Source organism: Cannabis sativa, chromosome 6, assembly GCF_029168945.1.
Source record: "Cannabis sativa cultivar Pink pepper isolate KNU-18-1 chromosome 6, ASM2916894v1, whole genome shotgun sequence".
In the NCBI taxonomy this organism is placed as follows: domain Eukaryota; kingdom Viridiplantae; phylum Streptophyta; class Magnoliopsida; order Rosales; family Cannabaceae; genus Cannabis; species Cannabis sativa.
Window position 1 is genome coordinate 38,837,122 of NC_083606.1, and position 72,089 is coordinate 38,909,210.

Genomic DNA, 72,089 nt, shown 5'->3' on the forward strand with positions numbered 1-72,089 from the left:
TCAAACGAGTGTCAGCAATACATCACTCCGACAGCGAAGTGGGTTCGGATTGCTTTCAAACATCCTCAATCAACCAACGTAACCACCGAGTTGGCGGTTGTGGCGCCACATGGTTTTAGACGAGTGTCCCCCATCCTTCTGACAATGAAGTCGGTGAAGTTTGCTTTCAAACATCCTCAATCACCCAACGTGAACTCCCGCCGAAATCCCATCGAAGTGTTGTCACTCCAGATGATTTCAAATGAGTGTCAGTAATACATCCCTCCGAAAGTGAAGTCGGTTCGGACAACATTCAAACATCCTCAATTAACAACCGTAACCACCCAATTGATGGTTGTGACGCCACATGATTTTAGACGAGTGTCCCCCATCCTTCTGACAATGAAGTCTGTCAAGATGGCTTTCAAACACCTAAATCACCCAACATGAACGCCCGCTGAAATCCCATCGTAGGGTGGTGACACCGAATGATTTCAAATGAGTGTCAGCAATACATCACTCAGACAGTGAAGCTGGTTTGGACAGCTTTCAAACATCCTCAATCAACCAACGTAACCACCCAGTTGACGCTTGTCATGCCGGATGATTATAGACGAGTGTCCCCCATCCTTCTGACAATGAAGTCGGTCAAGATGGCTTTCAAACACCTCAATCAACCAACGTGAACGCCCGTCGAAATCCCATCAGAGGGCGGTGACACCGAATGATTTCAAATGAGTGTCTGCAATACATCACTCAGACAGAGAAGTCGATTCAGACAGGTTTCAAACATCCTCAATCAACCAATGTAACCACCCATTTGACGGTTGTGACACCGCTTGATTATAGACGAGTGTCCCCCATACTTCTGACAATCAAGTCGGTCAAGATGGCTTTCAAACATCCTCAATCACCGAACGTGAACGCCTGCCGAAATCCCATCAGAGGGTGGTGACGCCAGATGATTTCAAATGAGTGTCAGCAATACATCACTCCGACAGTGAAGTCGGTTCGGATATCTTTCAAATATCCTCAATCAACCCACGTAACCACCCAGTTCATGGTTGTGACACCGCATGATTTTAAACGAGTGTCCCCCGTCCTTCTGACAATGAAGTCAGTCAAGATGGCTTTCAAACATAATCAATCACCCAACGTGAACGCCCGCCGAAATCCTAACGGAGGGTGGTGACACCGGATTATTTAAAATGAGTGTCAGCAATACATCACTCCGACAGTGAAGTCGGTTCAGACATCCTTCAAACATTCTCAATTAACCCACGTAACCACCTAGTTGATGGTTGTGACGACGCATGATTTTAGACGATTATCCCCCATCCTTCTAACAATGAAGTCGGTCAAGATGGCTTTCAATCACCTCAATCACCCAAAGTGAACTCTGCCAAAATCACATCGGAGGGTGGTGACACCAAATGATTTCAAATGCGTGTCACCAATACATCACTCAGACAGTGAAGTTAGTTCCGACAGCTTTCAAAAATCCTAAATCAACCAACGTAACCACCAAGTTGATGGTTGTGACGCCGCATGATTTTAGACGAGTGTCACCTATCCTTCTTGCAATGAAGTCGGTTAATATGGCTTTCAAACATCCTCAATAGCCCAATGTGAACGCCCGCTGAAATCCCATCGGCGGGTGGTGACGGCGGACGATTTCAAACGAGTGTCAGCAATACATCACTCCGACAGAGAAGTGGGTTCAGACAGCTTTCAAACATCCTCAATCAACCAACGTAACCACCGAGTTGACGGTTGTGGCGCCACATGATTTTAGACGAGTGTCCCCCATCCTTCTTACAATGAAGTCGGTGAAGATGGCTTTCAAACATCCTCAATCACCCAACGTGAACTCCCGCCGAAATCCCATCGAAGTGTGGTGACTCCATATGATTTCAAATGAGCATCAGTAATACATCACTTCGACAGTGAAGTCGGTTCGGACAGCATTCAAACATCCTCAATTAACAACCGTAACCACCCAATTGATGGTTGTGACGCCGCATGATTTTAGACGAGTGTCCCCCATCCTTCTGACAATGAAGTCTGTCAAGATGGCTTTCAAACACCTAAATCACCCAACATGAACGCCCGCTGAAATCCCATCGTAGGGTGGTGACACCGAATGATTTCAAATGAGTGTCAGCAATACATCACTCAGACAGTGAAGCTGGTTTGGACAGCTTTCAAACATCCTCAATCAACCAACGTAACCACCCAGTTGACGCTTGTCATGCCGGATGATTATAGACGAGTGTCCCCCATCCTTCTGACAATGAAGTCGGTCAAGATGGCTTTCAAACACCTCAATCAACCAACGTGAACGACCGTCGAAATCCCATCAGAGGGCGGTGACACCGAATGATTTCAAATGAGTGTCTGCAATACATCACTCAGACAGAGAAGTCGATTCAGACAGGTTACAAACATCCTCAATCAACCAATGTAACCACCCATTTGACGGTTGTGACACCGCTTGATTATAGACGAGTGTCCCCCATACTTCTGACAATCAAGTCGGTCAAGATGGCTTTCAAACATCCTCAATCACCGAACGTGAACGCCTGCCGAAATCCCATCAGAGGGTGGTGACGCCAGATGATTTCAAATGAGTGTCAGCAATTCATCACTCCGACAATGAAGTCGGTTCGGATAGCTTTCAAATATCCTCAATCAACCCACGTAACCACCCAGTTCATTGTTGTGACACCGCATGATTTTAGACGAGTGTCCCCCGTCCTTTTGACAATGAAGTCAGTCAAGATGGCTTTCAAACATAATCAATCAACCCAACGTGAACGCCCGCCGAAATCCTAACGGAGGGTGGTGACACCGGATTATTTAAAATGACTGTCAGCAATACATCACTCCGACAGTGAAGTCGGTTCAGACAGCCTTCAAACATTCTCAATCAACCCACGTAACCACCTAGTTGATGGTTGTGACGACGCATGATTTTAGACGATTATCCCCCATCCTTCTAACAATGAAGTCGGTCAAGATGGCTTTCAATCACCTCAATCACCCAAAGTGAACTCTGCCAAAATCCCATCGGAGGGTGGTGACACCAAATGATTTCAAATGCGTGTCACCAATACATCACTCAGACAGTGAAGTCAGTTCCGACAGCTTTCAAAAATCCTAAATCAACCAACGTAACCACCAAGGTAATGGTTGTGACGCCGCATGATTTTAGACGAGTGTCACCCATCCTTCTGGCAATGAAGTCGGTTAATATGGCTTTCAAACATCCTCAATAACCCAATGTGAACGCCCGCTGAAATCCCATCGGCGGGTGGTGACGGCGGACGATTTCAAACGAGTGTCAGCAATACATCACTCCGACAGAGAAGTGGGTTCAGACAGCTTTCAAACATCCTCAATCAACCAACGTAACCACCGAGTTGACGGTTGTGGCGCCACATGATTTTAGACGAGTGTCCCCCATCCTTCTTACAATGAAGTCGGTGAAGATGGCTTTCAAACATCCTCAATCACCCAACGTGAACTCCCGCCGAAATCCCATCGAAGTGTGGTGACTCCAGATGATTTCAAATGAGCATCAGTAATACATCACTTCGACAGTGAAGTCGGTTCGGACAGCATTCAAACATCCTCAATTAACAACCGTAACCACCCAATTGATGGTTGTGACGCCACATGATTTTAGACGAGTGTCCCCCATCCTTCTGACAATGAAGTCTGTCAAGATGGCTTTCAAACACCTAAATCACCCAACATGAACGCCCGCTGAAATCCCATCGTAGGGTGGTGACACCGAATGATTTCAAATGAGTGTCAGCAATACATCACTCAGACAGTGAAGCTGGTTTGGACAGCTTTCAAACATCCTCAATCAACCAACGTAACCACCCAGTTGACGCTTGTCATGCCGGATGATTATAGACGAGTGTCCCCCATCCTTCTGACAATGAAGTCGGTCAAGATGGCTTTCAAACACCTCAATCAACCAACGTGAACGCCCGTCGAAATCCCATCAGAGGGCGGTGACACCGAATGATTTCAAATGAGTGTCTGCAATACATCACTCAGACAGAGAAGTCGATTCAGACAGGTTTCAAACATCCTCAATCAACCAATGTAACCACCCATTTGACGGTTGTGACACCGCTTGATTATAGACGAGTGTCCCCCATACTTCTGACAATCAAGTCGGTCAAGATGGCTTTCAAACATCCTCAATCACCGAACGTGAACGCCTGCCGAAATCCCATCAGAGGGTGGTGACGCCAGATGATTTCAAATGAGTGTCAGCAATACATCACTCCGACAGTGAAGTCGGTTCGGATATCTTTCAAATATCCTCAATCAACCCACGTAACCACCCAGTTCATGGTTGTGACACCGCATGATTTTAAACGAGTGTCCCCCGTCCTTCTGACAATGAAGTCAGTCAAGATGGCTTTCAAACATAATCAATCACCCAACGTGAACGCCCGCCGAAATCCTAACGGAGGGTGGTGACACCGGATTATTTAAAATGAGTGTCAGCAATACATCACTCCGACAGTGAAGTCGGTTCAGACATCCTTCAAACATTCTCAATGAACCCACGTAACCACCTAGTTGATGGTTGTGACGACGCATGATTTTAGACGATTATCCCCCATCCTTCTAACAATGAAGTCGGTCAAGATGGCTTTCAATCACCTCAATCACCCAAAGTGAACTCTGCCAAAATCACATCGGAGGGTGGTGACACCAAATGATTTCAAATGCGTGTCACCAATACATCACTCAGACAGTGAAGTCAGTTCCGACAGCTTTCAAAAATCCTAAATCAACCAACGTAACCACCAAGTTGATGGTTGTGACGCCGCATGATTTTAGACGAGTGTCACCCATCCTTCTGGCAATGAAGTCGGTTAATATGGCTTTCAAACATCCTCAATAGCCCAATGTGAACGCCCGCTGAAATCCCATCGGCGGGTGGTGACGGCGGACGATTTCAAACGAGTGTCAGCAATACATCACTCCGACAGAGAAGTGGGTTCAGACAGCTTTCAAACATCCTCAATCAACCAACGTAACCACCGAGTTGACGGTTGTGGCGCCACATGATTTTAGACGAGTGTCCCCCATCCTTCTTACAATGAAGTCGGTGAAGATGGCTTTCAAACATCCTCAATCACCCAACGTGAACTCCCGCCGAAATCCCATCGAAGTGTGGTGACTCCAGATGATTTCAAATGAGCATCAGTAATACATCACTTCGACAGTGAAGTCGGTTCGGACAGCATTCAAACATCCTCAATTAACAACCGTAACCACCCAATTGATGGTTGTGACGCCGCATGATTTTAGACGAGTGTCCCCCATCCTTCTGACAATGAAGTCTGTCAAGATGGCTTTCAAACACCTAAATCACCCAACATGAACGCCCGCTGAAATCCCATCGTAGGGTGGTGACACCGAATGATTTCAAATGAGTGTCAGCAATACATCACTCAGACAGTGAAGCTGGTTTGGACAGCTTTCAAACATCCTCAATCAACCAACGTAACCACCCAGTTGACGCTTGTCATGCCGGATGATTATAGACGAGTGTCCCCCATCCTTCTGACAATGAAGTCGGTCAAGATGGCTTTCAAACACCTCAATCAACCAACGTGAACGACCGTCGAAATCCCATCAGAGGGCGGTGACACCGAATGATTTCAAATGAGTGTCTGCAATACATCACTCAGACAGAGAAGTCGATTCAGACAGGTTACAAACATCCTCAATCAACCAATGTAACCACCCATTTGACGGTTGTGACACCGCTTGATTATAGACGAGTGTCCCCCATACTTCTGACAATCAAGTCGGTCAAGATGGCTTTCAAACATCCTCAATCACCGAACGTGAACGCCTGCCGAAATCCCATCAGAGGGTGGTGACGCCAGATGATTTCAAATGAGTGTCAGCAATTCATCACTCCGACAATGAAGCCTGCCTCGGATAGCTTTCAAATATCCTCAATCAACCCACGTAACCACCCAGTTCATTGTTGTGACACCGCATGATTTTAGACGAGTGTCCCCCGTCCTTCTGACAATGAAGTCAGTCAAGATGGCTTTCAAACATAATCAATCAACCCAACGTGAACGCCCGCCGAAATCCTAACGGAGGGTGGTGACACCGGATTATTTAAAATGACTGTCAGCAATACATCACTCCGACAGTGAAGTCGGTTCAGACAGCCTTCAAACATTCTCAATCAACCCACGTAACCACCTAGTTGATGGTTGTGACGACGCATGATTTTAGACGATTATCCCCCATCCTTCTAACAATGAAGTCGGTCAAGATGGCTTTCAATCACCTCAATCACCCAAAGTGAACTCTGCCAAAATCCCATCGGAGGGTGGTGACACCAAATGATTTCAAATGCGTGTCACCAATACATCACTCAGACAGTGAAGTCAGTTCCGACAGCTTTCAAAAATCCTAAATCAACCAACGTAACCACCAAGTTGATGGTTGTGACGCCGCATGATTTTAGACGAGTGTCACCCATCCTTCTGGCAATGAAGTCGGTTAATATGGCTTTCAAACATCCTCAATAACCCAATGTGAACGCCCGCTGAAATCCCATCGGCGGGTGGTGACGGCGGACGATTTCAAACGAGTGTCAGCAATACATCACTCCGACAGAGAAGTGGGTTCGGTACGGCTTTCAAACATCCTCAATCAACCAACGTAACCACCGAGTTGACGGTTGTGGCGCCACATGATTTTAGACGAGTGTCCCCCATCCTTCTTACAATGAAGTCGGTGAAGATGGCTTTCAAACATCCTCAATCACCCAACGTGAACTCCCGCCGAAATCCCATCGAAGTGTGGTGACTCCAGATGATTTCAAATGAGCATCAGTAATACATCACTTCGACAGTGAAGTCGGTTCAGACAGCATTCAAACATCCTCAATTAACAACCGTAACCACCCAATTGATGGTTGTGACGCCACATGATTTTAGACGAGTGTCCCCCATCCTTCTGACAATGAAGTCTGTCAAGATGGCTTTCAAACACCTAAATCACCCAACATGAACGCCCGCTGAAATCCCATCGTAGGGTGGTGACACCGAATGATTTCAAATGAGTGTCAGCAATACATCACTCAGACAGTGAAGCTGGTTTGGACAGCTTTCAAACATCCTCAATCAACCAACGTAACCACCCAGTTGACGCTTGTCATGCCGGATGATTATAGACGAGTGTCCCCCATCCTTCTGACAATGAAGTCGGTCAAGATGGCTTTCAAACACCTCAATCAACCAACGTGAACGCCCGTCGAAATCCCATCAGAGGGCGGTGACACCGAATGATTTCAAATGAGTGTCTGCAATACATCACTCAGACAGAGAAGTCGATTCAGACAGGTTTCAAACATCCTCAATCAACCAATGTAACCACCCATTTGACGGTTGTGACACCGCTTGATTATAGACGAGTGTCCCCCATACTTCTGACAATCAAGTCGGTCAAGATGGCTTTCAAACATCCTCAATCACCGAACGTGAACGCCTGCCGAAATCCCATCAGAGGGTGGTGACGCCAGATGATTTCAAATGAGTGTCAGCAATACATCACTCCGACAGTGAAGTCGGTTCGGATATCTTTCAAATATCCTCAATCAACCCACGTAACCACCCAGTTCATGGTTGTGACACCGCATGATTTTAAACGAGTGTCCCCCGTCCTTCTGACAATGAAGTCAGTCAAGATGGCTTTCAAACATAATCAATCACCCAACGTGAACGCCCGCCGAAATCCTAACAGAGGGTGGTGACACCGGATTATTTAAAATGAGTGTCAGCAATACATCACTCCGACAGTGAAGTCGGTTCAGACATCCTTCAAACATTCTCAATTAACCCACGTAACCACCTAGTTGATGGTTGTGACGACGCATGATTTTAGACGATTATCCCCCATCCTTCTAACAATGAAGTCGGTCAAGATGGCTTTCAATCACCTCAATCACCCAAAGTGAACTCTGCCAAAATCACATCGGAGGGTGGTGACACCAAATGATTTCAAATGCGTGTCACCAATACATCACTCAGACAGTGAAGTCGATTCGACGACTTTCAAAAATCCTAAATCAACCAACGTAACCACCAAGTTGATGGTTGTGACGCCGCATGATTTTAGACGAGTGTCACCCATCCTTCTGGCAATGAAGTCGGTTAATATGGCTTTCAAACATCCTCAATAGCCCAATGTGAACGCCCGCTGAAATCCCATCGGCGGGTGGTGACGGCGGACGATTTCAAACGAGTGTCAGCAATACATCACTCCGACAGAGAAGTGGGTTCAGACAGCTTTCAAACATCCTCAATCAACCAACGTAACCACCGAGTTGACGGTTGTGGCGCCACATGATTTTAGACGAGTGTCCCCCATCCTTCTTACAATGAAGTCGGTGAAGATGGCTTTCAAACATCCTCAATCACCCAACGTGAACTCTGCCAAAATCCCATCGAAGTGTGGTGACTCCATATGATTTCAAATGAGCATCAGTAATACATCACTTCGACAGTGAAGTCGGTTCGGACAGCATTCAAACATCCTCAATTAACAACCGTAACCACCCAATTGATGGTTGTGACGCCGCATGATTTTAGACGAGTGTCCCCCATCCTTCTGACAATGAAGTCTGTCAAGATGGCTTTCAAACACCTAAATCACCCAAACATGAACGCCCGCTGAAATCCCATCGTAGGGTGGTGACACCGAATGATTTCAAATGAGTGTCAGCAATACATCACTCAGACAGTGAAGCTGGTTTGGACAGCTTTCAAACATCCTCAATCAACCAACGTAACCACCCAGTTGACGCTTGTCATGCCGGATGATTATAGACGAGTGTCCCCCATCCTTCTGACAATGAAGTCGGTCAAGATGGCTTTCAAACACCTCAATCAACCAACGTGAACGACCGTCGAAATCCCATCAGAGGGCGGTGACACCGAATGATTTCAAATGAGTGTCTGCAATACATCACTCAGACAGAGAAGTCGATTCAGACAGGTTTCAAACATCCTCAATCAACCAATGTAACCACCCATTTGACGGTTGTGACACCGCTTGATTATAGACGAGTGTCCCCCATACTTCTGACAATCAGGTCGGTCAAGATGGCTTTCAAACATCCTCAATCACCGAACGTGAACGCCTGCCGAAATCCCATCAGAGGGTGGTGACGCCAGATGATTTCAAATGAGTGTCAGCAATTCATCACTCCGACAATGAAGTCGGTTCGGATAGCTTTCAAATATCCTCAATCAACCCACGTAACCACCCAGTTCATTGTTGTGACACCGCATGATTTTAGACGAGTGTCCCCCGTCCTTCTGACAATGAAGTCAGTCAAGATGGCTTTCAAACATAATCAATCAACCCAACGTGAACGCCCGCCAAAATCCTAACGGAGGGTGGTGACACCGGATTATTTAAAATGAGTGTCAGCAATACATCACTCCGACAGTGAAGTCGGTTCAGACAGCCTTCAAACATTCTCAATCAACCCACGTAACCACCTAGTTGATGGTTGTGACGACGCATGATTTTAGACGATTATCCCCCATCCTTCTAACAATGAAGTCGGTCAAGATGGCTTTCAATCACCTCAATCACCCAAAGTGAAATCTGCCAAAATCCCATCGGAGGGTGGTGACACCAAATGATTTCAAATGCGTGTCACCAATACATCACTCAGACAGTGAAGTCAGTTCCGACAGCTTTTAAAAATCCTAAATCAACCAACGTAACCACCAAGTTGATGGTTGTGACGCCGCATGATTTTAGACGAGTGTCACCCATCCTTCTGGAAGTGAAGTCGGTTAATATGGCTTTCAAACATCCTCAATAACCCAATGTGAACGCCCGCTGAAATCCCATCGGCGGGTGGTGACGGCGGACGATTTCAAACGAGTGTCAGCAATACATCACTCCGACAGCGAAGTGGGTTCAGACAGCTTTCAAACATCCTCAATCAACCAACGTAACCACCGAGTTGACGGTTGTGGCGCCACATGATTTTAGACGAGTGTCCCCCATCCTTCTGACAATGAAGTCGGTGAAGATGGCTTTCAAACATCCTCAATCACCCAACGTGAACTCCCGCCGAAATCCCATCGAAGTGTGGTGACTCCAGATGATTTCAAATGAGCATCAGTAATACATCACTTCGACAGTGAAGTCGGTTCGGACAGCATTCAAACATCCTCAATTAACAACCGTAACCACGCAATTGATGGTTGTGACGCCGCATGATTTTAGACGAGTGTCCCCCATCCTTCTGACAATGAAGTCGGTCAAGATGGCTTTCAAACACCTAAATAACCCAATATGAACGCCCGCTAAAATCCCATCGTAGGGTGGTGACACCGAATGATTTCAAATGAGTGGCAGCAATACATCACTCAGACAGTGAAGTTGGTTTGGAAAGCTTTCAAACATCCTCAATCAACCAAAGTAACCACCCAGTTGACGCTTGTCATGCCGGATGATTATAGACGAGTGTCCCCCATCCTTCTGACAATGAAGTCGGTCAAGATGGCTTTCAAACACCTCAATCACCCAACGTGAACGCCCGCCGAAATCCCTTCAGAGGGCGGTGACACCGAATGATTTCAAATGAGTGTCTCCAATAAATCACTCAGACAGTGAAGTCGATTCGGACATGTTTCAAACATCCTCAATCAACCAACGTAACCACCCACTTGACGGTTGTGACACCGCTTGATTATATACGAGTGTCCCCCATCCTTCTGACAATGAAGTCGGTCAAGATGGCTTTCAAACATCCTCAATCACCGAACGTGAACGCCTGCCGAAATCCCATCAGAGGGTGGTGACGCCAGATGATTTCAAATGAGTGTCAGCAATACATCACTCCGACAGTGAAGTCGGTTCGGATATCTTTCAAATATCCTCAATCAACCCACGTAACCACCCAGTTCATGGTTGTGACACCGCATGATTTTAAACGAGTGTCCCCCGTCCTTCTGACAATGAAGTCAGTCAAGATGGCTTTCAAACATAATCAATCACCCAACGTGAACGCCCGCCGAAATCCTAACAGAGGGTGGTGACACCGGATTATTTAAAATGAGTGTCAGCAATACATCACTCCGACAGTGAAGTCGGTTCAGACATCCTTCAAACATTCTCAATTAACCCACGTAACCACCTAGTTGATGGTTGTGACGACGCATGATTTTAGACGATTATCCCCCATCCTTCTAACAATGAAGTCGGTCAAGATGGCTTTCAATCACCTCAATCACCCAAAGTGAACTCTGCCAAAATCACATCGGAGGGTGGTGACACCAAATGATTTCAAATGCGTGTCACCAATACATCACTCAGACAGAGAAGTCGATTCAGACAGGTTTCAAACATCCTCAATCAACCAACGTAACCACCAAGTTGATGGTTGTGACGCCGCATGATTTTAGACGAGTGTCACCCATCCTTCTGGCAATGAAGTCGGTTAATATGGCTTTCAAACATCCTCAATAGCCCAATGTGAACGCCCGCTGAAATCCCATCGGCGGGTGGTGACGGCGGACGATTTCAAACGAGTGTCAGCAATACATCACTCCGACAGAGAAGTGGGTTCAGACAGCTTTCAAACATCCTCAATCAACCAACGTAACCACCGAGTTGACGGTTGTGGCGCCACATGATTTTAGACGAGTGTCCCCCATCCTTCTTACAATGAAGTCGGTGAAGATGGCTTTCAAACATCCTCAATCACCCAACGTGAACTCCCGCCGAAATCCCATCGAAGTGTGGTGACTCCAGATGATTTCAAATGAGCATCAGTAATACATCACTTCGACAGTGAAGTCGGTTCGGACAGCATTCAAACATCCTCAATTAACAACCGTAACCACCCAATTGATGGTTGTGACGCCGCATGATTTTAGACGAGTGTCCCCCATCCTTCTGACAATGAAGTCTGTCAAGATGGCTTTCAAACACCTAAATCACCCAACATGAACGCCCGCTGAAATCCCATCGTAGGGTGGTGACACCGAATGATTTCAAATGAGTGTCAGCAATACATCACTCAGACAGTGAAGCTGGTTTGGACAGCTTTCAAACATCCTCAATCAACCAACGTAACCACCCAGTTGACGCTTGTCATGCCGGATGATTATAGACGAGTGTCCCCCATCCTTCTGACAATGAAGTCGGTCAAGATGGCTTTCAAACACCTCAATCAACCAACGTGAACGACCGTCGAAATCCCATCAGAGGGCGGTGACACCGAATGATTTCAAATGAGTGTCTGCAATACATCACTCAGACAGAGAAGTCGATTCAGACAGGTTTCAAACATCCTCAATCAACCAATGTAACCACCCATTTGACGGTTGTGACACCGCTTGATTATAGACGAGTGTCCCCCATACTTCTGACAATCAAGTCGGTCAAGATGGCTTTCAAACATCCTCAATCACCGAACGTGAACGCCTGCCGAAATCCCATCAGAGGGTGGTGACGCCAGATGATTTCAAATGAGTGTCAGCAATTCATCACTCCGACAATGAAGTCGGTTCGGATAGCTTTCAAATATCCTCAATCAACCCACGTAACCACCCAGTTCATTGTTGTGACACCGCATGATTTTTGACGAGTGTCCCCCGTCCTTCTGACAATGAAGTCAGTCAAGATGGCTTTCAAACATAATCAATCAACCCAACGTGAACGCCCGCCAAAATCCTAACGGAGGGTGGTGACACCGGATTATTTAAAATGAGTGTCAGCAATACATCACTCCGACAGTGAAGTCGGTTCAGACAGCCTTCAAACATTCTCAATCAACCCACGTAACCACCTAGTTGATGGTTGTGACGACGCATGATTTTAGACGATTATCCCCCATCCTTCTAACAATGAAGTCGGTCAAGATGGCTTTCAATCACCTCAATCACCCAAAGTGAAATCTGCCAAAATCCCATCGGAGGGTGGTGACACCAAATGATTTCAAATGCGTGTCACCAATACATCACTCAGACAGTGAAGTCAGTTCCGACAGCTTTTAAAAATCCTAAATCAACCAACGTAACCACCAAGTTGATGGTTGTGACGCCGCATGATTTTAGACGAGTGTCACCCATCCTTCTGGAAGTGAAGTCGGTTAATATGGCTTTCAAACATCCTCAATAACCCAATGTGAACGCCCGCTGAAATCCCATCGGCGGGTGGTGACGGCGGACGATTTCAAACGAGTGTCAGCAATACATCACTCCGACAGCGAAGTGGGTTCGGACAGCTTTCAAACATCCTCAATCAACCAACGTAACCACCGAGTTGACGGTTGTGGCGCCACATGATTTTAGACGAGTGTCCCCCATCCTTCTGACAATGAAGTCGGTGAAGATGGCTTTCAAACATCCTCAATCACCCAACGTGAACTCCCGCCGAAATCCCATCGAAGTGTGGTGACTCCAGATGATTTCAAATGAGCATCAGTAATACATCACTTCGACAGTGAAGTCGGTTCGGACAGCATTCAAACATCCTCAATTAACAACCGTAACCACGCAATTGATGGTTGTGACGCCGCATGATTTTAGACGAGTGTCCCCCATCCTTCTGACAATGAAGTCGGTCAAGATGGCTTTCAAACACCTAAATCACCCAATATGAACGCCCGCTAAAATCCCATCGTAGGGTGGTGACACCGAATGATTTCAAATGAGTGGCAGCAATACATCACTCAGACAGTGAAGTTGGTTTGGAAAGCTTTCAAACATCCTCAATCAACCAACGTAACCACCCAGTTGACGCTTGTCATGCCGGATGATTATAGACGAGTGTCCCCCATCCTTCTGACAATGAAGTCGGTCAAGATGGCTTTCAAACACCTCAATCACCCAACGTGAACGCCCGCCGAAATCCCTTCAGAGGGCGGTGACACCGAATGATTTCAAATGAGTGTCTCCAATAAATCACTCAGACAGTGAAGTCGATTCGGACATGTTTCAAACATCCTCAATCAACCAACGTAACCACCCACTTGACGGTTGTGACACCGCTTGATTATATACGAGTGTCCCCCATCCTTCTGACAATGAAGTCGGTCAAGATGGCTTTCAAACATCCTCAATCACCGAACGTGAACCCCCGCCGAAATCCCATCAGAGGGTGGTGACGCCGGATGATTTCAAATGAGTGTCATCAATACATCACTCCGACAGTGAATTCGGTTCGGACAGCTTTCAAACATCCACAATATACCAACGTAACCACCCAGTTGATGGTTGTGACGCCGCATGATTTTAGTCAAGTGTCCCCCATCCTTCTGAAACTGAAGTCATTCAAGATGGCTTTCAAACATCCTCAATCACCCAACGTGAACTCCCGCCGAAATCCTATCGGAGGGTGGTGACGCCGGATGTAACGCCCTGAACCTCAGGAACGCCACGTGTGTGCTTTTATAATCTTATTATCAATAATCTATTAGTTTAGGAAAAGTGTGGTTTAATTCAAAAAAAATATATATTATCTTTAATTAAATTTAAAAATAGAAACTTTAGTTCAAAATACTTTCGTAATATGGGGATCCCCTGCTAATAAAATTCTTTTATAACCAATTATAAAACCATTAATACAAGAGTAGGTTATACATCCAATCATAGAAAAAGGGGTTATCCTGCTTCCTGGAAGCCAAGACAACACGATTGATATGTACATTGCTGGGAGACCTCTGACTCGTGGCCAAAAAGAACCGCTAATCTTCTTACCTGCATCATGAAGCACACGTGAGTCATAATGACTCAGCAAGAAAGCTATTAGACAAAAGAAAATTATGGAAAGTGATAGTAGATTTCTTTTCAACAGATTATTCATACCAGTAGATTGTACTCTTTCAACGTATATTTACAATTCAACGTCTATACGAGCAACTCATTACAAAATTAAGAGTATTTATAGCTATACATAATCAACAATCTCAGCATTTCCTAAAACACCTTAATCATGCATTATCATAAATATTCATTTTCAATGCTTCATAAAGCACCCTAGTTCACACATTAGCATATCCACACAATTTCAGTGCTTCATAAAGCACTCCAATCATACATCATTACAACCTGTTTTCTTACATCCCTAAGCCACAGAGACTGTAAGAAAAATGACCAATTTCATAAGCAATTTAACATTTATTCAATCCTACCTTAACAAAAATGTATTCAATTACAACTCATCACATAATAACACTCTTGATCGCTCCACAACTTCATAACCACATAATTTAGGTACTTCATAAAGTACCCCTACCACTCGTTAACCACGAGCTGTATATGTCACTATCGTTGTCCGATACAACAAACGATAAGTAAGAAACCTATCCGCGGTTTCAGGAGTAATTACTCATAACAGTAATAACCGTTTCTTTTACTCAATCATAATCGAGCCACAACGATAATAATCGTTTCATAATACTTCCCTCGATCATAATCGAGTCAAACGATAATAATCGTTTCATAATATTTCCCTCGAACATAATCGAGTCAAACGATAATAATCGTTTCATAATATTTCCCTCGATCATAATCGAGACTATCACAATTACTACAAACGGTATATAGTACTTTTCTTACCTCAAGTCCAAAGTCAAGTATGTGGGCCGACCTGAGTGGAATGATGCCCGACACTTTCGAGTCCTTCATTGCTTCTAGGTTGTGCTTAGGTTCTACAAGCTACTTCAATTCAAGAGAAATGGTGAAGTTTTGATCCTTTGCTGGCTGGTTTTTGGTTCACATGAAGGGAAGAAGAAGGAGAAGAAGAAAAAGTTGTTTCTTGCCTTGGAAGCTTTTCCCTTAAATAGGGTTTCTTATTATTTTCTTTCTTTGTTTTTTTTTTTTTTAATAATAGTGGGCAGCCCACAAAGTCTAGAAAGTCAAAATACCTATTATACAAAATGACTAATTTACCCCCAAAGAAATTAAACTTTAAAATAACCTAGGGGCATTTTGGTAATTTTCTAACTTTCCCGATTTAACCTAGTTCTCAACATCTTAACCTAGTCCGGTATAATTTCCAATATAACACAATTTCAACAATCGTGAAATTTCTGACCATTCTGTCGAGTTCCACAATTGCCAGGCCCGAAAATATTTTATTTGAATTATGGTATCTACGATACCCACATATTTCAATACAATCTCCGTAATTAATCAATTACGCTTTATTATTCATTTACACATATTTTCCTAATCAACTCGTAATTAGTTTAAGTAGGATTATAATCCTACTCTAATACCCACTTAATCACATATTTAATAAAATATGTCCAATTAAAATATCAATATATTTTTCGGGATATTACACCGGATGATTTCAAATGAGTGTCAGTAATACATCACTCCGACAAGTGTGCCCCATTCTTCTGGCAATGAAGTCGGTCTAGATGCCTTTCAAACATCCTCAATCACCCTACGTGAATGCCTGCCAAAATCCCGGCGAAGGGTGGTGACGCCGGATGTTTTAAAATGAGTGTCAGCAATACATCACTGCGACAGTGAAGTCGGTTCGGACAACTTTAAAACATCCTCAATAAACCAACATAACCACCCAGTGGATGGTTATGAAGCCGGATGATTTTAGACGAGTCTCCCCCATCCTTCTGACAATGAAGTCGGTGAAGATGGCTTTCAAACACCTCAATCACCCAACGTGAACGCCCGCCGAAATCCCATCGGAGGGTGGTAACACCAAATGATTTCAAATAAATGTTTGCAATACATCACTCAGACAGTGAAGTCAATTCGTACAGCTTTCAAACATCCTCAATCAACCAACGTAACAACCCATTTGACGTCTCTGACACCGTTTGATTATAGACGAGTGTCCCCCATCCTTCTGACAATGAAGTCGGTCAAGACGGCTTTCAAACACCTCAATCACCCAACGTGAACGCCCGCCAAAATCCCATCGGAGGGTGGTGACGTTGGATGTTTTCAAATGAGTGACTTCAATACATCACTCCGACAGTGAAGTCAGTTCGGACAGCTTTCAAACATCCTCAATCAACCAATGTAACCGCCCAGTTGACAGTTGTGACGCCGCATGATTATAGACGAGTGTCCCCCAACTTTCTGACAATGAAGTCGGTCAAGATGGCTTTCAAACATCCTCAATCACCGAACGTGAACGCCCGCCGAAATCCCATCAGAGGGTGGTGACGCCGAATGATTTCAAATGAGTGGCAGCAATACATCACTCAGACAGTGAAGTTGGTTTGGACAGCTTTCAAACATCCTCAATCAACCAACCTAACCACCCAGTTGACGCTTGTCATGTCGGATGATTATAGACGAGTGTTCCCCATCCTTCTGACAATGAAGTCGTTCAAGATGGCTTTCAAACACCTCAATCACCCAACGTGAAAGCCCGCCGAAATCCCATCAGAGGGCGGTGACACCGAATGATTTCAAATGAGTGTCTGCAATACATCACTAAGACAGTGAAGTCGATTCGAACATGTTTCAAACATCCTCAATCAACCAACGTAACCACCCATTTGACGGTTGTGACACTGCTTGATTATAGACGAGTGTCCCCCATCCTTCTGCCAAAGAAGTCGGTCAAGATGGCTTTCAAACATCCTCAATCACCGAACGTGAACGCCCGCCGAAATCCCATCAGAGGGTGGTGACGCCGGATGATTTCAAATGAGTGTCAGCAATACATCACTCCGACAGTGAATTCGGTTCGGACAGCTTTCAAACATCCACAATATACCAACGTAACCACCCAATTGATTGTTGTGACGCCGCATGATTTTAGTCAAGTGTTCCCCATCCTTCTGACACTGAAGTCATTCAAGATGGCTTTCAAACATCCTCAATCACCCAACGTGAACTCCCGCCGAAATCCTATCGGAGGGTGGTGACGGCGGATGATTTCAAATGAGTGTCAGTAATACATCACTCCGAAAGTGAAGTCGGTTCGGACATCTTCCAAATATCCTCAATCAACCAACGTAACCACCCAGTTGGTGGTTGGGACGCCGCATGATTTTAGACAAGTGTCCCCCATTCTTATGGCAATGAAGTCGGTCAAGATGCCTTTCAAACATCCTCAATCACCCAACGTGAACGCCCGCCAAAATCCCGGCGAAGGGTGGTGACGCCGGATGTTTTCAAATGAGTGTCAGCAATACATCACTGCGACAGTGAAGTCGGTTTAGACAACTTTAAAACATCATCAATAAACCAACGTAACCACCCAGTGGATGGTTATGAAGCCGGATGATTTTAGACGAGTCTCCCCCATCCTTCTGACAATGAAGTCAGTCAAGATGGCTTTCAAACACCTCAATCACCCAACGTGAACGCCCGCCGAAATCCCATCGGAGGGTGGTGACACCAAATGATTTCAAATGAGGGTTTGCAATACATCACTCAGACAGTGAAGTCAATTCGCACAGCTTTCAAACATCCTCAATCAACCAACGTAACAACCCATTTGACGTGTCTGACACCGTTTGATTATAGACGAGTGTCCCCCATCCTTCTGACAATGCAGTCAGTCAAGACGGCTTTCAAACACCTCAATCACCCAACGTGAACGCCCGCCAAAATCCCATCGGAGGGTTGTGACGTTGGATGTTTTCAAATGAGTGACTTCAATAGATCACTTCGACAGTGAAGTCGGTTCGGACAGCTTTCAAACATCCTCAATCAACCAATGTAACCGCCCAGTTGACAGTTGTGACGCCGCATGATTATAGACGAGTGTCCCCCATCCTTCTGACAATGAAGTCGGCAAGATGGCTTTCAAACATCCTCAATCACCGAACGTGAACGCCCGCCGAAATCCCATAAGAGGGTGGTGACGCCGAATGATTTCAAATGACTGTCAGTAATACATCACTCCGACAGTGAAGTCGGTTCGGATAGCTTTCAAACATCCTCAATCAACCAACGTAACCACCCAGTTGATGGTTGTGACGCCGCATGATTCTAGACGAGTGTCCCCCATACTTCTCACAATGAAGTCAGTCTAGATCGTTTTCAAACATCCTCAAATCACCCAACGTGAACGCCCGCCGAAATCCTAACAGAGGGTGGTGACACCCGCTGATTTAAAATGAGTGTCAGGAATACATCACTCCGACAGTGAAGTCGGTTCGGGCAGCTTTCAAACATTCTCAATCAACCAACGTAACCACCTAGTTGATGGTTGTGACGCCGCATGATTTTAGACGAGTGTCCCCCATCCTTCTGACAATGAAGTCGGTCAAGATGGCTTTCAAACACCTCAATCACGCAACGTGAACGCTCGCCCAAATCCCATCGGAGGGTGGTGACACCGAATGATTTCAAATGAGTGTCAGAAATACATCACTCAGACAGTGAACTCGGTTCAATCAGCTTTCACACATCCTCAATCAACCAACGTAACCACCTAGTTGATGGTTGTAACGCCGCATGATTATAGACGAGTGTCCCCCATCCTTCTGACAATGAAGTCGGTCAAGATGTCTTTCCAAAATCCTCAATCACCAAACGTGAACGCCCGCCGAAATCCCATTAGATGGTGGTGACGCCGATTGATTTCAAATGAGTGTCAGCAATACATTACTCCGACAGTGAAGTCGGTTCGGACAGCTTTCAAACATTCTCAATCAACCCACGTAACCACCTAGTTGATGGTTGTGACGACGCATGATTTTAGACGAGTGTCCCCCATCCTTCTAACAATGAAGTCGGTCAAGATGGCTTTCAATCAACTCAATCACCCAACGTGAACTCTGCCAAAATCCCATTGGATTGTGGTGACACCAAATGATTTCAAATGCGTGTTACCAATACATCACTCTGATAGTGAAGTCGGTTCCGACAACTTTCAAAAATCCTCAATCAACAAACGTAACCACCAAGTCGATGGTTGTAACGCCACATGATTTTAGACGAGTGTCACCCATCCTTCTGGCAATGAAAACGGTGGAGATGGCTTTCAAACATCCTCAATAACCCAATGTGAACGCCCGCTGAAATCCCATCGAAGGGTGGTGATGCCGGACGATTTCAAACGAGTGTCAGCAATACATCACTTCGACAGCGAGGTGGGTTCAGACAGCTTTCAAACATCCTCAATCAACCAACGTAACAACCCAGTTGACGATTGTGGCGCCACATGATTTTAGACGAGTGTCCCCCATCCTTTTGACAATGAAGTCGGTGAAGATGGCTTTCAAACATCCTCAATCACCCAACGTGAACTCCTGCCGATATCCCATCGAAGTGTGGTGACTCCAGATGATTTCAAATGAGTGTCAGTAATACATAACTCCGACAGTGAAGTCGGTTCGGACAGCATTCAAACATCCTCAATTAACCAACGTAACCACCCAATTGATGAATGTGACGCCGCATGATTTTAGACGAGTGTCCCCCACCCTTCTGACAATGAAGTCGGTCAAGATGGCTTTCAAACAACTAAATCACCCAACGTGAACGCCCGCTGAAATCCATCGTAGGGTGGTGACACCGAATGATTTCGAATGAGTGTCAGCAATACATCACTCAGACGTTGAAGTCGGTTTGGACAGCTTTCAAACATCCTCAATCAACCAACGTAACCACCTAGTTGATGGTTATGATGCCGCATGATTATAGACGAGTGTCCCCCGTCCTTTTGACATTGAAGTCGGTCAAGATGGCTTTCAAACACCTCAATCACCCAACGTGAACGCCCGTCAAAATCCCATCGGAGGGTGGTGACACCGAATGATTTCAAATGAGTGTCTGCAATACATCACTAAGACAGTGAAGTCGGTTTGGACACCTTTCAAACATCCTGAATCAACCAACGTAACCGCCCAGTTGACGGTTGTGACGCCGCATGATTATAGACGAGTGTCCCCCAACCTTCTAACAATGAAGTCAGTCAAGATGGCTTTCAAACATAATCAATACCCATACGTGAACGCCCGCCGAAATCGTATCAGAGGGTGGTGACACCGGATGATTTCAAATGAGTGTCAGCAATACAGCACTTCGACAGTGAAGTCGGTCGAACAGCTTTCAAACATCCTCAATCAACCAAGGTAACCACCCAATTGAGGGTTGTGACGCCGCATGATTTTAGACGAGTGTCGCCCATCCTTCTGACAATGAAGCCGGTCATGATGGCTTTCAAACATCCTCAATCACCGAACGTGAACGCCCGCCGAAATCCCATAAGAGGGTGGTGACGCCGAATGATTTCAAATGACTGTCAGTAATACATCACTCCGACAGTGAAGTCGGTTCGGATAGCTTTCAAACATCCTCAATCAACCAACGTAACCACCCAGTTGATGGTTGTGACGCCGCATGATTCTAGACGAGTGTCCCCCATACTTCTCACAATGAAGTCAGTCTAGATCGCTTTCAAACATTCTCAATCACCCAACGTGAACGCCCGCCGAAATCCTAACAGAGGGTGGTGACACCCGCTGATTTAAAATGAGTGTCAGGAATACATCACTCCGACAGTGAAGTCGGTTCGGGCAGCTTTCAAACATTCTCAATCAACCAACGTAACCACCTAGTTGATGGTTGTGACGCCGCATGATTTTAGACGAGTGTCCCCCATCCTTCTGACAATGAAGTCGGTCAAGATGGCTTTCAAACACCTCAATCACGCAACGTGAACGCTCGCCCAAATCCCATCGGAGGGTGGTGACACCGAATGATTTCAAATGAGTGTCAGCAATACATCACTCAGACAGTGAACTCGGTTCAATCAGCTTTCACACATCCTCAATCAACCAACGTAACCACCCAGTTGATGGTTGTAACGCCGCATGATTATAGACGAGTGTCCCCCATCCTTCTGACAATGAAGTCGGTCAAGATGTCTTTCCAAAATCCTCAATCACCAAACGTGAACGCCCGCCGAAATCCCATTAGAGGGTGGTGACGCCGATTGATTTCAAATGATTGTCAGCAATACATTACTCCGACAGTGAAGTCGGTTCGGACAGCTTTCAAACATTCTCAATCAACCCACGTAACCACCAAGTTGATGGTTGTGACGACGCATGATTTTAGACGAGTGTCCCCCATCCTTCTAACAATGAAGTCGGTCAAGATGGCTTTCAATCAACTCAATCACCCAACGTGAACTCTGCCAAAATCCCATTGGATTGTGGTGACACCAAATGATTTCAAATGCGTGTCACCAATACATCACTCTGATAGTGAAGTCGGTTCCGACAACTTTCAAAAATCCTCAATCAACAAACGTAACCACCAAGTTGATGGTTGTAACGCCACATGATTTTAGACGAGTGTCACCCATCCTTCTGGCAATGAAAACGGTGGAGATGGCTTTCAAACATCCTCAATAACCCAATGTGAACGCCCGCTGAAATCCCATCGAAGGGTGGTGATGCCGGACGATTTCAAACGAGTGTCAGCAATACATCACTTCGACAGCGAGGTGGGTTCAGACAGCTTTCAAACATCCTCAATCAACCAACGTAACAACCAAGTTGACGATTGTGGCGCCACATGATTTTAGACGAGTGTCCCCCATCCTTTTGACAATGAAGTCGGTGAAGATGGCTTTCAAACATCCTCAATCACCCAACGTGAACTCCTGCCGATATCCCATCGAAGTGTGGTGACTCCAGATGATTTCAAATGAGTGTCAGTAATACATAACTCCGACAGTGAAGTCGGTTCGGACAGCATTCAAACATCCTCAATTAACCAACGTAACCACCCAAATGATGAATGTGACGCCGCATGATTTTAGACGAGTGTCCCCCACCCTTCTGACAATGAAGTCGGTCAAGATGGCTTTCAAACAACTAAATCACCCAACGTGAACGCCCGCTGAAATCCATCGTAGGGTGGTGACACCGAATGATTTCGAATGAGTGTCAGCAATACATCACTCAGACATTGAAGTCGGTTTGGACAGCTTTCAAACATCCTCAATCAACCAACGTAACCACCTAGTTGATGGTTGTGATGCCGCATGATTATAGACGAGTGTCCCCCGTCCTTTTGACAATGAAGTCGGTCAAGATGGCTTTCAAACACCTCAATCACCCAACGTGAACGCCCGTCAAAATCCCATCGGAGGGTGGTGACACCGAATGATTTCAAATGAGTGTCTGCAATACATCACTAAGACAGTGAAGTCGGTTTGGACACCTTTCAAACATCCTGAATCAACCAACGTAACCGCCCAGTTGACGGTTGTGACGCCGCATGATTATAGACGAGTGTCCCCCAACCTTCTAACAATGAAGTCAGTCAAGATGGCTTTCAAACATAATCAATACCCATACGTGAACGCCCGCCGAAATCCTATTAGAGGGTGGTGACACCGGATGATTTCAAATGAGTGTCAGCAATACAGCACTTCGACAGTGAAGTCGGTCGAACAGCTTTCAAACATCCTCAATCAACCAAGGTAACCACCCAATTGATGGTTGTGACGCCGCATGATTTTAGACGAGTGTCGCCCATCCTTCTGACAATGAAGCCGGTCATGATGGCTTTCAAACACCTCAATCACCCAACGTGAACGCCCGCCAAAATCCCATCAGAGGGTGGTTACGCGGATGATTTGAAATGAGTGTCAGCAATACATCACACCATCAGTGAAATCGGTTCGGACAACTTTCAAACATCCTCAATCAACCAATGTAACCACCCAGTTGATGGTTGTGACGCCGCATGATTTTAGACGAGTGTCCCCCATCCTTCTGACAATGAAGTCAGTCAAGATGGCTTTCAAACATAATCGATCACCCAACGTGAACGCCCGCCGAAATCCTAACGGAGGGTGGTGACACCGGATGATTTGAAATGAGTGTCAGCAAAACATCACCCTGACAGTGAAGTCGGTTCGGACAGCTTTCAAACATCCTCAATCAACCAACGTAACCACCCAGTTGATCGTTGTGACGCCGTATGATTTTAGACGAGTGTCCCCCATCCTTCTGACGATGAAGTCGGTCAAGATGCCTTTCAAACATCCTCAATCACCCAACGTGAACGCCAGCCAAAATCCCAGCGAAGGGTGGTGACGCCGGATGTTTTCAAATGAGTGTCAGCAATGCATCACTGCGACAGTGAAGTCGGTTCGGACAACTTTCAAACATCCTCAATAAACCAACGTAACCACCGAGTTGATGGTTATGAAGCCGGATGATTTTAGACGAGTGTCCCCCATCCTTCTGACAATGAAGTCGGTCAAGATGGCTTTCAAACACCTCAATCACCCAACGTGAACGCCCGCCGAAATCCCATCAGAGGGTGGTGACACTGAATGATTTCAAATGAGTGTCTGCAATACATCACTCAGACAGTGAAGTCGATTCGGACAGCTTTCAAACATCCTCAATCAACCAACGTAACCACCCATTTGACGGTTGTGACACCGCTTGATTATAGACGAGTGTCCCCCATCCTTTTGACAATGAAGTCGGTCAAGATGGCTTTCAAACACCTCAATCACCCAACGTAAACGCCCGTCAAAATCCCATCGGAGGGTGGTGACACTGGATGTTTTCAAATGAGTGTCTACAATACATCACTCCGACAGTGAAGTCGGTTCGGACAGCTTTAAAACATCATCATGTTAGCCCAAGATATGTTTCCAAGAGGGGGGGTGAATTGGAAATTTAAACTAATTTCGGAAAATTAAAACTTTTAACACAAAATTATGCAATTAGTCAATTAATCAAGTAAACGCAAGTAGTATGGCAAGCAATATATCAAGACAAATAATTAAGCTTGTAAAGTAAAGAGTTTAAGGATTAGAAAATGCAAACTCTCGATTTTTACAAGGTTTGGTAGAGCTATGCCACCTACGTCCTTGGTCTTCAAAGCTATGGACCTAGCTTTGAGTTCCAATATCGAGCCAAGTTAACGGGCTTGACTAACCCTTACAACCGGGAAATTTTCACCAAGGTATTTCCAAACCTCTTACAATAGTTTCGCACCCCCGAGGACTATTAACCTCTTTCTCGGATTATTAAAGTGCCAATCTCACTATTACCGGGTTGTTTACAAAACCGGTGCCAACCTCACCTCAATCACAATATGGTAATGTGTTTGATATACAAGCTAAAATCACTCTAGAAATATGATGATACAATGGAAACCTAGAGTGAAAAGCAAGCACACTTAAGATGAATAAAATTTTGGCTCAAAGTGTGTGAAAAGTGTTGGTTTGGATTTCAAACTTAGAAGCTCCTTAATCTCACTTAGATAGGTTAGATGTATGTAATAAATGCTCAACCAACTTATTTTTTGAAAGAAAAATAGAGTTTATATAGTGTTTGATAAAAAACTAGCCGTTTATAGCCGTTAGCACGTTTCTCGAGGTGAGGTCAGCCATGAACCGGAAGTCCGGATGGGAGCCGGAATTCCGGATTGATTACAACCGGAATTCCGGTTGCCATCCGGAATTCCGGATGACTGACCAGAGGCAAAAGTGCCATTTTTCGGGACTTAAACGCGCATAACTTCTTACTCGATTATCCGATTTCAGAAATTCTAACTTTGTTCTCTTATTAAAAAAAATGTAATTTAGAAATTCAATCAAAAATTTTTTTGAACTATCGTGTGAGAAAACTTGTTGCACAAGTTAGTGAATGGGCCAAAATTCAAATTTATAAAAACTTTGTGTGCTATGCAAATCACTTTAACAAGACTAAAGTAGATTTATACCATTTAATTTTGAGTAGTCTTGATGTAGATGAGCCTCCTAGCTTGATTTGCATGTTTTTGATCCCAAGTTGACTTTTCCCGAGAGTTGACCTTGACTTTGACTTTAACTTTAACTTTCGGGTTGACTTTTTGACTTTGGGCTTTTGAAGACCTCTTTTGAATAGGGTCTTGAGTTGTTGATCCCTTGATGAATCTTTTGCTCTTGATATGCTTGTTGAATCCATTTAGTGTTGCTTTCAAAAGTTTGGTAAAAATACCAAAATATTTATTTTCTCTTTTAAATTTGCTACAAATTTAATAAATCATTAGTAACAAATAATAATCAAATATTTGTTAATCATCAAAATAAGGAGATCGAAAAGTTTGAGTTAACAATCTCCCCCTTTTTGATGATATCAAATATTTGATTATTTTGAAAGGCAAAGAAAAATTTAAGCAAAGTAAGTTGGATTAGCTCCCCCTTAATGTGTGCAAGAAAAAAAAAATTTACCTTTTAATTTTACCTTGCATGAATTTGTAAACTCCCCCTCAATTTTTACTTATGATAAATAGATTAGATACCAAAAAAAAAATTTGAGGAGATGCCAAAAATTAATCAATAGTTGTTCTCCCCCTTTTGATTCATCAAAAAGGGTGGCAAGGAATTCACAAAATATAAAAGAAAAGAGAAAAAAAAATAATAATAAAAATAAAAACAAAGCAACAATCCAATGCATTAAAAAAAACATAATATCCAAAATAACATTCAACACAACAAACACAAAAAAAATAAAACAAAGAAAAAGGACCAACTAACACAAAGTCAAGAGGCATGAAGCCTTTGCACACAACCAAAAAAAAATAAAAAGAAACTAATTATGCCAAAAAAAAAATTATGCAAGAACTAGTTTGGTGGGGGGCCAAAGCGATCCATGTATGCCCTCCATTGTGCCATCTCATCTTGCACATTTGCAAACCCATGAACCATGTCACTCCTCATGGTGTTGATGTCATTGTTGAGGTTGGTGAGTTGTGAGTTGAGATCATTCCTCAAGGTTTGAAATTGGTTGTCAACCGAAGTGTGAAGACGAGTAAAAGCTTCCTCAAGGTTGAATTGGGGAAAGTTAGGCATGGGAGGAGCTTGAGGAGGCATCTCTTCTTCTTCTTCTTCTTCTTCACTTTCACTTGCGGGCAAATTAATTTCTTCATCATCACTCTCCAAATCAATTTGCATTCTTTGCCCTCTTTTGGGTGTGAACACCCATTCATTGTTAAGGAATTTGTAACCCATAGCCTTGAAAGTTTTGGATCCTAGAATGTCACTAGAGGTAGGATCATTTTTCTTTTCATGTAGGGTAGGAATTCCTAAGAGAGGAAAAAGGTAGCTAAGAAGAAAACCAAAGGGAAGTGCCTTAATCATATTAGGCTTGTCCACATCAATTATGAATTTTAAAATAAGATAGCCTAGGTTGATGGGTGTAGTTTTGGCTATGATGAGATGCATGAGTAATTGATCAATGGAATTGATCTCATCTTGGTGGCCACTTCTAGGAGCAAGATTTGCAACAATAAATTTGTGGAGAATTTTAGCCTCTAAAGTGAGTTGGTGTCTTTTTGGTCTCATAATAAAAGGGCCATCACCACAAATATTCCTAGAACACTCATCAAAGTTAAAAATGGCATCATTTTTGAGAGAAAGTTTGGGTCCAAGTAATATGCCACTATTTGGTGCTCCTAACATGTCATTGAGAGATGCTACATTGAGTTCAAAAGCTACTCCTCTAAGGGTTCCTCTAACACTTAAAGGTTCTAAGGTAGGTTTAATGCAAGCATAAAAACCTTGGACTAGTCTAGGATACAATGGAGTATTAATTTGAATAAAAGATGTCCATCCTAGGGTATCAAAATGATGACTAAAATCAACATAATCAAGGCTAGGGAGATCACAAATTTTACCTTTGAGAATCTTCCTAGAAGAGAAATCATTGACAAACTTGTTGTGATCCTCATCATTGAAGAAGAGAGTGGGCTCTTGCCTTGCTTTTGCCCTTATTTCCCTTTGTTGAATTGCACTAGCCATTCTCTTGGGAGCTCTTGAGGATGAGGAAGCCATTGAAGAACACACTTCTCTTTTTTTTTTTTTTTAATTATTGGAAGATGAGAGTGAGGATTTGAAAGAGAGAATTTTAGAGAAAAAGAGAGGAGTGGCTGCTGTATTAGGGTTGAAAAAACTGAATGGGGAAGGAAAAATTCGGTGGTACGGTTTTAAAAGGGAAAAAATCGCATTAAAAAGACAAAAAAGCCCCTTTTTGCTGGTCCTGCGCCATCCGGAATTCCGGATGGTACAACCGGAATTCTGGTTGGTGCAGCAGACCAGAAAATTCCCCCTAAAAACGTCCTAAAAATTCCAATTTTGACCCAAATGACCCCAAACCAATTCTAATACCTTTAATATGATAAAACAAAATTGCTCAAACAAGAAAAACTAAAAAATAATGAAAAATGACGATTTACGGTAAGTTTTTCGAAAATTGCCAAGAAAACTAGAACCGTACCAAAAATGAGTTTTATGCACGAAATTGAAAAATTCTTTTTTCAGCAGTTTTATAAAATAAAATGTGAGGTGTACAAACTTACAGAATCGAAAAATGTTGAAAAATGAGAGAGTTTGGCGAAAAACACTCTTTTAGGCCTAAAAATCTAAGAATTCAACAAGTGAGGTACCAAAAATTTGTTTCATGCATATTTCAATCAAGATAAACCTATAGGCATACTAAATACATTCAATTTCACATATTCAAGCATATAGACACATAAGAAAATCAAATATGCAAAAATTCACATGTTCACTTGTTTAAAGACAAGTCCAAAGTTCACCAAAAATCCACATTATGACCTATAATCTTGAGTTTTCAACAAGTATGGTTCATATAGGTCAAGTATCAATAAACTTTCTCATATATGCATATAAATCTCATTAATATCATATTTGGAACAATTATGCATAAATAAGTAAGTAAAGAGATATGAAATTTTTATAGCTAACAAACCTTATATTTCATTTAAGTTGGTCATGCCTAGCTCTCTTCTAATGAAACTAAATCTCTCATCACTAAGAGGCTTGGTGAATATATCCGCTAATTGGAATTCGGTGCTTACAAAGTCTAGCATAATATCACCTCTTTGGATATGATCTCTAAGGAAGTGGTGCCTTATGTCAATATGCTTGGCTCTAGAATGCAATATTGGATTCTTAGAGAGGTTAATGGCACTAGTGTTATCACACTTTATGGGTGTACATTCAAAATCAATATCAAAATCCTTAAGAGTTTGTTTCATCCAAAGTATTTGTGCACAACAACTACCCGCGGCTATATATTCGGCTTCGGTTGTGGATAGAGCTACCGAGTTTTGTTTCTTGCTAAACCATGACACTAAGGAATTTCCTAGAAAGTGACAAGTTCCACTAGTACTTTTTCTATCCGTCTTACAACCGGCAAAGTCGGCATCCGAGTAGCTAACTATTTCAAAGTTTGAGTTCTTGGGGTACCAAAGTCCTAGATTCATTGTGCCTATCAAGTATCTAAATATTCTCTTAACGGCACTCAAGTGGGATTCTTTAGGACAAGATTGGTACCTAGCACAAAGACCAACACTAAACAAAATATCCGGTCTACTAGCGGTTAAATATAATAAAGAGCCAATCATACCTCGATACTTGGTGATGTCTACATTCTTACCGCTTTCATCTTTGTCCATCTTTATGGATGTGATCATGGGTGTATTCATGGACTTTGCATTTGCCAAGTCAAACTTTTGAAGAAGATCCTTAATGTACTTAGTTTGACCTATGAATATGCCATCCTTTTGTTGCTTGATTTGAAGTCCAAGAAAAAAGTTGAGTTCTCCCATCATGCTCATCTCAAACTCACTATGCATACACTTAGAAAATTCTTCACAAAGAGCATCATTAGTAGCACCAAAAATAATATCATCAACATAAATTTGTACTATAATAATGTCTTTAGATTTTCTTTTTATAAAAAGTGTATTATCCGCTTTACCCATTGAAAAACCATTTGAAATAAGAAAAGTGCTTAATCTTTCATACCAAGCTCTAGGAGCTTGCTTTAAACTATATAAAGCCTTTTTCAATTTGTAAACATGGTTAGGGTATTTATGATTTTGAAAACCGGGTGGTTGAGAGACATAAACCTCTTCCATAATGTACCCATTTAAGAATGCGCTTTTTACATCCATTTGGTACAAGATAAAATTCTTGTGGCATGCAAAAGCTAACAACATTCTAATGGACTCAAGTCTTGCTACCGGGGCAAAGGTTTCCTCATAATCAATTCCTTCTTCTTGATTGTAACCTTGGGCCACTAATCTAGCCTTGTTACGCACAATGACCCCATGCTCATCTACCTTATTTCTATAGACCCATTTTGTTCCAATCACCGATTGATGTGACGGTCTTGGAACTAACTCCCAAACATTATTTCTTATAAATTGATTTATTTCTTCTTGCATAGCTAGAAGCCAAAATTCATCAACTTCGGCCTCTTTAAAATTCTTTGGTTCAATTTGAGAAATAAAAGCAATGAAATTACACAAGTTTCTAAGGGAGTTTCTAGTAGTGACACCTTGAGAAGGATCACCTAGAATTTGGTCTATAGGATGAGCACTTTTGAATTTCCACTCATGTGGAAGGTTAGAGTTCATACCTTGGCTTTCATTTACCTTTTCCACGGGTTGTTCCTCTTTGGGAGTTTGTGAAGGAGCATTGGAAGTCTCACCAATTTCGAGATTTTGAACCTCATCTCCCAAACCTACAACATCATCATCTAAACTTTTGCTTGTAGGCGGGTTAGTCTCATCAAAGGCAACACGAATAGATTCTTCAACAACATTAGTTCTTTTGTTATAAATTCTATAAGCTTTACTATGTGTTGAATACCCTATAAAAATTCCAACATCGGATTTAGCATCAAATTTTCCAAGGTTGTCCTTAGTGTTTAAAATGTAACATTTGCATCCAAAAACTTTAAAATAGCCAATGTTGGGTTTTCTTCCTTTCCAAAGCTCATAAGGGGTTTTATTCATGTTGGGCCTAATGAAAACACGATTCAAAATATAGCAAGAGGTATTGACGGCCTCGGCCCAAAAAAATTTTGGTAATGAAATTTCATTTAGCATTGACCTAGCCATTTCTTGAATTGTTCTATTCTTCCTTTCGACAACTCCATTTTGTTGTGGAGTTCTTGGTGCCGAAAAGTTATGGTTAAAACCATGATCATCACAAAACAATTCTAAGGCATCATTGTCAAACTCACCACCATGGTCACTCCTAACGGAGGTAATAGAATATCCTTTTTCATTTTGCACATTTTTACAAAATTTGACAAAGTTTTCCAAAACATCACTTTTAAGAGTCAAGAAAATAACCCAAGTAAATCTTGAAAAATCATCAACAATTACAAATGCATAGTATTTACCACCAAGACTAGCAATTCTAGAAGGACCAAATAAATCAATATGAAGCAATTGCAAAGGTCTAGTAGTTGAAATCTCTTTCTTGGAATGAAAAGATGTTTTAATTTGTTTTCCAAATTGGCATGCATCGCAAAGTTTATCTTTAACAAACGGAATAGATGGCAAACCAATAACAAGATCTTTTCTAACCAATTTTGAAATAGAATCCATACTACCATGTCCTAATCTTCTATGCCACAACCAAGAATTATCATTCATAACGGTTAAACATTTATTTTTACTATCAAAAGAATCAACATCAATAACATACACATTATCCTTCCTTACTCCAAGGAAAATAACTTCATTGGTTGAAACATTTTCAATGGAGCATTTTGAGGATTCAAACACAACACGAAAACCTATATCACATAATTGACTAATACTAAGCAAGTTATGTTTAAGATTATCAACAAGAAGCACATTTTTAATACATGGAGAGTATATGTTACCGATATCACCAATGCCCAAGATTTTTCCTTTTGAATTGTCTCCAAAAGTGACAAAGCCACTTTCCTTGCTTTTAAAGCTTGAAAATCTTGATGGATCACCGGTCATATGCTTTGAACATCCACTATCCAAGAACCATAAGCTTTGGCTCTTTCTTGTTGATTCCTACAAAAACAAGTTCATTTGTTGGCTTTTGGTACCCATATAACTTTGGGTCCATTCATGTTAGTTCTAGAACCCTTTGGTACCCATTTAGTCTTGCCTAGATATGCAAATTTCTTTACATGACAATAGGAAATAGTATGACCATCTCGGTTACAATATGTGCATGTAAAGTGAGGTAGACTAGATGATTTCACAAAAAAGTTTCTCAAAAATTTTTGTTTCTTACTAGGATCATAACCAATACCATTTTTTAAAAAACCACATGATTGGTTTCCCACCATGAGATCATAGCCTTCCTTACCTCTAGTGAAGGTATATATGTTATTTTTTAGGCTTCTCACATGGGCTTTCAATTCAACAATTTCTTTCTTATGTGAAGCACATGTAGCACATTGAGATTTAGCTATAAGTTCTTTTTCATTTATTTTCAAAATCTCAATTTCTTTTAAAAGCATGTTGGTCTTCTCTCTAAGGGTTTGGTTTTTAACAAGCAATTTACCAAAATCATCAAATAGTTCCTTAAATGAATTAGACAACTCATCATATGGCATATCTAAGTTATCATCATCATTTTTGCTATCACAATCATTTTGGTTAGAAATGCTTACCCCATCATCAAGTGCCCTCATGCACATGTTTGCTACTTCATTCTTTCCTTCTTCTTCGGAGTCCTCTTCGTCACTATTTAGCCAATCCGCCAACATTGCCCTTCCTTTGTATTTGTTCTTCTTTCTCATTGGACAATCCATCTTCATATGTCCGGGCTTCTTGCATTCAAAGCAAATTGGTGGATCATCTTTGCTTTTTCTTTCTTTTGAGTCACTCCCTCTTTGTGGCTTCTTCCCAAAGTTCTTTTTGAATTTCATGAACTTTTTGTATTTCTTAGAGAAGAGTGCCAAGTCCTCCATGTCACTACACAAGCTTTCCTCATCTTCTTCACTAATGGCATGGGAGGAGGAAGACTTGAATGCAATAGTCTTCTTTTTCTTCTCAACTTCCTCTTCTTCTTGAGCACTCATGAAAATTTCATGGTTCATGAGTGAGCCAATTAGTTCTTCCAAGGGAAGTGTTGAGAGATCCTTGGCTTCTTGAATGGCAACCACCTTTCCTTGATAAGCCTTGGTGAGACTTCTCAAAATCTTGGTCACCATATCCTTTTGAGTAAGTACCTTGCCAAGAGAGTTCAAACCATTAGTAATTCTAGTGAAGCGAGTATACATATTAGCAATGGTTTCATCCGATTTCATCTTAAAGTTCTCATATTGAGTGGAATAAATTTGAATTTTAGTTTCCTTCATAGCACTAGTTCCTTGATGAGTAACTTCAAGCATTTTCCACATATCATAAGCGATAGAGGCTTGTTCAATATTTTTAAAAATGTCTCTATCCAAACTACATATAAGAGCATATTTAGCTTTAGCATTTTTAGAAAGCATTTTCTTATCATTTTCATCATATGCTTCATAAGTCTTAATTACCTCAACACCATTTATGACATGTTTAGCAACATAAGGACCACTAGACACAATATGCCACAAATCATAGTCAATAGATTGAAGGTAAGTTTCCATTCTAATTTTCCAATAAGGAAAATCTACTCCATTGAAGTATGGTGCTCTATTTGTGCTAAAACCTTCTAACATGTTATTTTGTGAATTACTTGGAAACGCCATGCTTTAGATTGTGAAATCTAATCAAATAATTTGAGCCCTTGCTCTGATACCAATTGTTAGCCCAAGATATGTTTCCAAGAGGGGGGGTGAATTGGAAATTTAAACTAATTTCGGAAAATTAAAACTTTTAACACAAAATTATGCAATTAGTCAATTAATCAAGTAAACGCAAGTAGTATGGCAAGCAATATATCAAGAAAAATAATTAAGCTTGTAAAGTAAAGAGTTTAAGGATTAGAAAATGCAAACTCTCGATTTCTACAAGGTTCGGTAGAGCTATGCCACCTACGTCCTTGGTCTTCAAAGCTATGGACCTAGCTTTGAGTTCCAATATCGAGCCAAGTTAACGGGCTTGACTAACCCTTACAACCGGGAAATTTTCACCAAGGTATTTCCAAACCTCTTACAATAGTTTCGCACCCCCGAGGACTATTAACCTCTTTCTCGGATTGTTAAAGTGCCAATCTCACTATTACCGGGTTGTTTACAAAACCGGTGCCAACCTCACCTCAATCACAATATGGAAATGTGTTTGATATACAAGCTAAAATCACTCTAGAAATATGATGATACAATGGAAACCTAGAGTGAAAAGCAAGCACACTTAAGATGAATAAAATCAAATTTTGGCTCAAAGTGTGTGAAAAGTGTTGGTTTGGATTTCAAACTTAGAAGCTCCTTAATCTCACTTAGATAGGTTAGATACATGTAATAAATGCTCAACCAACTTATTTTTTGAAAGAAAAATCGAGTTTATATAGTGTTTGATAAAAAACTAGCCGTTTATAGCCGTTAGCACGTTTCCCGAGGTGAGGTCAGCCATGAACCGGAAGTCCGGATGGGAACCAGAATTCCGGATTGATTACAACCGGAATTCCGGTTGCGATCCGGAATTCCGGATGACTGACCAGAGGCAAAAGTGCCATTTTTCGGGACTTAAACGCGCATAACTTCTTACTCGATTATCCGATTTCAAAAATTCCAACTTTGTTCTCTTAGTTAAACAAAATGTAATTTAGAAATTCAATCAAAAAATTTTTTGAACTATCGTGTGAGAAAACTTGTTGCACAAGTTAGTGAATGGGCCAAAATTCAAATTTATAAAAACTTTGTGTGCTATGCAAATCACTTTAACAAGACTAAAGTAGATTTATACCATTTAATTTTGAGTAGTCTTGATGTAGATGAGCCTCCTAGCTTGATTTGCATGTTTTTGATCTCAAGTTGACTTTTCCCGAGAGTTGACCTTGACTTTGACTTTGACTTTGACTTTCGGGTTGACTTTTTGACTTTGGGCTTTTGAAGACCTCTTTTGAATAGGGTCTTGAGTTGTTGATCCCTTGATGAATCTTTTGCTCTTGATATGCTTGTTGAATCCATTTAGTGTTGCTTTCAAAAGTTTGGTAAAAATACCAAAATATTTATTTTCTCTTTTAAATTTGCTACAAAATCAATAAATCATTAGTAACAAATAATAATAAAATATTTGTAATCATCAAAACAAGGAGATCGAAAAGTTTGAGTTAACACCTCAATCAACCAACTTAACCGCCCAGTTGACAGTTGTGACGCCGCATGATTATAGACGAGTGTCCCCCAACCTTCTGACAATGAAGTCGGTAAAGATGGCTTTCAAACATCCTCAATCACCGAACGTGAATGCCCGCCGAAATCCCAGCAGAGGGAGGTGACGCCGAATGATTTCAAATGAGTGTCAGTAATACATCACTCCGACAGTGAAGTCGGTTCGAATAGCTTTCAAACATCCTCAATCAACCAACGTAACCACCCAGTTGACGGTTGTGAAGCCGCATGATTTTAGACGAGTGTCCCCCATCCTTCTGACAATGAAGTCAGTCAAGATGGCTTTCAAACATAATCAATCACCATACGTGAACGCCCGCCGAAATCCTAACAGATGGTGGTGACACCGGATGATTTGAAATGAGTGTCAACAATACATAACTCCGAGAGTGAAGTCGGTTCGAAAAGCTTTCAAACATTCTCAATCAACCAACGTAACCACCTAGTTGATGGTTGTGACGCAGCATGATTCTAGACGAGTGTCCCCCATCCTTCTAACAGTGAAGTCAGTGAAGATGGCTTTCAATCACCTCAATCACCCAACGTGAACTCCTTAAAAATCCCATTGGAGGGTGGTGACACCAAATGATTTCAAATGAGTGTCACCAATACATCACTCAGACAGTGAAGTCGGTTCTGACAGCTTTCAAAAATCCTCAATCAACCAACGTAACCACCAAGTTGATGGTTGTGACGCCGCATGATTTTAGACAAGTGTCACCCATCCTTCTGGCAATGAAGTCGGTGAAGATGGCTTTCAAACATCCTCAATAACCCAACGTGAACGCCCGCTGAAATCCCATCGGAGGGTGGTGACGCAGGACGATTTCAAACGAATGTCAGCAATACATCACTCCGACAGCGAAGTGGGTTCGGACAGCTTTCAAACATCCTCAATCAACCAACGTAACCACCCAGTTGACGGTTGTGGTGCCACATGATTTTAGACGAGTGTCCCCCATCCTTCTGACAATGAAGTCAGTCAAGATGGCTTTCAAACACCTCAATCACCCAACGTGAACGCCCGCCGAAATCCCATCGGAGGGTGGTGACACCGAATGATTTCAAATGAGTGTCTGCAATACATAACTCAGACAGTGAAGTCGATTCAGACATCTTTCAAACATCCTCAATCAACCAACGTAACCACCCATTTGACGGTTGTGACGCCGCTTGATTATAGACGAGTGTCCCCCATCCTTCTGACAATGAAGTCGGTGAAGATTTCTTTCAAACATCCTCAATCACCCAATGTGAACTCCCGCCGAAATCCCATCGAAGTGTGGTGACACCGGATGATTTCAAATGAGTGTCAGCAATACATCACTCCGACAGTGAAGTCGGTTCGGACTGCTTTCAAACATCGTCAATCAACCAACGTAACCACCCAGTTGATGGTTGTGACGCCGCATGATTTTAGACGAGTGTCCCCCATACTTTTTACAATGAAGCTGGTGAAGATGGCTTTCAAACACCTCAATCACCCAACGTGAACGCCCGCCGAAATCCCATGGGAGGGTGGTGACACGGATGATTTCAGACGAGTGTCAGCTTTCAAACATCCTCAATCAACCAATGTTACCACCCAATTGATGGTTGTGACACTGCTTGATTAGACAAGTGTCCCCCGTCCTTCTGACAATGAAGTCGGTCAAGATGGCTTTCAAACACCTCATTAACCAAACTTGAACGCCCGTCAAAATCCTGTCAGAGGATGGTGACACCGGATGATTTCAAATGAGTGTCAGCAATACAGCACTCCGACAGTGAAGTCGGTCGAATAGCTTTCAAACATCCTCAATCAACCAACGTAACCACCCAATTGATGGTTGTGACGCCGCATGATTTTAGACGAGTGTCGCCCATTCTTCTGACAATGAAGCCGGTCATGATGGCTTTCAAACACCTTAATCACCCAACGTGAACGCCAGCCAAAATCCCATCAAAGGGTGGTTACTCGGATGATTTGAAATGAGTGTCAGCAATACATCACACCATCATTGAAGTCGGTTCGGACAACTTTAAAACATCCTCAATCAACCAATGTAACCACCCAGTTGATGGTTGTGACGCCGCATGATTTTAGACGAGTGTCCCCCATCCTTCTGACAATGATGTCAGTCAAGATGGCTTTCAAACATAATCGATCACCCAACGTGAACGCCCGCCGAAATCCTAACGGAGGGTGTTGACACCGGATGATTTGAAATGAGTGTCAGCAAAACATCACTTTGACAGTGAAGTCGGTTCAGACAGCTTTCAAACATTCTCAATCAACCAACTTAACCACCTAGTTGATGGTTGTGACACCGCATGATTTTAGACGAGTATCCCCCATCTTTCTAACCATGAAGTTGGTCAAGATGGCTTTCAATCACCTCAATCACCCAACGTGAACTCCGCAAAAATCCCATCGAAGGTTGGTGACACCAAATGATTTCAAATGAGTGTCACCAATACATCACTCAGAAAGTGAAATCGGTTCCGACAGCTTTCAAAAATCCTCAATCAACCAATGTAACCACCAAGTTGATGGTTGTCACACCGCATGATTTTAGACGAGTGTCACCCATCCTTCTGGAAATGAAGTCGGTGAAGATGGCTTTCAAACATCCTTAATAACCCAACGTGAACGCCCGCTGAAATCCCATCGGAGGGTGGTGACGCCGGACGATTTAAAACGAGTGTCAGCAATACATCACTCCGACAGCGAAGTGGGTTTGGACAGCTTTCAAACATCCTCAATCAACCAACGTAACCACCCAGTTGACGGTTTTGGCGCCACGTGATTTTAGACAAGTGTCCCCCATCCTTCTGACAATGAAGTCAGTCAAGATGGCTCTCAAACACCTCAATCACCCAACGTGAACGCCCGTCGAAATCCCATCGGAGGGTGGTGACACCGAATGATTTCAAATGAGTGTCTGCAATACATCACTCAGACAGTGAAGTCGATTCGGACAGCTTTCAAACATCCTCAATCAACCAACGTAACCACCCATTTGACGGTTGTGATGTCGCTTGAGTATAGACGAGTATCCCCCATTCTTCTGATAATGAAGTCCGTCAAGATGGTTTTCAAACACCTCAATCACCCAACATGAACGCCTGCCTAAATCCCATTGGAGGGTGGTGACGCTGGATGTTTTCAAATGAGTGTCTGCAATACATCACTCCGACATTGAAGTCGGTTCGGACAGCTTTCAAACATCCTCAATCAAGAAACGTAACCGCCCAGTTGACGGTTGTGACGCCGCATGGTTATAGACGAGTGTCCCCCAACCTTCTCACAATGAAGTCAGTCAAGATGGCTTTCAAAAATCCTACATCTAACATCTTAATTACATCATCTCTTACTACCTCTTTCATGTTTGGATTTAATCTTCTTTGACTTTCTCGGGAGGGCTTAGCATTTTCTTCTAAATGAATTCTATGCATGCACACAGCTGGGCTAATTCCCTTAATGTCTCCCATGGTCCAACCTATGGCCTTTTTATGTTTTCTAAGGATATCTAACAACTTTGCTTCTTGTTTTTCATCTAAATCAGATGCAATGATAACAGGATAGGTATTAGACTCTCCTAGAAATGCATATTTGAAAGTGTCAGGCAAAGGTTTGAGATCTAACTTTGGTGGTTCAGGAGTTGACTCAACATGCTCTAATGGAATACATGGTTCAATTTTGGCTTTCTACTTTTCAGTATCCATTAGTGGGGTCGACTCAAGCAAAGAATTGACATCATGAATAAAATCATCAACATTTAAGCACATTCCAAACATTTTTGCATAAGTTTCAAAAGATTCATTCATGTCCATTTCAAACATATTTTCCGTGTTAATCATGTTCACTTCATGTATTTCCTCACACTCAACAGACTTAGCAACATTAAAAACATTCAATTCAACAGTCATGTTTCCAAAAGATAATTTCAATACACCATTACGACAGTTGATAATTGCATTAGATGTAGCTAAAAATGGTCTACCTAAAATGATGGGTATTTGAGCATGAGCATTTTCAACAGGTTGAGTATCAAGAACAATGAAATCAACAGGAAAATAGAACTTATCCACTTTAATTAAAACATTATAATACCTCTAGGAATTTTCACAGAACGATCAGCTAATTGAAGTGTTATAGAAGTTGGTTTTAATTCTCCTAGACCAAGTTGCTTATAAACAGAATAAGGCAATAAATTCACACTAGCTCCTAAATCAAGTAAAGCTTTGTTGATAAAATGATCACCAATGATGCATGAAATTGTTGGACAACCAGGATCTTTATATTTCACAAGGCTTTTATATTGAATTATGGAGCTAACTTGTTCAGTTAAAAATGCCTTTTTTTTGGAACATTAGTGTTTCTTTTAACAGTGCAAAGGTCTTTCAAGAATTTGGGGTAGGCAGGAATTTGTTTAATGGCATCTAAGAATGGGATGTTGATACTTACTTGTTTGAACACTTCTAAGATGTCACTATATTGGTTGCCTTTTTTGAGTGGAAGTAATCTTTGTGGAAAAGGAGCTTTTGGAATGGAAGGAAGAATTTGATCACTATCTTTTGACAAGTCATTTGTGTTGGAACTTTGGCTTTGGTCTTTTTCAACTTGAGGTGTGTAATCAGGTTTGGCAATTTGTTTTCCGGACCTAAGTGTTGAAATAGACTTGGCTTCTTCTTTATGACTAGGAACTCCTACTTCATATTGGCCTTTAGGATTTGGGATGGGTTGGCTAGGAAATCTTCCTTTTTCTCTCTCAGTTACGGCATTGGCAAGTTGACCCAATTGTGTCTCAAGTTTGGCAATGGATTGAGACTGATTTTGCATGATTTGTTGGGTGGATTGCATGAATTGTTGTAAAGTGTCTTCTAAGGAAGGCTTTCTTTGTGGAGGGTAAGGTTGACTTGGTTGGGCATGATTCAGATTTGGCATGTTGAATTGGTTTCCTTGGGTCATTTGTGGTTGGTTTTGTCTCCATGAAAAATTGGGATGGTTTCTCCAATTAGGATTGTATGTGTTAGAAAATGGGCTATCATTTGGTTTACCATATGAATGTAATGCATTAGCCTCTTCGGAAAATGTTTCACGAAAAGAAGGACATGATTGATCATTATGACAAGTACTAGCAAAAACCTCTTTTTTAGGTTGAACATGAGAATTCATAGTTTGACTTATGACTAAGGCTTCTACTTTTCTTGCTAATTTTTCAAAAGAAGTTCTCAAAATCAGTTTCTTCTTTAATTTCATATTTCCCTCCTCTTTTAGGTGAATTATTTGCTCTAGACCTAGGCTCAGAATAATTCCATTGTTGTGAATTAACAGACAATTCTTCAAGAGCTTCCCAAGCCTCTTGCCCTTGTAATTTCAAAAGTTTTCTGGTATGCATAGATTGAATCATTTGTCGGTTTGAAGGGGTTAAACCATCATAAAAATATTTTACAAGTCTCCATTTTTCAAAACCATGGTGGGGGAATTTTAATAATAAATTTTAAATCTTTCCCAACATTCATAAAATTCTTCATTATCTTTTTGATAAAATTCGGAGATTTCTCTTCTTAAATTATCAGTTTTGGACATGGGGAAAAATTTGGCAAGAAATTTATTAAAAAGTTGATCCCAAGTTGTTATGGTTCCGGTTGGAAGTGAGTTTAACCAAGCTTTGGCTTTATCTTTTAAAGAAAAAGGAAACAACCTAAGCTTAACCGATTCATCCGAAAAATTTTGAAAACAAAAAGTTGAGCAAATATCCAAGAAATCTTTACATGCATGTAAGGATCTTCTCTTTCTAAACCATAAAAAGAAGGCAACAATTGGATGATTGAAGGTTTAAGTTCAAAATGAGTGGCATTAGTAGTAGGCAAAACAATGATGGAGCATTAGATGAAATAGGTGAAAAATATTCAAGTAGCGTTTTTTCTTGCGGAATATTAGGTTCTTGTTCCATTATGCTTAGATTTTCAAAAACACTTTCAATTTCACCTAAAGTTACTACTCTTTTTACCAAACGATTTTTAGAATCACGTTGCCAATGATGCATGCAATGTCACAAATTTCACAAAGAAACACCAAGTAACATAAAATAATCTCAAGAAGACAAATTTCTGATGTGGAAGATCAGTTATAAACCGCAACCACAGAGCATACTTGTAACACAAAGAGATTATGATTTTTTTTTTTTTTTTGTAAATTTTAATTTTTCATTTTTTTTAGTTTGACTTGTTCCCAGGCCTATTTGATTCCACTTACTCACAACTTAATAAAAACTCCCCGGGGTTAGTTATTAAGTGTGGATGGGAACTTTGCCAAATTTCCTTTAAGCAAAAATTGCTTATGTTGAAAGAACAAGCTTTGTTTTTAATTTTTTTTTCAAGTATTTTCTTAAGCAAAGTAAATAAAATTACAACTAAATAAATACAATAAGAAAAATGACAATAATAATGATAGATAGTTATATTAAAGTTAAGAGGCACAAAATGCCATCAACTAACTATAATAATAGTAGTAGTAGTAGTAGTAGTAATATTAGTAGCAATATTAAGATTTTAGGAGGCACAAGATGCCATCAACTACAATGATAAACAAAAATAAAAGCTAGGAGGCACTAATGCCATCACTAGAGGGGATATAATAGGAGGCAAAAATGCACTCAACTATCAAGTATGTAGGAGGCACAAAATGCACTCAACTACTAAAAGAAAAAAAAAAGGTTAGGAGGCAAAAATGCACTCAATTAACAAATAGGTAGGAGAAACAAAATGCCATCAACTACGAAAAAATATGTATATATAGTATACAATATAATGTGTAATATATAACAATATATATGTATCACTTTCCTTTTTTTTTCAACTTTTTTTTTTGATGAAAATGAGAAAAGAAAAAAAATAACTAGTAGAAGAATATTACATACCTTGTAGAAAGATTGTTTCTTTCTTGCAACTCCCCAGCAACGGCGCCAACAACTTGTTGTCCTCAAAAGTGAGTGTTTTAATATTTATACTCGCAAGTGCACGAATCGTTTCGGAATATAATTGTAAAGACCGCTTAGTTTAATTTGGAAATTAGCAGTTAATCATGTTTAATTATGGAAAATTATTTATAGCTATTTAAATAATTATTATACTGTTATTATTAAATTCTGAAATGCATTTTATGTCATTTAGTAATTTTCATAAGTTTGCATTTCCGGTGCCCGGTAACATGGAACTCGGTGTTTGGCTTAGTAAAATCACAATTTAGTATATTAGTAGATTGGGACGATTTATTAGACATTGGGAATGTCGGGAATGGCCGGGAATTTAGAATTTCCTAAAATACCCCTTTAGTTATTTATGTTATTTTAGTGTGGAGGGGCAAAATGGTCATTTTACCCCAATGATATTTTGTCCTTTAGTGGACTTATTAAATGAGTTTAATATGTTATTTGATTATTATTTTGGCTGAAGTAAAAAGGGTTATGTGGCATTTCTTTTCATTTTTCCAAACTTAGAAAAATTAGAAAATTTTCAAAGGAAAGCTCTCTCTCTTTCCCTCTAGTTTCGGCCCTTTGTGCAGCAAGAAAAGTGGGTATTTCTCTTGTGATTCAAGTGATTTTCAGCAAGTTTAGAGTGATTCTAGTTGAGGTAATTCTTGTCTAGCTTCTCTTCTTTATTTTCTTGAATTTTTGATGAAAAGATGGTGTTTGCATGCTTAGTTTAGGTTGTTGTTGTTGCTGTGATTTTGTTCATGATTTCAGAGGTTTAAGCATGATTATTTGAGTTGAATTGAGCTGCTAGTAATGCATGATTAGTTGTGTAGCTTAAAGTTATGGTTTTTCTATTCAAAAGCTTAAGTTTTCAAAGTGAAAGTTGTGAAATTGGTGGCTGTAGTTATTGCATGAGTTAGGGTTTGGTTTCTGCAGTTTTAATATGCTTGAATATGGGATTTTTAATCAGGGTTTGATGCATGATATGTTGCTTAGTCAAGTTTTGAGTTTTAGAACTCAATCTAGAACCTCTAATGGTGAATTGAATTTCTGTGGTTGAAGCTTGGTTTTTATGCTTTAGAATTGTTCCTTAGGGTCTAAATAGCAGGTTTGGAAGGTTTTGTGTGATTTGGATTTGATTTGAAAGAGTTATGAATTTTTGAATTCTTCCTGCGAGGAACCGGAATTCCGGTTGTGCATCCGGAATTCCAGATGGGTTCAGGAATTTCTAAAACCGGAATTCCGGTTGTACAACCGGTCTGTCGGTTGGGGAATTTTCAGGAACCCTAAATTTCCTTGTTTATATGTTATTTGGGGTATTGCCATGCTTTTTATCGATAGGGAAACTTTTAGTTCCTAGTTTAAGTCCCCGGGAAGTGATTTAGCGTACCACTTATAGTGTTGTGATTGTTATGGTTTAGGAGCCTGTAATCCGCCACGCAGTTCGTTCCAGTCAGGTTGACCGGCACACCTGAATTCGGAATTGAGGTAAGATTAGTATAACAGTATGCATATATAGATTACATGTTTAGCGTGCATGTAGGAAGCCTGTTAGATTACATTAGATATGTATGTTGGCTTCGAACCATCCGACTGTGTCACATCGGTAGACTAGAGTATGACTAGCAGCTGGAGTATGACCAGTGTACCGAGTATAGGCTGACACTGTATCACATCGGCACAGGCTAGAGTATGACTAGCAGCTGGAGTATGACCAGTGTGCCGAGTATAGGCTGATACTCGGGTTGGTGGTTTCGTACTATTTGGCGTATCACATCAGTACAGGCTAGAGTATGACTAGCAGCTGGAGTATGACGAGTGTACTGAGTATAGGCTGATACTGTAACACATCAGTACAGGCTAGAGTATGACTAGCAGCTGGAGTATGACCAGTGAACCGAGTATAGACTGTTACTTGTCAATACTACCGTCCTTATGAACGTTCAGGACTCAGTATTGTGTGGGACACGACAGTTAGTGTTATGGTCAGGGGTATGGGCATCTAATCATGACTTAGGATTTATGTATGTTTATTATTATGCGTTTCTCACTGAGTCTGTCGACTCACAGTGCTATGTTTATGTGTAGGTAAGGGCAAGGCTAAGGCTGAAGGACCGTGAGAGCGAGCCGGTGAAGATTGTACATGTCGGGGCGGTTAGGCCTGGAGCGTACGATCCTCGGGACAGCAAGGCTATTTTTGTAATTAGTCGCTAGGCGACAAGTATTTCGTATAGACAGTAAACTTTTGTAAAAGGTTTTGTAATCGGGATCCCGAGTATTTTGTATAAATATTTTATAAGTTTAATTAAAAAGCAAAAATATTAATTATTCACGTTTTCCATAAACCTCGTTGATTAGCAACGAGCTGCACATTATGTTTGAAAATCACGTAATACGCCTATGCTAGTTAGGGTCTTACAATAATGTTCATGTAAATGCAAGGTCGAACCCATCGGAGTTGACTAACATCAAAAGAAACTATTTCAAACAAAATAAGAATATTCTAACCTAGCTCCAAATATTTGATAGGATTTTAGTTTTGCAAAATAAAATAAAAGACAAGTAACTAAAATAAAAGACAAGTAACTATTTCAATCACCCAATGTGAACGCCCGCCGAAATCCCATCGCAGGGTGGTGACGCAGGTTCAGACAGCTTTCAAACATCCTCAATCAAATGAGTATCAGCAATACATCACTCCGATAGTGAAGTAGGTTCAGACAGCTTTCAAACATCCTCAATCAACCAACGTAAGCACACAGTTGATGGTTGTGACGCCACATGATTTTAGACAAGTGTTCCCCATCCTTTTGACAAGGAAGCCAGTCAAGATGGCTTTTAAACATCCTAAATTACCCAACGTGAACGCCCACAAAAATCCCATCAGAGGGTGGTGACACCTGATGATTTCAAATGAGTATCAGCAATACATCACTCCGACAGTAAAGTCGGTTCGGACAACTTTCAAACATCCTCAATCAAGCTACGTAACCACCCAGTTGATGGTTGTGACGCCGGATGATTTTAGAGGAGTGTCCCCCATCCTTCTGACAATGAAGTCGGACAAGATGGCTTTCAAACATCCTCAATCACCCAACGTGAACGCCCGCCGAAATCCCATCGGAGGGTGTGACATCGGATGATTTCAAATGAGTATCAGCAATACATCACTCCGACAGTGAAGTCGGTTCTGACAGCTTTTAAATATCCTGAATCAACCAACGTAACCACCCAGTTGATGGTTGTGACACCGGATGATTTTAGACGAGTGTCCCCCATCCTTCTGACAATGAAGCCGGTCAAGATGGCTTTCAAACACCTTAATCACCCAACGTGAACGCCCGCCGAAATCCCATCAGAGGGTAGTGACACAAATGATTTCAAATAAGTGTCAACAATACATCACACCGTCAGTGAAGTGGGTTCGGACAGCTTTCAAACATCCTCAATCAACCAACGTAACCACCTAGTTGATGGTTGTGACGTCGCTTGATTTTAGACAAGTGTCCCCCATCCTTCTGACAATGAAGTCGATCAACATGGCTTTCAAACATCCTCAATCACCCAACGTGAACGCCTGCTGAAATCCTATCAGAGGGTGGTGATGCCGGATGATTTCAAATGAGTGTCAGCAATACACCACTCCGACAGTGAAGTCGGTTCGGACAGCTTTCAAACATCCTCAATCAACCAACGTAACCACCCAGTTGATGGTTGTGACGCTGCATGATTTTAGACGAGTGTCCCCCATCCTTCTAACAATGAAGTTGGTCAAGATGGCTTCCAAACACCTCAATCACCCAACGTGAAGGCCCGCCGAAATCCCATCAAAGGGTGGTGACACGGAGTATTTCAAATGAGTTTCAGCAATACATCACACCGTCAGTGAAGTCGGTTCAGACAGCTTTCAAACATCCTCAATCAACCAACGTAACCGCCCAGTTGATGGTTGTGACGCCGCTTGATTTTAGACAAGTGTCCCCATCCATTTGACAATGAAGTCGGTAAAGATGGCTTTCAAACACCTCAATCACCCAACATGAACACACGCCGAAATCCCATCGGAGGGTGGTGACACTGTATAATTTAAAATGAGTGTCAGCAATACATCACTCCGACAATGAAGTCAGTTCGAACAGCTTTCAAACATCCTCAATCAACAAACGTAACCACCCAGTTGATGGTTGTGACGCTGCATGATTTTAGACGAGTGTCCCCCATCCTTCTGGCAATGAAGTCAGTGAAGATAGCTTTCAAACATCCTCAACAACCCAACGTGAACGCCCGCAAAAATCGCATCGAAGGATGGTGACGCCGAATGATTTAAAATGAGTGTCAGGAATACATCACTCCGACAACGAAGTCAGTTCAGACAGCTTTCAAACATCCTCAATCAACCAACGTAACCACCCAGTTGATGGTTGTGACGCCGCATGATTTCAAATGAGTGTCAGCAATACATCAGTCCGACAGTGAAGTCGGTTCAGAGAGCTTTCAAACATCCTCAATCAACCATCGTAACCACCAAGTTGATGGTTGTGACGCCACAAGATTTTAGACGAGTGTCTCCTATCCATCTGACAATGAAGTCGGACAAGATGGCTTTCTAACATCCTCAATAAACAAACGTGAACGCCTGCCGAAATCCCATCGGAGGGTGGTGACATTGGATGATTTCAAGTGAGTATCAGCAATACATCTCTCCGACAGTGAAGTCGGTTCAGACAGCTTTCAAACATCCTCAATCAACCAACGTAACCACCTAGTTGATGGTTGTGACGCCGGATGATTTAGACGAGTGTCCCGCATCCTTCTGACAATGAAGTCAGTCAAATGGCTTTAAAACATCCTCAATCACCCAACGTGAACTCCCGCTGAAATCCCATCGGATGGTGGTGACGCAAGATGATTTCAAATGAGTGGCAGCAATACATACTACGATAGTGAAGTCGGTTCGGAGAGATTTGAAACATCCTCAATCAACCAACGTAACCACCCAGTTGATGGTTGTGACGCCGGATGCTTTTAGACGAGTGTCCCCCATCCGTCTGATAATGAGTCGGTCAAGATGGCTTTCAAACACCTCAATCACACAACGTGAACGCCCCCTGAAATCCCATTAGAGGGTGGTGACACCGGATAATTTCAAATGAGTGTCAGCAATACATCACTCCGACATTGAAGTCATTTCGGACAGCTTTCAAACATCCTCAATCAACAAACGTAACCACCCAGTTGATTGTTGTGATGCCGCATAATTTTAAACGAGTGTCCCCCATCCTTTTGGCAATGAAGTCGGTGTAGATGGCTTTCAAACATCCTGAATAACCCAACGTGAACGCCCGCCGAAATCCCATAAGAGGGTGGTGATGCCGAATGATTTCAAATGTGTGTCAGCAATACGAATACATCACTCCAACAGCGAAGTCGGTTCGGACAGCTTTCAAACATCCTCAATAAACCAACGTAACCACCCAGTTGACGGTTGTGACGCCGCTTGATTTTAGACAAGTGTCCCCCATCCTTCTGACAATAAAGTCGGTCAAGATGGCTTTCAAACATCCTCAATCACCCAACGTGAACCCCCGCCGAAATCCCATCGCAGGGTGGTGACGCCGGATGATTTAATATGAGTATCAGCAATACATCACTCCGACAGCGAAGTCGGTTCAGACAGCTTTCAATCATCCTCAATCAACCAACGTAACCACCCAATTCATGGTTGTGACGCCGGATGATTTTAGACGAGTGTCCCGCATCCTTCTGACAATGAAGTCGGTCAAATGGCTTTAAAACATCCTCAATCACCCAACATGAACTCCCGCTGAAATCGCATCGGATGGTGGTGATGCAAGATGATTTCAAATGAGTGTTAGCAATACATCACTCCGACAGTCAAGGCGGTTCGGACAGCTTTCAAACATCCTCAAACACCCAACGTGAACGCCCGCCGAAATCCCATCGAAGGGTGGTGACACGGATGATTTCAAATGAGTGTCAACAATACATCACACCTTCAGTGAAGTCGTATCGGACAGCTTTCAAACATCCTCAATCAACCAACGTAACCACCCAAATGATGGTTGTGACGCCGCTTAATTTTAGACCAGTGTCCCCCATCCGTCTAACAATGAAGTCGGTCAAGATGGCTTTCAAACACCTCAATCACCCAACATGAACGCCCGCCGAAATCCCATCGGAGGGTGGTGACACTGGATAATTTCAAATGAGTGTCAGCGATACATCACTCGGACAGTGAAGTCAGTTCGGACAGCTTTCAAACATCCGCAATCAACCAACGTAACCACCCAGTTGATGGTTGTGACGCCGGATGATTTTAGACGAGTGTCCCCCATCCTTCTAACAATGAAGTCGGACAAGATGGCTTTCAAGCATCCACCATCACCCAACGTGAACGCCCGCCGAAATCCCATTGGAGGGTGGTGACACCGGATGATTTCAAATGAGTGTCACCAATACATCACACCGTTTGTGAAGTCGGTTCGAACAACTTTCAAACATCCTCAATCAACCAACCTGACCACCCAGTTGATGGTTGTGACGCTGCATGATTTTAGACGAGTGTCCCCCATCCTTCCGGCAATGAAGTCGGTCAAGATGGCTTTCAAACACCTCAATCACCCAACATGAATGCCTGTCGAAATCCCATCAGAGGGTGGTGATGCCGAATGATTTCAAATGAGTGTAAGCAATACATCACTCCGACAGCGAAGTCGGTTCCGACAGCTTTCAAACATCCACAATCAACCAACTTAACCATCCAGTTGACGGTTCTGACGGTGCTTGATTTTAGAAAAGTTTCCCCCTGTTGGGTTTTATGCCCTAAATAAAACTCATTACAATCTGATTAGTTATCAATTTAGAAGTGAATTATGATTACATGTATGTTACATGTTTATGGTTTAATACATATACTTGATATATGCACAAAATCAGTTAAATCCAGAACATATAGTTATTCACAATTACAGTATCGTCAATACAGTGGAATGTGATTGTGATTATATGATTCAAAAGATTTGGTCCCTGTTCATCAGTGTTTTGGATTTACACTGATCTAATAATCAGCGATGAAGTATACTTACACTTGGAGTAAGTGTTATGTTCTTTCCAAAACATTGGCAAAGTATACTGGTTTCGAATGCATGGAGTATGCATTGGACTGGACCGATATTGAACTTGGTTAAAGATATTGTAAACTTACCGTTGTATCTTTCCAAGTCAATGTCAGAAGTTGATCTTAGATTAAGAGAATCTAAATCCTGATATGCTTAGGCTCAATCTCAGGAGTGCTATTCTTGTTCTTTGATTTATTAGTTAAAGCCTGCTTTGAGTCAGGATAATACATATATTTTGGGAACATGATAGCATAACTGAATAGGGAGTGCTAAACATAAATAAGGAAATCTATAGCTTCTACTGGTGTATAGAAGTAAAGTGTAGATTCCTTTTGAGCTTAGTTAAATAGAAGTAAATGGATGAGCTCTTGTTTCAGTGACTATATATTAGATCACTAAAACATCATTTACAGGTAACTAAGTGTTCATTTGGGCAAAATACATTGAGGGGTGTAAACGGTAAATTGGTCCCGTCTCGATGTAAATCATCTATATAGAGGATCTCTAAATCACATTAAGATTATACCAATGGTTAAATGAGATAGCATATTGATATCGTGAAACATATGATATGCTCTATATAAGTCTGAGAGTGCAATTCCAAGTTCTAAGAGTGGATTCAACGAGGAATTAATAAGTTAGGGATTTACTTGGTAAATCGGTTCAACTTATTGGAAGCTCAGAATATAGATCCATGGTCCCCATTCTAGTTGAGATTATACTGTTTGTAGGACTCTATAATTGATTTATGATTAATCAATTATAATTCTAAAAGTTAGACTATGTAAAATTTGTGAATTCTCACAGTTTAGGGATGAAATTGTAAATAAGAGGGTTTCTAGGTTTAATTATTAATTATGAGACTTTGCATGTCTAAATTAATAATTAATTTTAAATGGCCATATTATTTAATAATCTATTTTAGTTATTAAATAATTGGTTTTGGCATTTAAATGATTAGAATTGGAAAAATGGCATTTTTGGAGAAATAGAAATAAAATTGAGGAAACTGCAAAATCCATGTGAGGCCCATTCACACCATGGCCGGCCACATCATTGCTTTTTCCCAATTATTATTTTTCAATTTAATTTGTCATTTAATTGCTAATCAAAGCCTAGCCTAAATAGGAAAGTGGTGAATCACACTAAATAAGGCAGTTATTCAATTACACAGTAAAAGAGGAAACTGTTTATTTGGAAAGTTATGATCTTCCCTTTTCCTATTTATAGCAGCCCCTCTCCTCTCTTTGTATGCATGTGTGTTTGCTTGAGAAAACTTTGCTTTGCAAAGTGTGTCACACAAAATCAAGAGAGAAAAACAAGAGAGAGATTTCGAAATCCCTAGTGAGAGAGAAGTGCCCACTCACATCATTCAGTATCTCATCATAGTTTGGAAGACTGTGAAGGATCACATCCAACTGAAGAACTTTCGGGCTCAGATCTTGATTATACTCGCTACGGACGGGAATCAAGGGTTAGAGATCTGAGTGGAAGGAGACATTAATTCCGCTGCAATCACTGTAAGTTATTCTTAACTTTTATGTGTTTAGTTCATCGTTTTAGAAGTTCAATATTAGGTTGTTAAATCAACATACTTGCAAATAGATCTAAGATCCTGGATAAATATAATACCAACAACTGGTATCAGAGCCATGGTAATTGATTTGCTTGCAAGAAATTTGGACTTAAAACGATTTGCTTGTGATTTGGATGGTTTCATGTTGTGTCATATTGATGTTTGATTGATGTTTGTGAATTCTGGGAAAAATAATTGATTGTTTGTATCTGGAATTATTTTTATTGGATAGTTTGGAAAATTCTAAGCAATTTACTTTTTTACAGAACTCGATTTCGATTTAATTTGAATTAGTTATGAATTTTTGAAAATCGGGAAAAACTTGGGTCGTGATCACCCTACCTGTTGGGTTTTATGCCCTAAATAAAACTCATTTCAATATAATCAGATTTACTTATTAATATAGATCAGAAATAACATTTAATGTTGCATGGTTCACATGATTTATTTCATGCTTATATGTACATAATGTATAAATTCATCTGAAACCCTTTTCACATACTTGATCCTGTTTATTGTGTCGTCAACACATTGGAGAGTAAACATGACTATGTGAATAAAGTTTCCTAGATTTATCAGACACAGGGTTTTACTGATATGATAATCTACAACAAGAGTTTACTTGTATTTGGAGAAATACTATGTTCTTTCCAGAACATTGGTTAAAGTAAAGCTCAGGTTGGATGCATGGAGTATGCATCGGAAGGGACCGATATTGAACTTTGACTTAGATTTATTAAACTTACCGTAATATCTATTCAAGTCAATATCGCCTAGTTGATCCTAGATCAAATGATCTTAATCCTGTTATGATTAGGCTCAATCTTGAAAGGCTATTCGTGTTCTTTGATTTGTTAGTTAAGCCTACTTTTAGGTCAGGGTCATACGTACATTTTGGGAACACGATAGTGCAATTGAGTGGGAGCGCTATCATAAACATGGAATCTATAGCTTCTATCTGGCGAATAGTAAGCAAAGGATGATCTCCTTCGAGCTTGACCAAACGAACATAAATGGTGGAGTACTCATTTCACATAAGCTGAAATATCATTTATACGGGGTCAAGTGTTTTAAGGAATAAACACATTGTAGGGTGTAACGGTAATTTAATCCCTTTACAGTGTAGATCATTCATATAGAGGATCATTGATCACATTAGGATTATAACAATGGATAACTAATGATGTGTCTATATGGTGGAACATATAGAGCATTCTATATACTGAGAGTGCAATTCTAAGTTCTATGCGTGGATTCAACGAAGAATTAATAAGTTAGTGAATTTTAGTGCTAAATTCTTGATCTACTTATTGGAAGCTCGGTTATATAGACCCATGGTCCCCCCACTAGTTGAGATAATATTGCTTGTAAGACTCATGTAATTGGTTTTGATTAATCAATTATAATTCACGAATTAGACTATGTCTATTTGTGAATTTTTCACTAAGTAAGGGCGAAATTGTAAAGAAAGAGTTTAAGGGGCATATTTGTTAATTATGATACTTTGTATGGTTCAATTAATAAATATGATAAATGACAATATTATTTAATAATTATTTATAGTTATTAAATAGTTAGAATTGGCATTTAAATGGTTGAATTAGAAAATTGGCGTTTTTGAGAAAATCAGATGCAGAAAAGATAAAACTGCAAAATTGCAAAAAGTGAGGCCCAAATCCACTTGTATAGGGCCAGCCACTTTTGTAGGAAATTTAAACTGATTTTTTCATTATTTTAATGCCAAATAATTCAAACCTAACCCTAGTGGAATGCTATAAATAGATAGTGAAGGCTTCAGGAAATTTACACTTAAATTTCTACACTTCTGATTCAGAAAAAACTAAGCCTTCTCTCTCCCTATCTTTGGCTGACCCTTCTCTTTCTCCTTCCCTCTTCAATATTTCGAAATCCTTAGTGATTAGAGTAGTGCCCACACACATCAAGCAATACCTCAATCATAGTGAGGAAGATCGTGAAGAAAGATCATCAGCAAAGGAGTTTCAGCATCAAAGATTCAGAGAAAGAGATCCAGGTTCAGATATTGATAATGCTCTGCTACAGAAAGGAATCAAGGGCTAGATATCTGAACGGAAGAAGTCATTATATTCCGCTGCACCCAATGTAAGGTTTCTTAAACTTTATATGTGTTTAATCTATCGTTTTAGAAAGTTCTTATTTAGGATGTTAATAAACATACTTGTGAGTAGATCTAAGATCCTGGTAAAATAATTTCCAACAACTGGCCTCAGAGCCATGGTAATTGATTTACTTGCAGGAAATTTGGACTTTAAAACGATTGTTTGTATGTTCTTTGGATGGTATCATGTTGTATTGAGTGTTATTTGATGATTGATTGATGTTTGTGAAATTTTCGTGAAAAATAATTCCGATTTCATCTCTGGAATTATTTTTATTGGATAGTATGGAAAAAATTAAGCAAGTTAACCTTTTACAGAACTTAATTTGGATTTTATTTGAATTAGTTATGATTTTATGAAGATTTGAAAAAATCGAGGCTGTGCTGATATTTTCCTGCGATCGCAGAACTGTCCGTACAGTTTCGAATTTTTTCGTTTTTCTTCGATTTTTCATGCTTTTTCATGTAATTAACTTCCAATTTTTTGTATGGTTTTGTATATATACTATTACTATTCCTAATTCAATTCTAATTATCATTTTGAATTAATTTAATATTTTTTTTTAATTTAATTCAAGATATTAGTGTAATTTGAATTCGAATAGAATTAGTATTTATCTTCTTGCTTAAATATCTATCTTATTTTTAAATTTGATTATATCTTATTTTTTTTTAAAATTTAAGATATTTATAAAATCTTTTAAGATATTTTTAAAATATCTTATCTTTTGAGATATTTTAAGATATTTTTAATTATATCTTATCTTTTAAGATTTTTTTTTTTTAAATTAAATCTTTTTAGATATTTTGACCTTATTTAAATTTAAAATAAGATATTTATAATCATGTAATTTTAAATAGATGTAAGATATTTTGCTAACTTTTAAATTTTGTTATTTTATTTATTTAAATTAAATTTAAAATCTGAAAAGATATTTTATTTATCTTTTCTAATTTTTATTTAATTTTTATTTTTAAAATAACATTTAATTTTTAAAAGTAGTTAGCAAATTTTTGAAATGATATTTAGGTTGGTTGAAACCTAATTTTTCAAAATTGTAGGTTTAATTTTAAATTTAATTTTTTTTTTAAATTTTCGAATTTTTTTTTTATTTTTTTTGAAATTTTCAAAAAATAAATATTTTATTTATTTAATTAATTATTTCGAAATTAATAATTTAATTTAAAATTAAATAAATCCAACATCCAACTATCTAGCTAACCTTGTTGCAGGAGTATGTGTTTTAGCTTGTTTGTAAGTTTTCAAAACCTATTATTACTTGATTGCAAATAGCCATGGTTACTTTTTGCCAGATCTAATGATCTGATGGCTCCCTTGGTCAAGATAATAATTTGTAACAGGTATAATTTACAATCTTCTTTCATCTGTGTATGACCTAGCAACATGATAGGACCCATCCAAAGTGTGCCTGTGTGAGCCTATGTGTTTAATTTTATTATAGTTGCATATAGGTTAATGTTGCTAAAATAAATTATCATCGTTATTGATAGAATTTATTTAGGCCCATTTAGTTTTTGGGCCTATTCAATTAATAACAGTTGTTCTTATTAAGGTTAAATTCCTCTCTTTTGGGCCTTGTGTGAGAGTTGGGAGCCATAGAAGTGGGTACGACATACTGAACCCAGCACCCCCTCACACAAACCACCCCAATTGTGAAGGCCCATTTGCCTGATTTGAATAACTGTACTAGGTTAATTAAACTAGTTTAACCTAATAAAATTGATTAGCAACATAATTAATTTCATTTATTTCGAAATTAATTTAAGAAAAATATAGTTTAAGGAATTTTTTATTCTAAGCTAAACTATATGTATTTTCTTGTATTTAATTAAATATAGAATTATAACCATCTAGATTCTATCTGAAGCTTAATTTAAATTTTTCATTAAATATTCCTATTTAAGTTGATATTTAGTTATCTACAACTAACCAACTAACCAACTTAAAATTTAATAAATATATATATAGATTTAAAATAAATAAATAATAGAAGAAAATACAATTTAAATAATGAGCTTTATTATTGAGATATTCGATCTCCATTGTTGGTTTTACATAGCTATTGTTTTAGTGAGTAATCCTCCCTAATGGAGGAACGTTCATTAGCAAGTTAGCGTCGTTTAATGTCGAAAGATAAGTATGTTTGTAAGTGTTTTATATTAGTATTAACCACCCTAATGGTGGGTACTGTATAAGACTTACAAACATATGAAACAATGGTAGAAGCTCATGAAATAAGAATGACCTTGACTCTCGCCTAAACGGGACAACGTCGGATTCTCCTTTCGATCGAATAAAAGGTTGCTAGAATGTTTGCTAGTCTAGATGAGCTGACAACTCTATTCAATGAATGATAGCTTTGACTCTCGCCTAAACGGGATACTGATATCAGTTTGTTGAAAACCTTGGAAATTATTTAGGTTTGAATTTTTTTTGTATTTTCTCTAGTCATTCCTACTTGCTGTATGCTGATAATTTCTAAATGAGATTTTGTGATAAACCATAACTGATATCTATGTATTATCTTGTAGTATCCTGAATTGAAATGTCAAATCCCATGTTGTCACTATTAACTGAAAATAAGCTAAATGGGTCTAACTTCCCAAAGTGGAGAGAGAACATTCATATTGCTCTCATAGGTGAAAGTGCCTCGTTTGTGTTGACTGAGCCATCCCCTTAGCAGCCAAGTGACAATGCAACCAAAGTTGTAAAAGAGAAGTTCGAGCGTTGGCATAATGCTAACAATAGAGCTCGTTACTTCATGCTTTCCAGCATGGTTGACACCTTGAAAACAAGGTTTGCAAACACTGTCACGGCTGCAGAAATCATGACGCAGTTAATTGAGCTATTCGGTATGGCATCTATTCAGTCTCGTTTCGACGCGACTAAGAAATTCATCAACGCACGGATGGAACCCCATCAGAATGTGCGTGATCACCTTCTCCTGATGGCTAGTTATTTCCAAGAAGCCCAGAATCATGGTGCTGAAATGGATCAGACTACTCAAGTGAGTCTCATCTTGAATAGCCTGACTCCAGATTTTCTGCCCTACACATCAAATTATGTCATGAATAAGAAGGAACAAGACTTTCATACTTTAGTCAATGACCTTCAGACATATGAAAATTTCATTGGAGGTCCCAAGAAAAGAGGGAATAAACCTCAGAATTCTGGAAATGGTAATAAGACAAGTAATCCTGAAGCACTTGTTGCTTCTACTTCCAAATCCCATCATAAGAAGAAGTGGAAAAATGCCAAGAAGCGAGCTCAAGCTGCGAATGCAGCTAGGAACAAAAATGCTGGAGCTTCTGGCAATACACAAAAAGGAAAATGTTTCTACTGCAATAAAAAAGGCCATTGGAAATCCCAATGTCCTAAGTATCTCGCAAAGAAACAAGGTATTTTCTTTATAAACTGATATGTTTTTAGTGAATTATTATCCTTTTGGATTAATAATTCTGGACTACTAACCTTGTTTATTATTCTTCTTATAGCTAAAGCTTCTTAAACTCGGGTACTGTCTTAACGAGTTGGATTAGAAAGCTGGATGGTGGATGGAGATTGTCTACAATAAAGAAGAAGCTCTTTCATTTAAATTAATTGTTTAAACAATTTGGATTTCAAGTTTGGGATCTTAATTCCCTGTTTGGTTCTCATAAATATTGCAAACAATTTTTTGGTTTATAATAAAATATCTTTTTCAATTATATTGCAATTTATGAGTTGATCTTCAGTTCTTTATTTTATCTATTACCGATTATTATATTTATTATGTTTGAATGTGTATGTGTCTTTATTATTGATGCAAATTCAAAAAGTATTTAAACTCTTTACAGAGTTATTACTACATAAACACTATTATGAATAATTGTTGGTTTCAAAAACAATTATTTGAGAATTTGTTTAATAAAAAGATCTTTTGATCTGATAGGGGTGGAGAAAAGTTAAGAATAATATGCAGTTCAAACGATTTTTTATATCTAATGAACTCTGGATTATATTCAACTCCACAGACTCTCTATCACACTTAGAGATTTACAACCTTTAGGGGTGGACCATAATCTCTATAAACTTAGGGGTGGAGTTTATTCTACAGTACCCTTTGTGACACATAATTTTAAACATGGAAATAATATAATAAATTAGCTATTATCAGAATAAATTCTTGATCTTGATTATATGTTCCAGTTTAGATTTACTGTTGTAATAGTTATTGATACCATTAAAGTTCTTTGATAATGTTTCGCATTACCTTAGTTGAGTGGGAGAATATTAAAATTCTTTACCCATCTTCGTTTGGTTGATAATTGTGATAGGAACTTAAGAACACCTCTGATAAAAACAAAGTCTAACCATTCACATGGATAGAAATAACTTATCAGAATTATGAGAATGAGAAGAATTCTTGCATAGTCTATTCGAAAGACTGATTCAAGATGTCTATTTCTCATAACATTTTATGGTATCTTGATTTGATTGCTTAAATCTCTAGCAAGTATTTTTCACTTCAAATACTAGACTGCTATGTTGTTGAACTAATCTTAAAGAAACTTACAGTTTCGGCTTAAGATAATAAGTCACAATGAGATGTTCCCAGAAACAATAGTAAAAGGTTAAAAGTTTCTAACCAGACATCTGCTATTGAGTGGGAGCCATCTGAGATGTAATCAAATGGGAACATTAAGGGACAATCAAGAAAGATTTACAAAAGTGACGTATATGTTATTAAGGAACTATGCATTAGTGATCCTGATATGCACACCGACTCATTGTGAGATGGTGGTTACTCTGGGGGTGGAGGAATCATTATAGAAGAGTGTTAAAACCCATCTATAATAATTCAAGCTTCATTAGAGAAGATATAACTTTGTAAATTCAAAATTACCAGAAAGTTATTTTACTGAAGAAAATTCTACACTGAATTATCTCAATTCCAAATTTTAAAATTTGAGAGATATGTCTTCTGGTTGTCCAGATGTACTTAATGGGCAGTAAGGATTTCAGTATCCCTTGATGAGTAAAGCATAACTTAGGAAGGTTTCATGTGTCTCATGAACCTGATTCCAGATATATGGGTGGATTCAAAGATACAACACTTGATCAGAGGATCAAGACAAAATATTGATTGTAATGCACAACTTGTTTTATGTTAGTGCAAGTGGGACTTTGTTGGGTTTTATGCCCTAAATAAAACTCATTACAATCTGATTAGTTATCAATTTAGAAGTGAATTATGATTACATGTATGTTACATGTTTATGGTTTAATACATATACTTGATATATGCACAAAATCAGTTAAATCCAGAACATATAGTTATTCGCAATTACAGTATCGTCAATACAGTGGAATGTGATTGTGATTATATGATTCAAAAGATTTGGTCCCTGTTCATCAGTATTTTGGATTTACACTGATGTGATAATCAGCGATGAAGTATACTTACACTTGGAGTAAGTGTTATGTTCTTTCCAGAACATTGGCAAAGTATACTGGTTTCGAATGCATGGAGTATGCATTGGACTGGACCGATATTGAACTTGGTTAAAGATATTGTAAACTTACCGTTGTATCTTTCCAAGTCAATGTCAGAAGTTGATCTTAGATTAAGAGAATCTAAATCCTGATATGCTTAGGCTCAATCTCAGGAGTTCTATTCTTGTTCTTTGATTTATTAGTTAAAGCCTGCTTTGAGTCAGGATAATACATATATTTTGGGAACATGATAGCATAACTGAGTAGGGAGTGCTAAACATAAATAAGGAAATCTATAGCTTCTACTGGTGTATAGAAGTAAAGTGATGATTCCTTTTGAGCTTAGTTAAATAGAAGTAAATGGATGAGCTCTTGTTTCAGTGACTATATATTAGATCACTAAAACATCATTTACAGGTAACTAAGTGTTCATTTGGGCAAAATACATTGAGGGGTGTAAACGGTAAATTGGTCCCGTCTCGATGTAAATCATCTATATAGAGGATCTCTAAATCACATTAAGATTATAACAATGGTTAAATGAGATAGCATATTGATATCGTGAAACATATGATATGCTCTATATAAGTCTGAGAGTGCAATTCCAAGTTCTAAGAGTGGATTCAACGAGGAATTAATAAGTTAGGGATTTACTTGGTAAATCGGTTCAACTTATTGGAAGCTCAGAATATAGATCCATGGTCCCCATTCTAGTTGAGATTATACTGTTTGTAGGACTCTATAATTGATTTATGATTAATCAATTATAATTCTAAAAGTTAGACTATGTCTAATTTGTGAATTCTCATAGTTTAGGAATGAAATTGTAAATAAGAGGGTTTCTAGGTTTAATTATTAATTATGAGACTTTGCATGTCTAAATTAATAATTAATTTTAAAAGGCAATATTATTTAATAATCTATTTTAGTTATTAAATAATTGGTTTTGGCATTTAAATGATTAGAATTGGAAAAATGGCATTTTTGGAGAAATAGAAATAAAATTGAGGAAACTGCAAAATCCATGTGAGGCCCATTCACACCATGGCCGGCCACATCATTGCTTTTTCCTAATAATTATTTTTTAATTTAAATTGTCATTTAATTGCTAATTAAAGCCTAGCCCAAATAGGAAAGTGGTGAATCACACTAAATAAGGCAGTTATTCAATTACACAGTAAAAGAGGAAACTGTTTATTTGGAAAGTTATGATCTTCCCTTTTCCTATTTATAGCAGCCCCTCTCCTCTCTTTGTATGCATGTGTGTTTGTTTGAGAAAACTTTGCTTTGCAAAGTGTGTCACACGAAATCAAGAGAGAAAAACGAGAGAGAGATTTCGAAATCCCTAGTGAGAGAGAAGTGCCCACTCACATCATTCAGTATCTCATCATAGTTTGGAAGACTGTGAAGGATCACATCCAACTGAAGAACTTAACCACCCAGTTGATGGTTGTTACGGCGCTTGAGTTTAGACAAGTGTCCCCCATCCTTCTGACAATGAAGTCGGTCAAGATGGCTTTCAAACAACCTCAATCACAGAACGTGAACGCCCGCTGCAATCCCATCGGACGGTTGTGACACCAGATGATTTCATATGAGTGTCAGCAAGACATCACTACAACAATGAAGTCGGTTCAGACAGCTTTCAAACATCCTCAATTAACCAACGTAACCACCCAGTTGATGGTTGAGACGCCGGATGATTTTAGACGAGTGTCCCCCATCCTTCTGACAATGAAGCCGGTCAAGATGGCTTTCAAACATCTAAATCACCCAACGTGAAAGCCAATCGAAATCCCATCAGAGGGTGGTGACACGGATGATTTCAAATGAGTGTCTGCAATACATCACACAGTCAGTGAAGTCGGTTCGAACAGCTTTCAAACATCCTCAATCAACCAACGTAACCACCTTGTTTATTGTTGTGACACCGCTTGATTTTAGACAAGTGTCCCCCATCCTTCTGACAATGAAGTCGGTCAAGATGGCTTTCAAACATCCTCAATCACCCAACGTGAACGCCCGCCAAAATCCCAACGGAGGGTGGTGACGCCGCATGATTTCAAATGAGTGTCAGCAATAAATCACTCCGACAGTGAAGTCAGATCGGACAACTTTCAAACATCCACAATCAACCAACGTAACCACCCAGTTGATGGTTGTGATGCCGCAGGATTTTAGACGAGTGTCCCCCATCCTTCTGACAATGAAGTCGGTCCAGATGGCTTTCAAACAACCTCCATCACCCAACGTGAACGCCCGGAAAAATCCCATCGGAGGGTGGTGACACGGATGATTTCCAATGAGTGTCAGCAATACATCACACCGTTAGTGAAGTCGTTTCGGAAAAATTTCAGACATCCTCAATCAACAAACGTAACCACCCAGTTGATGGTTGTGACGCTACATGATTTTAGACGAGTGTCCCCCATCCTTCTGGCAATGAAGTCGGTGAAGATGGCTTTCAAACATACTCAATAACCCAACGTGAACGCCGGCCGAAATCCCATCGGAGGGTGGTGACGCAGAATGATTTCAAATGAGTGTAAGCAATGCATCACTCAGACAGCGAAGTCGGTTCGGACAGCTTTCAAACATCCTCAATCAACCAACTTAACCACCCAGTTGACGATTGTGACGGCGCTTGATTTTAGACAAGTGTCCCCCATCCTTCTGACAATGAAGTCGGTCAAGATGGGCTTCAAACAACCTCAATCACCCAACGTGAACACGCGCTGCAATCCCATCGGAGGGTTGTGACACAGACTGATTTCATATGAGTGTCAGCAAGACATCACTACAACAATGAAGTTAGTTCAGACAGCTTTCAAACATCCTCAATCAACCAACGTAACCACCAGTTGATGGTTGTGACGCCGGATGATTTTAGACGTGTGTCCCCCATCCTTCTTACAATGAAGCCGGTATAGATGGCTTTCAAACACCTCAATCACCCAACGTGAAAGCCCACCGAAATCCCATCAGAGGGTGGTGACACGGATGATTTCAAATGAGTGTCAGCAATACCTCACACCGTCAGTGAAGTCGGTTCGAACAGCTTTCAAAGATCCTCAATCAACCAACGTAACCAACTAGTTGATCGTTGTGACGCCGCTTGATTTTAGACAAGTGTCCCCCATCCTTCTGACAATGAAGTCGGTCAAGATGGCTTTCAAACAACCTCAATCACTCTACGAGAACGCCCGCCAAAATCCCATCGGAGGATGGTGACGCCGGATGATTTCAAATGAGTGTCAGCCATAAATCACTCCGACAGTGAAGTCGGTTCGGACAGCTTTCAAACATCCTCAATCAACCAACGTAACCACCCAGTTGATGGTTGTGAAGCCACAGTATTTTAGACGAGTGTCCCCCATCCTTCTGACAATGAAGTCAGTCAAGATGGCTTTCAAACATCCTCCATCCGCCAACGTGAACGCTCGGCGAAATCCCATCGGAGGGTGGTGACACCGGATGATTTCAAATGAGTGTATGCAATACATCACTCCAATAGTGAAGAAAGTTCAGACAGCTTTCAAACATCCTCAATAAACCAACGTAACCACCCAGTTGATGGTTGTGACGCCGGATGATTTTAGACGAGTGTCCCCCATCCATCTGACAATGAAGCCGGTCAAGATAGCTTTCAAACACCTAAATCGCCCAATGTGAACGCCTGCTGAAATCCCATCGGAGGGTGGTGACGCCGGATAATTTCAAACCAGTGTCAGCAATACATCACTCCTACAGTGAAGTCAGTTGGGAAAGCTTTCAAATATCCTCAATCAACAAACGTAACCAACAAGTTGATGGTTGTGACACTGCATGATTTTAGACGAGTGTCCACCATCCTTCTAGCAATGAAGTCGATGAAGATGGCTTTCAAACATCCTCAATAACCCAACGTGAACACCGGCCGAAATCCCATCGAAGGGTTGTGACACAGAATGATTTCAAATGAGTGTAAGCAATACATCACTCCGACAGCGAAGTCGGTTAGGACAGCTTTCAAACATCCTCAATCAACCAACTTAACCACCCAGTTGACGGTTGTGACGCCGCTTGATTTAAGACAAGTGTCCCCCATCCTTCTGACAATGAAGTCGGTCAAGATGGCTTTCAAACAACCTCAATCACCCAACGTGAACGCCCGCTGCAATCCCATCGGAGGGTGGTGACACCAGATGATTTCATATGAGTGTCAGCAAGACATCACTACAACAATGAAGTTTGTTTAGACAGCTTTCAAACATCCTCAATCAACCAACGTAACCACCCAGTTGATGGTTGTGACGCCGGATGATTTTAGACGAGTGTCCCCCATCCTTCTGACAATCGAGCCGGTCAAGATGGCTTTCAAACATCTCAATCACCCAACGTGAAAGCCCACCGAAATCCCATCAGAGGGTGGTGACACGGATGATTTCAAATGAATGTCAGCAATACATCACACCGTCAGTGAAGTCGGTTCGAACAGCTTTCAAACATCCTCAATCAACCAACGTAACCACCTAGTTGATGGTTGTGACGCCGCTTGATTTTAGACAAGTGTCCCCCATCCTTCTAACAATGAAGTCGGTCAAGATTGTTTTCAAACATCCTCAATCACCCTACGTGAACGCCCGCCAAAATCCCATCGGATGGTGGTGACGCCGGATGATTTCAAATGAGTGTTAGCAATACATCACTCCAACAGTGAAGTCGGTTCAGACAGCTTTCAAACATCCTCAATCAACCAACGTAACCACCCAGTTGATGGTTGTGACGCCGGATGATTTTAGACGAGTGTCCCCCATCCATTTGACAATGAAGCCGGTCAAGATGGCTATCAAACAGCTAAATCACCCAATGTGAACGCCCGCTGAAATCCCATCAGAGGGTGGTGACACGGATGATTTCCAATGAGTGTCAGCAATACATCACACCGTCAGTGAAGTCGTTTCGGTCAGCTTTCAAACATCCTCACTCAACCAACGTAACCACCCAGTTGATGGTTGTGACGCCGCTTGATTTTAGACAAGTTTCCTCCATCCTCCTGACGATGAAATCGGTCAAGATGGCTTTCAAACATCCTTAATCACCCAACGTGAACGCACGCAGAAATCCCATCGGAGGGTGGTGACGCCGGATGATTTCAAATGAGTGTCAGCAATACATCACTCCGACATTGAAGTCGGTTCAGACAGCTTTCAAACATCCGCAATCAACCAACGTAACCAGCAAGTTTATTGTTGTGGCGCCGTCCCCCATCCTTCTGACCGTGAAGTCGGTCCAGATGGCTTTCAAACATCCTAAATCACACAACGTGAACGCTCGCTGAAATCCCGTCGGAGGGGTGTGACGCCGGATGATTTCAAATGAGTTTCAGAAATACATCACTCCGACAGTGATGTCGGTTCAGACAACTTTCAAACAACCACAATAAACAAACGTAACCACCCAGTTGATGGTTGTGATGGTGGATGATTTTAGACGAGTGTCCACAAATGAAGTCTATCAAGATGGCTTTAAAAAATCCTAATCACCCAACGTGAACGCCCGCTGAAATCCCACCGAATGGTGGTGACGCAAGATGATTTCAAATGAGTGGCAGCAATACATACTCCTACAGTGAAGTCGATTCGGACAGATTTAAAACGTAACCACCCAGTCTATGGTTGTGACACCGGATGATTTTAGACGAGTGTCTACCATCTCTCTGACAATGAAGTCGGTTAAGATGGCTTTCAAACACCTCAATCACCCAATGTCAACACCTGCAAAAATCCCATCGGAGGGTGGTGACGCCGGATGATTTCAAATGAGTGTCGGCAATACATCACTCCGACAGTGAAGTCGGTTCGGATAGCTTTCAAACATCCTCAATCAAACAACGTAACAAACCAGTTGACGGTTGTGACACCACTTGATTTTAAACAAGTGTCCCCCATCCGTCAGACAAAGAAGTCGGTTAAGATGGCTTTCAAACACCTCAATCACCCAACGTGAAGGCTTGCCGAAATCCCATCCGAGGGTGGTGACATCGGATAATATCAAATGAGTGTCAGCAATACATCACACCGTCAGTGAAGTCGGTTCGGACAGTTTTCAAACATCCTCAATCAACCAACGTAACCACCCAAATGATGGTTGTGACGCTGCATAATTTTAGACGATTGTCACCCATCCTTCTTGCAATGAAGTCGGTGAAGATGGCTTTCAAACATCCTTCATAACCCAACGTGAACGCCGGCCGAAATCCCATCTAAGTGTGGTGACGCCTAATGATTTCAAATGAGTGTAAGCAATACATCACTCCGACAACGAACTCGGTTCGGACAGCTTTCAAACATCCTCAATCAACCAACTTAACCACCCAGTTGACGGTTGTGACGGCGCTTGATTTTAGACAAGCGTCCCCCATCCTTCTGACAATGAAGTCGGTCAAGATGGCTTTCAAATATCCTCAATCACCCAACGTGAACGCCCGCCGAAATCCCATCAGAGGTTGGTGACACCGGATGATTTCAAATGAGTGTCAGCAATACATCACTCCAATAATGATGTCGGTTCAGACAGCTTTCAAGCATCCTCAATCAACCAACGTAACCACCCTGTTGATGGTTGTGACGCCGGATGGTTTTAGACGAGTGTCCCCCATCCTTCTAACAATGAAGCCGGTCAAGATGTCTTTCAAACACCTCAATCACCCAACATGAATGCATGTCGAAATCCCATCAGAGTGTGGTGACGCCGAATGAATTCAAATGAGTGTAAGTAATAAATCACTCCAACAGCGAAGTCGGTATCGACTTCTTTCAAACATCCACAATCAACCAACTTAACCACCCAATTGACGGTTTTGACGGCGCTTGATTTTAGACAAGTTTCCCCCATCCTTCTGACAATGAAGTCGGTCAAGATGGCTTTCAAACATCCTCAATCACCCAACGTGAACGCCTGCCGAAATCCCTTCGGAGGGTGGTGAAACTGGATGATTTCAATTCAGTGTCAGCAATACATCACTCCAACACTGAAGTCGGTTCAAACAACTTTCAAACATCCTCAATCAACAAACGTAACCACCTAGTTGATGGTTGTGACGCCGGATGATTTTAGACGAGTGTCCACCATCGTTCTGACAATGAAGCCGGTGAAGATGGCTTTCAAACACCTCAATCACCCAACGTGAAAGCCCACAGAAATCCCATCAGAGGGTGGTGACACGGATGATTTCAAATGAGTGTCAACAATACATCACACCGTCAATGAAGTCCGTTCGAACAGCTTTCAAACATCGTTAATCAACCAACGTAACAACACAATTGATGGTTGTGACGCCGCTTGATTTTAGAAAAGTGTCCCCCATCCTTCTGACAATGAAGTCGGTCAAGATGATTTTCAAACATCCTCAATCACCCAACGTGAAGGCTTGCCGAAATCCCATCCGAGGGTGGTGACACCGGATAATATCAAATGAGTGTCAGCAATACATCACTCCGACAGTGAAGTCAGTTCAGACAGCTTTCAAACATCCTCAATCAAACAACGTAACTAACCAGTTGACGGTTGTGACACCACATGATTTTAGACGAGTTTCCCCCATCCTTCTGACAATGAAGCCGGTGAAGATGGCTTTCAAACACCTCAATCACCCAGCATGAACGCCTGCCGAATTCCCATCAGAGGGTGGTGACACGGATGATTTGAAATGAGTGTCAGCAATACATCACACCGTCAGTGAAGTCGGTTCAGACAGTTTTCAAACATCCTCAATCAACCAACGTAACCACCCAAATGATGGTTGTGACGCCGCTTGATTTTACACAAGTGTCCCCCATCCGTCAGACAATGAAGTCGGTCAAGATGGCTTTCAAACACCTCAATCACCCAACATGAAGGCTTGCAGAAATCCCATCCGAGGGTGGTGACACCGGATAATATCAAATGAGTGTCAGCAATACATCACTCCGACAGTGAAGTCAGTTCAGATAGCTTTCAAACATCCTCAATCAACAAATGTAACCACCCAGTTGATGGTTATGACGCTGCATAATTTTAGACGATTGTCCCCCATCCTTCTTGCAATGAAGTCGGTGAAGATGGCTTTCAAACATCCTTAATAACCCAACGTGAACGCCGACCGAAATCCCATCTAAGTGTGGTGACGCCTAATGATTTCAAATGAGTGTAAGCAATACATCACTCCGACAACGAACTCGGTTCAGACAGCTTTCAAACATCCTCAATCAACCAACTTAACCACCCAGTTGACGGTTGAGACGCCGCTTGATTTTAGACCAGTGTCCCCCATCCTTCTGATAATGAAGTCGGTCATGGTGGCTTTCAAACATCCTGAATCACCCAACGTGAACGCCCGCCGACATCCCATCGGAAGGTGGTGACGCCGGATGATTTCAAATGAGTGTCGCAATACATCACTCCGACAGTGTAGTCGGTTCGGATAGCTTTCAAACATCCTCAATCAAACAACGTAACTAACTAGTTGACGGTTGTGACACCACATGATTTTAGACGAGTTTCCCCCATCCTTCTGACAATGAAGCCGGTGAAGATGGCTTTCAAACACCTCAATCACCCAACATGAACGCCTGCCGAATTCCCATCAGAGGGTTGTGACACGGATGATTTCAAATGAGTGTCAGCAATACATCACATCGTCAGTGAAGTTGGTTCGGACAGTTTTCAAACATCCTCAATCAACCAACGTAACCACCCAAATGATGGTTGTGACGCCGCTTGATTTTAGACAAGTGTCCCCCATCCGTCAGACAATGAAGTCGGTCAAGATGGCTTTCAAACACCTCAATCACCCAACGTGAAGGCTTGCCGAAATCCCATCCGAGGGTGGTGACACCGGATAATATCAAATGGGTGTCAGCAATACATCACTCCGACAGTGAAGTCAGTTCAGACAGCTTTCAAACATCCTCAATCAACAAATGTAACCACCCAGTTGATGGTTGTGACGCTGCATAATTTTAGACGATTGTCCCCCATCCTTCTTGCAATGAAGTCGGTGAAGATGGCTTTCAAACATCCTTAATAACCCAACGTGAACGTCGGCCGAAATCCCATCTAAGTGTTGTGAAGCCTAATGATTTCAAATGAGTGTAAGCAATACATCACTCCGACAACGAACTCGGTTCGGACAGCTTTCAAACATCCTCAATCAACCAACTTAACCACCCAGTTGACGGTTGTGACGGCGCTTGATTTTAGACAAGCGTCGCCCATCCTTCTGACAATGAAGTCGGTCCAGATGGCTTTCAAACATCCTCAATCACCCAACGTGAATGCCTGCCGAAATCCCTTCGGAGGGTGGTGAAACCGGATGATTTCAATTCAGTGTCAGCAATACATCACTCCAACACTGAAGTCGTTTCAGACAACTTTCAAACATCCTCAATCAACCAACGTAACCACCTAGTTGATGGTTGTGATGCCGGATGATTTTAGACGAGTGTCCACCATCGTTCTGACAATGAAGCCGGTGAAGATGGCTTTCAAACACCTCAATCACCCAACGTGAAAGCCCAACGAAATCCCATCAGAGGGTGGTGACACGAATGATTTCAAATGAGTGTCAGCAATACATCACACCGTCAATGAAGTCGGTTCGAATAGATTTCAAACATCGTTAATCAACCAACGTAACAACACAGTTGATCGTTGTGACGCTGCTTGATTTTAGAAGAGTGTCCTCCATCCTTCTGACAATGAAGTCGGTGAAGATGATTTTAAAACATCCTCAATCACCCAACTTGAAAGCCCGCCAAAATCCCATCGGAGGGTGGTGATGCCGGTTGATTTCCAATGAGTGTCAGCGATACATCACTCCAACAGTGAAGTCGGTTCAGACAGCTTTCAAACATCCTCAATCAAACAACGTAACCAACCAGTTGACGGTTGTGACGCCGCATGATGTTAGACGAGTGTCCCCCATCCTTCTAACAATGAAGCCGTTCAAGATGGCTTTCAAACACCTCAATCACCAAACATGAACGCCTGCCGAAATCCCATCAGATGGTAGTGACACGGATGATTTCAAATGAGTGTTAGGAATACATCACACCGTTATTGAAGTCGGTTCGGACAGGTTTCAAACATCCTCAATCAACCAACGTAACCACCCAGTTGACGATTGAGACGCCGCTTGATTTTAGACCAGTGTCCCCCATCCTTCTCACAATGAAGTCGGTCATGGTGGCTTTCAAACATCCTGAATCACCCAACGTGAACGCCCGCCGACATCCCATCAGAAGGTGGTGACGCCGGATGATTTCAAATGAGTGTCGGCAATACATCACTCTGACAGTGAAGTCGGTTCGGACAGCTTTCAAACATCCTCAATCAAACAACGTAACCAACCAGTTGACGGTTGTGACACCGCATGATTTTAGACGAGTTTCCCCCATCCTTCTGACAATGAAGCCGGTCAAGATGGCTTTCAAACACCTCAATCACCCAACATTAACGCCTGCCGAATTCGTATCAGAGGGTGGTGACACGGATGATTTCAAATGAGTGTCAGCAATACATCACACCATTAGTGAAGTCGGTTCGGACAGTTTTTAAACATCCTCAATCAACCAACGTAACCACCAAGTTGATGGTTGTGACGCTGCTTTATTTTATACAAGTGTCCCCCATCCGTCAGACAATGAAGTCTGTCAAGATGGCTTTCAAACATCCTTAATAACCCAACGTGAACGCCGGCCGAAATCCCATCTGAGTGTGGTGACGCCGAATGATTTCAAATGAGTGTAAGCAATACATCACTCCGACAGCGAAGTCGGTTCGGACAGCTTTCAAACATCCTTTATCAACCAACTTAACCACCCAGTTGACGGTTGTGACGGCGCTTGATTTTAGACAAGTGTCCCCCATCCTTCTGACAATGAAGTCGATCAAGATGGCTTTCAAACATCCTCAATCACCCAACGTGAACGCCCGCCGAAATCCCATCAGAGGTTGGTGACACCGAATGATTTCAAATGAGTGTCAGCAATACATCACTCCAACAATGAAGTCGGTTCAGACACCTTTCAAGCATCCTCAATCAACCAACGTAACCACCCAGTTGATGGTTGTGACGCCGGATGATTTTAGACGAGCGTCCCCCATCCTTCTAACAATGAAGCCGGTCAAGATGGCTTTCAAACACCTCAATCACCCAACATGAACGCCTGTCGAAATCCCATCAGAGGGTGGTGACACGGATGATTTCAAATGAGTGTCAACAATACATCACACCGTTAATGAAGTCGGTTCGGATAGCTTTCAAACATTGTTAATCAACCAACATAACAACACAGTTGATGGTTGTGACGCCGCTTGATTTTATACAAGTGTCCCCCATCCTTCTGACAATGAAGTCGGTCTAGATGATTTTCAAACATCCTCAATCACCCAACTTGAACGCCCGCCAAAATCCCATCGAAGGGTGGTGACGCTGGATGATTTCAAATGAGTGTCAGCGATACATCACTCCAACAGTGAAGTCGGTTCAGACAACTTTCAAACATCCTCAATCAAACAACGTAACCAACCAGTTGACGGTTGTGACGCCGCATGATGTTAGACGAGTGTCCCCCATCCTTCTAACAATGAAGCCGTTCAAGATGGCTTTCAAACACCTCAATGACCCAACATGAATGCCTGCCGAAATCCCATCATACGGTGGTGACACGGATGATTCCAAATGAGTGTCAGCAATACATCACACCGTTAGTGAAGTCGGTTCGGATAGGTTTCAAACATCATCAATCAACCAACGTAACCACCCAGTTGACGGTTGAGACGCCGCTTGATTTTAGACCAGTGTCCCCCATCCTTCTGACAATGAAGTCGGTCATGGTGGCTTTCAAACAACCTGAATCACCCAACGTGAACGCCCGCCGACATCCCATCGGAAGGTGGTGACGCCGGATGATTTCAAATGAGTGTCGGCAATACATCACTCCGACAGTGAAGTCGGTTCGCACAGCTTTCAAAAATCCTCAATCAAACAACGTAACCAACCAGTTGACGGTTGTGACACCGCATGATTTTAGACGAGTTTCCCCCATCCTTCTGACAATGAAGCCTGTCAAGATGGCTTTCAAACACCTCAATCACCCAACATGAACGCCTGCCGAATTCCCATCAGAGGGTGGTGACACGGATGATTTCAAATCAGTGTCAGCAATACATCACACCGTTAGTGAAGTCTGTTCGGACAGTTTTCAAACATCCTCAATCAACCAACGTAACCACCCAGTTTATGGTTGTGACGCTGCATGATTTTAGACAAGTGTCCCCCATCCGTCAGACAATGAAGTCGGTCAAGATAACTTTCAAACACCTCAATCACCCAACGTGAAGGCCTGCCGAAATCCCATCCGAGGGTGGTGACACCGGATAATATCAAATGAGTGTCAGCAATACATCACTCTGACAATGAAGTCAGTTCAGACAGCTTTCAAACATCCTCAATCAACGAACGTAACCACCCACTTGATGGTTGTGACGCTGCATGATTTTAGACGATTGTCCCCCATCCTTCTTGCAATGAAGTCGGTGAAGATGGCTTTCAAACATCCTTAATAACCCAACGTGAAGGCCGGCCGAAATCCCATCTGATTGTGGTGACGTCGAATGATTTCAAATGAGTGTAAGCAATACATCACTCCGACAGCAAAGTCGGTTCGGACAGCTTTCAAACATCCTCAATCAACCAACTTAACCGCCCAGTTGACGGTTGTGACGGCGCTTGATTTTAGACAAGTGTCCCCCATCCTTCTCACAATGAAGTCGGTTAAGATGGCTTTCAAACATCCTCAATAACCCAACCTGAACGCTCGCCGAAATCCCATCAAAGGTTGGTGACACCGGATGATTTCAAATGAGTGTCAGCAATACATCACTCCGACAGTGAAGTCAGTTCAGACAGCTTTCAAACATCCTCAATCAACAAATGTAACCACCAAGTTGATGGTTGTGACGCTGCATAATTTTAGACAATTGTCCCCCATCCTTCTTGCAATGAAGTCGGTGAAGATGGCTTTCAAACATCCTTAATAACCCAACGTTAACGCCGGCCGAAATCCCATCTGAGTGTGGTGACGCCGAATGATTCAAATGAGTGTAAGCAATACATCACTCCGACAGCGAAGTCGGTTCAGACAGCTTTCAAACATCCTCAATAAACCAACTTTACCACCCAGTTGACGGTTGCGACGGCGCTTGATTTTAGACAAGTGTCCCCCATCCTTCTAACAATGAAGTCAGTCAAGATGGCTTTCAAACATCCTCAATCACCCAAAGTGAACGCCCGCCAAAATCCCATCAGAGGTTGGTGACACCGGATGATTTCAAATGAGTGTCAGCAATCCATAACTCCAACAATGAAGTCAGTTCAGACAGCTTTCAAGCATCCTCAATCAACCATCGTAACCACCCAGTTGATGGTTGTGACGCCGGATGATTTTAGACGAGTGTCCCCCATCGTTCTGACAATGAAGCCGGTGAAGATGGCTTTCAAACACCTCAATCACCCAACGTGAAAGCCCACCGAAATCCCATCAGAGGGTGGTTACACGGATGATTTCAAATGAGTGTCAGCAATACATATCAACGTCAATGAAGTCGGTTCGAACAGCTTTTAAACATCGTTAATCAACCAACGTAACA

At 41.1% G+C, this 72,089-nt stretch overlaps 1 protein-coding gene and 1 non-coding gene across 2 annotated transcripts; one reads left to right on the forward strand and one right to left on the reverse strand.

The window, feature by feature from the left end:
- Positions 1-38,794: 38,794 nt before the first annotated feature.
- LOC133039250 (uncharacterized) lies at positions 38,795-40,265 on the reverse strand. Its single transcript, XM_061118099.1, has 3 exons — positions 39,555-40,265; positions 39,201-39,444; positions 38,795-39,090 (listed from the first exon to the last, which is right to left on the reverse strand). The coding sequence occupies exons 1-3, from the start codon at positions 40,263-40,265 to the stop codon at positions 38,795-38,797; spliced, it is 1,251 nt and encodes a 416-aa protein (XP_060974082.1).
- Positions 40,266-40,558: 293 nt separating this feature from the next.
- LOC115718268 (small nucleolar RNA R71) lies at positions 40,559-40,664 on the forward strand. Its single transcript, XR_004011851.2, has one exon. It is a non-coding gene; the product is annotated as a small nucleolar RNA R71 (small nucleolar RNA).
- Positions 40,665-72,089: the final 31,425 nt, after the last annotated feature.

Excerpts from the sequence above, each read along its gene's own strand:
- LOC133039250 (XM_061118099.1), bottom strand. The coding sequence starts at position 40,265 with ATGAATTCTCATGTTCAACCTAAAAAAGAGGTTTTTGCTAGTACTTGT. Across the intron at positions 39,445-39,554 it reads TCTTAGAAGTGTTCAAACAA|GCATTTTTAACTGAACAAGT; the intron begins GTAAGTATCAAC and ends TCCAAAAAAAAG. Across the intron at positions 39,091-39,200 it reads TTCTGTGAAAATTCCTAGAG|GTAGACCATTTTTAGCTACA; the intron begins GTATTATAATGT and ends CCATCATTTTAG.